Source organism: Cervus canadensis, chromosome X (assembly GCF_019320065.1).
Source record: "Cervus canadensis isolate Bull #8, Minnesota chromosome X, ASM1932006v1, whole genome shotgun sequence".
NCBI classification, from domain to species: domain Eukaryota; kingdom Metazoa; phylum Chordata; class Mammalia; order Artiodactyla; family Cervidae; genus Cervus; species Cervus canadensis.
In genome coordinates this window covers 101361621-101432888 of record NC_057419.1, presented here as the reverse complement: position 1 = coordinate 101432888, position 71268 = coordinate 101361621, and the positions used below count along the sequence as shown (strand labels likewise).

The 71268-nt window shown below is 49.7% G+C and overlaps 1 protein-coding gene and 2 pseudogenes across 3 annotated transcripts; all 3 read left to right on the top strand.

Moving 5' to 3' along the window:
• The first annotated feature begins 20303 nt into the window (after window positions 1–20303).
• On the top strand, window positions 20304–22272 carry LOC122435674 (annotated as a pseudogene).
• Window positions 22273–28562: 6290 nt separating this feature from the next.
• LOC122435851 (melanoma-associated antigen 10-like) lies at window positions 28563–30964 on the top strand. Of its 3 annotated transcripts, XM_043459935.1 has the most exons (4): window positions 28563–28613; window positions 29398–29490; window positions 29919–30025; window positions 30152–30964. In XM_043459935.1, the coding sequence occupies exons 3-4, from the start codon at window positions 29939–29941 to the stop codon at window positions 30776–30778; spliced, it is 714 nt and encodes a 237-aa protein (XP_043315870.1). In that variant the 5' UTR covers window positions 28563–28613; window positions 29398–29490; window positions 29919–29938; the 3' UTR covers window positions 30779–30964. The 3 variants fall into 3 exon arrangements, with proteins under 3 accessions (XP_043315870.1, XP_043315868.1, XP_043315869.1); XM_043459933.1 differs by having other exon boundaries at window positions 29919–30964; XM_043459934.1 differs by having other exon boundaries at window positions 28585–28709; window positions 29919–30964.
• Window positions 30965–46577: 15613 nt separating this feature from the next.
• LOC122434760 lies at window positions 46578–48046 on the top strand (annotated as a pseudogene).
• Window positions 48047–71268: the final 23222 nt, after the last annotated feature.

Below are 71268 nucleotides of genomic sequence, written 5' to 3'. Positions count from 1 at the left end.
GTATTCATACTTCTTACTTCCTTTGATGTGCACAGTTCTAACTCTGTGTTCCAGTGAATTTTCGCATTGTCCAAGGGAGAGCATCCATTTTTGTCTTGTTCCTGTCTTTAATGGGAATGCATCGAACATTTCACATTTAAGTATGTTTGCTGTAGATATTAGGAAATGGAAGTTCCTTTCTAATCTTACTTTGTCAAAAGTTGTACTCATGTTGAATTGATTTCAGAGGCTTTTTCCACATCCATTGACATGTTTCAATATTTTCCCCTAATTTGTTATTGTGGAGAATTATACTTGAGCTATTTTCTAGTTTGAGTCATACTTTCATTCTTTAGCTATAACCTCTCTGTTCCTGTAATTCACTGCTATATTGAATATGCTATTAGTTTGCTTAGGATATTTGCTACTGTGTGGGTGAACTTTGCTCAAGTGTTCTTTTCATGGTAGGAGTGAGAGTACTCATCTGGTTTTATAGTCAAGGAGAGCTAGTCTGGAAAAATAAGTTTACTAATTTCCCATTTTTTTGTGTGTGCTTCACAAGAGTTTACATAAGATGGAGATTAGTTTTCCCTGATCATTGGTAGAATTGGCCACCCAAACTGCCTGTCTTGGAACATTTGAAGATAGCTTGGGTGTTGCTGCTGCTGCTAAGTCGCTTCAGTCGTGCCCAACTCTGTGCGACCCCATAGACGGCAGCCCACCAGGCTCCCCTGTCCCTGGGATTCTCAAGGCAAGAACACTGGAGTGGGTTGCCATTTCCTTCTCCAATGCATGAAAGTGAAAAATGAAAGTGAAGTCGCTCAGTCATGTCCGACTCTTAGCGACCCCATGGACTGCAGCCCACCAGGCTCCTCCATCCATGGGATTTTCCAGGCAAGAGTACTGGAGTGGGTTGCCATTGCCTTCTCCAAGCTTGGGTGTTGACGACAGTCAAAGTTTGTATTGTTTAGTTTTCTATTTCTTTACGGACTGATTTGCTCTTTTTTAAAAAAATTATCCATTTCACCCAGATTTTCAAATTTAATTGCGTGATATTTATAATAAAACTATACTAGTATACCAGAAACTGTAAGACACATATAGCAATAGAGAATGGTACAAGGGACCCAATATACTTGGCAGCCAGCATCAGTCATCTGCAGTACATGGCCAGTCTGGTTCCAATGTACCTTCAACTCCCCCACATCTCTGCCAATGTATGAATGTGAAGGTAGTCCAAGACATAAGGATGTTTCATCTCTGTCAGTATGCATTTCTAAAAGACAAGGAATCTTTTATAAAACATAAACCCAAAACAATGATCATTCCCCCAAATTTAAATGCTTTAACAAGAGCAAATATCTAGTAATTTTTCACATTTATCTCATACATTAAAAAAATTTTTAAGCTTGTTTGGATCACAAATATGGTCTATTTATTGTGATTTTTTTAATGTTCCTTGAGTCTTTTTTAATCAATAGGTTTCCCCTGCATCATCTTTTTTCTTCTAGTTTTTGTTGTGAAAAAAGGAGGTTTTGTATTTTTCAGGTTTTCCATTATATAGATTATGTTGAATGCAACAATTTGATGTCATTTAACATGTCTGGCCAGAGAAGGCAGTGGCACCCCACTCCAGTACTCTTGCCTGGAAAATCCCATGGATGGAGGAGCCTGGTAGGCTGCAGTCCATGGGGTCGCTAAGAGTCGGACATGACTGAGTGACTTCACTTTCACTTTTCACTTTCATGCATTGGAGAAGGAAATGGCAACCCACTCCAGTGTTCTTGCCTTGAGAATCCCAGGGACAGGGGAGCCTGGTGGGCTGCCGTCTATGGGGTCGCACAGAGTTGGGCACGACTGAAGCGACTTAGCAGCAGCAGCAACACGTTTGGCCCCTCAACAGTTCTTTAAATTGGTAGTTACAGGTAGAAGCTTGATTAACTTGTTTATTTAAAAGACTGCTACCTAGGTGATGCCATGTAATTCCATTAAGAAGAACATAATGCTTGTTGTCCTTTGTGCTGAGTTGGCAGTCATCGATGATTCTCATTTTCATTTACCCATTGGGAGTTGCAGAGGGGTAATTTTCAAATTCTCTCATTCAGTTTTAGTTTATTACCTGAAAGACTTTCATATGTAGAAACTTTTCTTTGTCCACCATTTGCTTATCTTGAGGGAATCATATAGCATATTTGCTGTGTTTTTACATCATTTAAATGTCATTGGCATCTATAGTTTATACAGTTTTAACTTATATTGTTTATGTTTTATTTTGTTCTTTAGTATCTGGTCATATTTTCCAAAAGAAGTCTGTTTCATAAATATTTTCAAGTAATTGGCATTTGTTTTTTGGCCTTACTACTTTCTAATTCATTATTTCTATACTTATCTTCATTATTTCCTACCTTCTATTACTTAAAGTTTCCTATGATGTTCATTATCTAGCTTCTTGAAGTTCTTGGGTGATTTAAATATTTCTTCTTTTTTAATACATCTCTTTAAGGCTATATATTTCCCTTTGAGTACAATTTTGGCTGTGTTGCACAAGCCATGCTATTTAACTTCATGTATATTGCTTGAATATTTTTTTTACAAGTTGACTAAATCACTCTATTACTTATGTTATTAGAATTCTTCAATATATGCTCCAAAACTAGCAAGTGTAAAAATTATTTTTGAGAAGGCTGTGAAGATGATGATAAAAGATGCATTATTTGGGGAAAGTTTCAGAGCCCAGAGGTATTTTATTTTATTATTTTTTTATTAATTACAGAAGAGACAAACATATTTAATTGCTAGTGACAGAGGTGGGCTTACACCAGAAATGCAGAGAAGTTTAACACTAGAAGATCAGTCATTATAACTGGCTGCATGTAACAGTCAAGGATTGTCAAGGAAAATAGAAACCACTGTAAATATTTAACATGGAGGGAGCTTAATGCATGGGATTGGTTACAAAAGTGGCAGGAAGACAACTGGGAGACCAAATTATTAGCAACACGAGGGAATCACTTACTTCTAGGATGGAAGGACAAAGAAAGGAGATAGTGTTACTGGAACCTGGGTGTTGGGTTCAACAGGATCCAGAGCCATGTTGTGTCAATCTCATGGTTGAATGGCTGGAGCCATGAAGAATATAGAACCATTGAAAGACAAACCACCTGGTGCAGAGGAAGGAGAAAAATCTTTGACTGTTCTGTCGTCCAGGATTCTAATCTCTTGCTGGTGTTTCTGGTTAGCTGAACCAAAATGGCAGCAAACTGTTGGCTAGTTTGATTGCAACATGCCAGAGTCAGCCCCTGTATAATCTAGAACAGAGCAAGGAGGAATGAAGGATGGATCCAGGAATGCATAAGCCCAGGATTGCCTTATTACAATAACAGATTGAATGAGAAAAATCAGACCTACATCAATACAGAAAAGTATCTAATAAAAATCAACATCCAGTCATAAAAAGAAGTGTTAGTCCAAAGTATTTAACTGGAGTAATGAGTTTTGGAGAGGAAGACCAGAGAAACAAAGTGTCATTCTTATCACAATTTATCAAGGGTACATACTATCCACATGATTTATCTCCATTGATATTTATCTTGATCACCCGGCTGAAGTGGTGTTTGTCAGGTTTTCTCCTCTCTTGAGCTCAGATACAAAGATAAGGAACAGAGGAAGCTAGCACTCAGATCATTTCCTAAATAACAAGCCAGAAATCACCGCTAACTGTGGCTAACTTGTCACACAGATTATAACCCAACAAAAAATATTAAGCCTTATTTCCTGTAGTGAATAAATGGGATCATGGTGTAAATAGAGAATATATGGGGGTTGTGTCCAACTTAGAGGGACCCTGAATATCAGAGGAAGAGGTGTGGACCTTATTTTACATGCTCAGTCACTTCAGTCATGTCAGACTCTTTGTGACCCTATAGACTATAGTCCTCCAGGCTCCTCTGTCCATGGGATTCTCCACGCAAGAATACTGGAGTAGGTTGCCATTTCCTTCTCCAGGAGATCTTCCTCGCCCAGGAATCGAACCTGTATCTCTTATGTCTCTGGCACTGGCAGGCAGGTTCGTTTCCACTGGTGCCAACTGGGAAGCTTTTATTTTTTGGGTGGTAGGAAATTAAGCAGCAGAGTGACATGATCACACCTGGGCTCCTCTCATCCTCCTCAGTTCCTTTTGGGTGTGGGATTTGGATCTGTTTTCTTATATACTAGCCTCACTGGGTATGAGAAAGGCTTAAATGTTCTCAGTCTGTGATATACTTATGAAAACCTCAAAAGAAGGTCACCATTTAAACTCCCATCTAAGAACAATCCTTAGCTCATTTTGAGATCAAGGTGGTTCAATAAGACACACATTCAGTTCACCTGTGTTCTCTTTATTTTTTCAGGTCAAACTCCATCCAGTGACTGCTCGACATCATGGCCCCAAACCCAGGAAAGCATGAAATCTTCATGAGGAGCTGAAAACACCACCTGCGCATCCTCATTGTGTCTTATGGACACTCTAATCTATGGTCATGTGCACCATTGCATTTGCATCTGCATTTTGGTCGTAGGCCTATTTTTGTGCTTAGGTATCTATCACTTTACTGTCTTGACCTCTCTGTTGCTAGAAGGGTGGATTTGCTAACCAAACAGTCTCAGGTCCTTTTGACTTAAGAAAAAGTGAAACAGAATTACTAAATACTTGTTTCATACACTCACTTTTCTGTAATAGTGACAGGAATTCAGACTGTGTCAGGAAAGGGCCAGAATGTTTATCCTGTTAGAAGAGTCAAAGGTCTCTGTGGCTTGAATGTTTTGAATCTCTGTGTCCTATCTTAAAATATCCAGAGGATATTTTAGGAAGGGACTGAGTTTTATACTTCTGGAAGTCATCAGAATATTGTACTCCTCCAAACCTAAATTGCCTTCCTGTTGTGCTTGGTTGGTCATTTCTTCCTAAATACCACTTCGGTTCTCCCAGCACTTGGAGGACACGGGCTCAGCTTGTCATTCTATGAGGAGCTCTTTCTTGCCATCATTTTGTTCTTTCACAGCAGTGATCAGACTTTCAGGAAAAGTGGGATTTTTTAAAGCTAGCCATGGGCTCCAACAGTTCTGTCTCTGTTGGCTGTGTAAGTGTCAGGCACCTCTCCACAGATGTTTGCAGAGATGTACTTGTGTCACTGCTCCCGTTTGTGTTTATGGTCGTGTTGACCTGTTGCATGTACTGGGGGCCAAATAGAGTTGATCCAAACAGATTGCAAGAGCTGTGAGCAAGACATTATTTAGCGAACACTTTCTGATCTCCCACTGAGTGCCAAGGCCCGTGGTGGACACCAGGACCACAGAGCATGACCAGTAGCCCTGACCCAGAGGAGCTCACAATCTTGATAGCTTAGTTGGTGCAAACTTTTGATTATTCTTCAGAGTTCTGATAACGTTGGTTCTGACAATTTCTGCTTGAGTTTTTGATGTTTCTGAGGTTTTAAAGATTTTCTTTTTAGAAAATTTTAAAATGTGATATCCATTCTCTGGTAGTTGTAGTACTATAAAGGTTATGCATTTCATCAGGGGTGAGTTGTGTAGTTTCTTGATTTTGAGGAATTTTATAATTCCATTTAATTCTTGAATTTATGTACTGTACATAAATGTATTCTTAGTGTTTCCTTTTTATCCTTCCAATATCTTTAGTGTAGGGCTTTTAGAATTGTAGTGATAGTCAGTTTTTAATTTCTGATATTAGTCTTTCGTCTTCTCTTTTTTGATTTTGTTTATCTGGCTAGAGTTGTATCAATTTTTTTGATCTTTTCAATGAACCAGTTTTTTCCCATGATTTTTTTTCTTTATTTTTGATTTCAATTTTTTTTTCTCTTTTGTTTTTCATTTGTTTGTTTTCAGATTGCTTTCAGTAAAGTTTTCTCTTCTTTTTCTAAGTTAAGGTGGAGGCATAGATTATTGCCTGAGGTCTTTCTTCTTTGTTAATTTAAATATTAAATGCCATAATTTTCCTTCTTAACACTGATTTAGCTGCATCACATAAATTGTAATACGTTGCACTTTCATTTTAATTCATTCCAATGCCGTTTCTACTTCCTTGAGACTCTTTCTTTGACCTATGGATAGTTGTTTAATTTTCAAGTGTTTTGAGATTTTTCTTCTCCTTCCATATTGTTTGATTTCTAGTTTGATTCTTTTCTTGTCAGAAAACATACTTTGCTCATTTAACTTTTTAAAATTTGTTTTGATGATATAGGATGTTATCTTGGTTAATATTTCCCATGTGCTTGAAACAAATGTGCATTTTGCTGTGGTTGATGCAGTGATATTTAGATCCATACTGTTAGTGAATTATGCAGCGCCCAGCCTGCCCCTTGGGCAATGGCTCAGTTCTCCATGCTTTTGGTATTCTGTCTATGGTGAGATTCCTGCATGCACAGCTCAGATCAAACTCAGGAGTTCCTACAACTTGCTGGAATCCCTGGCTTATATTTTCTCTTCTCCACTATCTGCCCTCACTCTTTGGCTACCAGGAGACTCTTCCTTCTGGTCTTTTCATTCAGAGTGGGGGGTATTTAGTTTCCTCACTTTGTTTTGTAATTACCTTGAATGGATTCACCTAGATCACCAAGTGGTGAGATAATACAAAAATAGAACAACAGTCACCTCTCACAAAAGTTTTTCTTTACAGAGATAAATACCACCCTCCCTCAAAGTTTTAGGTGTCTGCCATGCTGTTATTGGGTCTTCCACCACAGGGTTACAGATCTGGGTCTGGGGCTTTTGCTTCTACCCATGTTATAAATCCCTCAATATATTCATGCTATTTTACTTTACACTAGGGACCAGCAAACTTTCCCAGTAAATGGCTAAATTGTAAATATTTTTTACTTTGTAAGCCATATTTTCTGTGAGATAGATTTTTTATTTTATTTTTGTATTATATTCATAATAATTTTGTTTAATGTATTCATATTTAATGTTTATAATTAATTTAGTTACTTAATTGATCAATTTACTTAATATTAAGCTTCAATATATTTAATATTTATAATATTATAATAGTAATTAGCTTATATTATATTTTTATATTTAGTCTTTACCTCATGTTCTTTTTTTGTTAGAGGATCATTTCACATCCAGCATTCCACAGTCCATGTAGCTGTCATATTTCCTTAAACTTCTCTTTGCAGTGAGTTTCTCAGACTTTCCTTTTTTTTTTTTTTGCTTATGACATTGACAATTTTGAGGCGTAATGGCTAACAGTACTGTAGGTATTTCCCTCATGGTCCAGTGGGTAGGACTCTGTGCTTCCACTGCAGGGCGCATGGGTTTGATCCCTGGTTGGGGAACAAAGATCCTGCATGCTGAGTGTCCAAAATAATTTTAAACATCAAACTAGGTTGTGGCAACCACGCATCCCTCTTTATCTCTCACCCCTTTACTCTTGAGCTCCACACACTGCAGGACACTCTGGCTGTTCACTGAGTTAAGGGTGGGGTGCACAGGTATTTGAGTATCATGGTCTTTTTCTCACCTTAAAGGACAATTTCATGAATTCCTACAAGAAAGCGATGGAGGTCTAGGAAATAAATCACAGCCAGTCTCAGTTCAGCACAGCTTCTGCAGACATTGGAGTTTACTCATCACAGGAGCAACTGCTAACAGTCAGTGGGAGACATGGAGTTACCATGTTACTGATCATTTCTCCAGTTCCCAGAGGGGGAAAAGGGTGTCCTCAACATCTCACCCTGGAGAGCTAGCTCTCTGTGTAGCCCCTCCCAGCTGGCAGGGGTTGGCAAAAAGGGTTTTGTGGAGGGAGAGTGGGAAAGACCCAGATACAGTCGGACCAGGGGTAGAGTGGCCCTTGTCTTGGCCTCTGTAAACCTGGACTTTGGGTTCAACCCTAGAGCTGGGGAAATGGCCTGGGAAGCCCACGGTCAGGGCAATGTGACCTAGAACAAAGACTCCTCTACATCAAGAATGAAGGTCTCTGTTTATTATCTCTACAAATATTGCAACATAGATGCTCATCTCTTTGGGAGAGATTCTGGCTCCTGACCCCTGGGTGGGGAGGACTTGGCTCTAGTCCAGGGCAGGTGGGTCTCTCTCTGAAACTCTTCATTCAGATACCTGGAACCAAGAGTAATTCATCACCTTGTGAAGAATTAATCAAATGTGTTTCAAGTTCACTTCAAAGACAGTTCAATTGATGAAAATATACAAGACATATTACACTTGAGGGCCATAGATCAGGTGCAAAATTCAGAATAGGACTTTAGGAGAGCAGAACAATATGGAGATACTGTTAGACAGCCTTCACCTATGTCTTCTGCTCTGTTGCATCTTACTGTGTCACGTGGTGTTTACTAAACTTGACTGTGTGGTGGTAATCGTCAAAGCTGGGAAATGGACTCGCATTGTTCTCTGTTTGCATGTGGAAGGAGAGGATATGCTTTCTCAGTAATAAACCTTTGAATAGGAAAGCAATTCTTAACCTGCAAGTGTCCTCTAGTTCTATTAGGTATTCCTGCTGTTCAGTCAGGGAAGGTAAGGGAATTTGTAATTTAAAAAGTCTGACAATGTACAGATGCCAACTTTAAAAAATTAAAATAAACAGAAAAGGATTCTGATCTGCAGAATGGTTTCCAGAGTGTCATGTGGGATGGTGTACTGGAGCCAGAAGTGACAGCATCTCCTAAGGGATGTTTAAGATTTTGCTCACAATGAGAACTGTATTTTGCTGAAATCTGGAAGCATCACATGGGTGAACAACACCACAACTGCAGTGAGGTTTACTGCACTAGAAGAGAAGCCTCACTAGGAAGGAGGGACAGAGTTCAGGCAAAAATCTTTCCATGTTGATATGATACATTTATAAATGGTGAAATGATCACTGACATAGTATTAGTCACTACCTCCATCTTGTCACATTTCTTTTTTGTGGTGAGAACATAGAAGTTCTCTCTTTGCAATAGTCAAGTATTTCAGACAGAATTGTGAGCTATAAGCATCCTGCTGTACACTGGATCCCAAACCTTGTTAGTATTATAATTGGGGTCTAGTACCCTGTGAACAATCTCTCCCTGTTTCCCCATGCCCTAACTTTGGCAAGCACCACTCTCTTCTCTGTTTCTCTGATTGCCCTTTTTACTTTTTAAATTTATCTTAAAAATTATTTTTTGGCCTTGGTGCTCAGCATGTGGGATCTTGGTTCCCCAACCAGGGATCAGATCTATGCCCCCTGCATTGGAAGTGTGGAGTCTTAGCCACTGGACTACCAGTGAAGTCCCAGTTTGTCCTTTTTAGACTCCACATGTAAGTGATAACAAACTGTACTTCTTATCTTTTTCTGTCTCACTTATTTTACTTAGCATAATGCCCTCAAGCTCCTTCCAAGTTGTTGCAAATGGCAGGATTCCCTTCTCTCACATGGCTCTATACTGAATATGTCGCATCTTCTTTATCCATTCATCCACTGACAGATACTTAGGTTGTATCCATATTTTGGATATTGTGAACAATGCTGCAATAAATGTAAGAGTGAAGATATCTTTTTGATATCCTATTTTCATTTCCTTCGGAATATACACTCAGAAGTGGAATTGCTGGATCATATGGTAGCTTCCTTGATTGTGTTCTTTGATGCACATAGGTTTTTTGTTTTTTTTTTAATTTTGATGAGGTCCAATTTATCTATGTTTTCCTTTTTTTTGACTCTGTTTTTGGTGTCATATCCATGAAATCCTTACCATCTAAAATATTTCTAGATATATAAATAAACACAGGATAGGAAGTACACATACAATTCTTTGCTCTGACCACCAAGAGGTCACAGAACCAATGGCCCTTCAGTACCAATGAGCACACTTAGTGTACAGATCTAGTTTTGTCAATATCATTCGACAATAAAAGGAACAAGGGCTCCATGGAAAAAATTATGATTCTAGAATTGGGACTGGAAAGATGGAAAATGAGCCTGGAGCATCTTTGTAGGGTGTGAAAAAAAAGCGCTCAAAAAATTTCAAAAAAGGAAGCAACATTTTAAGGGGTATGACAAAGGTATATACAAAGGGAGCTGACGGGAAAAGCTCCCAGTGGCCAAGCCGAACAATTTTAAAATAAAAATATATAAAGTTGTATTGGACTTTAACCCAAAGTGTAATATAAATACCATGAGTCCATGCTGAGAAAAATAAATGATTTCTTAATTACACAAACAAGGATAGACAAATCTCCCACTGAGAAAGATTCCAGTTTATGCAGACACTTCCACTTCTAGAAAGTAGAGCACAACTCCCCACCCGTGAAGCATGGGCTGCACATCGTGACTTTCTTCCAAGGAGGACAGGATGGAAAGGGGGCATAAAACAATCACTTTATCGCATAGACACATGACAAGCACTACCTCAGCCAGATGATCAATGAGAGCACCATCAGTGGTCAATTGTGCTAATAGTATATACACTTGATATGATGTGCTGAGAATGGGATTTAACATCTGTAATATCCCTCCCCCAAACTCATAATCTCAGACTAGTCATGAGTAAAATATCAGACAACCCCAATCAAGGAACATTGTACAAAGCATCTACTGAGTACTCCTCAAAACTGTCAAGACCATCGAAAATAAAGAAATGTTAAAGCTAAGAGGAACCCAAGGAGACATTACAACTAAATGTTAGGGTGGTTTCCTCGCCAGGATCCTGGAGTGGGTAAAACCTATAGAAATCTGAGTAAAGTATGGGCTTTAGTTGACAATAAATAATGCATCAATGCTTCCTCATTACTTGTAATAAATGTAGCATATTAAGGTAAGACATTAGTAATAGGGGAAACTGGGTGAGGGCATATGAGAATTCTGCTATTTTCACAAATATTATTCAAATCTGAAAGGGTTATAAAGGAAAAGGTCAAAATAAAGTCTACTGACAGTTTCAATAAAAAAGATAAGGAAACTTTGGGCAAATGATGCTGAGTATGATAAAAAAGGAAATAGAACGGAAACCAAACACAAGCATTCGGAACCTGTAAGTGTGAAACAACCCTTCCTAAATTACCTTCAGTTTTTCCTCTCCCTTAATCTCCAACCCCATATAATATACTAACCAGGCCTCTTTCACCACAGAAACATCTCTGGATCCACTTTTTTCTCAAGCCCCACAAACACTGCCCTGATCCAGCCCCATAGATGTTTTGCCTGTATGTGGCAAGAGCCACTAACTGATGCCAGGTGTAGACCTGGAACCCTATACTTGCTCAAAAACCACTTTAAGACGTCTGCCAGTGTTTGCCACAGAAGAAATCTGTCAAGATCCAGGCAGGGGCCAGTGTCTTGCCAAAGTTACAAGGGTCCAGAGCAAACCTTTAGCTTGGTGTACATCTCAGCATGCTCAGTCGCTCAGTGGTGTCTGACTCTTTTTGACCCCATGTGCTATAGCCTCCCCCCTCCCCCGTGCTCCTCTGTCCATGGGATTTCCCAGGCAAGAATATTGCAGTGGGCTGCCATTTCTGCCTCAAGAGTATCTTCCCACCCAGGAATCAAACTTGTGTCTCCCACACTGCAGGCAGATTATTAACACTGAGCCTCCAGGGAATCCACGGCAAAACACAGAGGTTTTCACAGAGGAGCAGAACATTCACTGAGAATCCTTAAGCCAGGGGAGGCACCTGTCCAATCTGTGATGCCCTGGGCAAGATCAGCTTGGGAACATGGTGGTGTGTTTCCACACAGAGGCTGCTGCTAAAGATGCTGGATCCTGGAAATGACTTCCAGATAAGTTGGTGGGGACAGTGCAGTTTGGGCCTCCTAGCAGCCAAAGGCCTGAGGTTCTTATGTACCCAGAGCAAGAACCCAACCACACCTAACAGTCTTATCCCATAAGGCGCATGAGGAGTACCTGCCATGAGAGCTGCCACATATACATCCTGGAGTGCCCCCCTGGGGCTGTGGTCCCAGCCTTGGCCCCAGAGCACAGACGTCCTCATGGAGGCCGGGGCGGCAGCTCACCTGCAGCGGCATCTGCTCCCCACTCCCTCTCCTGGCCAGCTCCGGGCAAGTCTGATGAGATCTCCAGGGACTTGCTGCTTCCACCTCTATGGGGGCACTGACCCCCCTTGCAGCCCTCACCCCTGTGACCCCCGAGTCTTCTCCTGCTAGGTTACTTTCTGAATCCTCATTGAAGTCTGGGGCCTCTGGCGCCTGGGAGAGCGTCCTCCCAGTCATTGGCTAGAGACTGTCCTCTGCTCAAACAGTCTGACTAGGGACATCGAAGTCCTAGCTGGCTGCACGGGTGGCTGACCAGATACCCCTCTGCCTCTCACACTCAGGCTCAAAAGCCAGGACCTCACAGTCACATTCACAAGACCTGAGTTTCCTCCAACACGTGGGATTCCATAGGGAATGGTCTGATACATATCAGGATCATAGACATGTGCCCTGCACTTCCATGGCAATGATTACTACTGACCCACCACGAGGAGATTCACCCAGGGTCTGCATCAAGTCCTGCTGGCTCCAACTAAAGCACCATGGAAGGGGATGTTACTCTGGGACTTCCAGATAAAGATACCCACATGAGGTCATCAGGACCCGGGCCTAAGCCGCTCTGAGTGGGGGGCAGGCAGATCAAATCCCAAGGCAGGTTCCAGGGGGAGGGAGTGCTGTGGGCAGCAGGGATGGGGGCCTCAGGGCTGGGCCCCACAAGGAGGATGCCCCCAACCCCAACAGGGAACTTTGGCAGCTGGCTGCTGCCCTCCTGATGGAGACTGAGCACAGTCCCAAGGGGGCTGACAGTGTGGCTCAGGGGTGGGGTGTGGATCTCTGTGAAGGGTGGGTGGAATTCCTGTAGCCAGCTCCCTGTGGGGCAGCCTCTCTCAAAGGTCAGAGGTGCAGGACTTTAGTCTCTGGGAGAGGAACCACACTTGGAGTGGTCTGTGTCTGTGTGTTGTCCTGACTTGAGGATTAACCCCCGGGTGCCTGTGTCCCTTTAAAACAAACGGTCCTGACAAAAATGCTTCTGCTCAAAATTCACTGGCTATAGGTCATCACATGACCCTTCCTAAGTGAAGAGGCCTGGCAGGATTGTATCCGCATGTGTGCAGCGAGAGAGGAAGACAAGAGGTGGCAGAGCAACTGACATCTCTCCAATTCCACACTGCCTAGCAGATGCTCCGCAAAGAGCAGCAGTTAGAAATCTCCTTTGTTTTGGGGAGGAGAGTCTGAGCAGGTCACATGGGTCTTGAAATTCTCCACCTTTTCCAAGTGTCCACTGACTATCTGGCAGGTGCCACATGTGTGACCAGAATCACATCTCCTGTTCCCCTTGTTCTCTGGCACTCAGCATGGAGAGCTGCCCCTTCAGCCCCCTGCACCCATCCACACCCCCACTCATCACCTCATTAGGCCTAGAAGTCGCTCCTGCCTTTTGATGCCAGGCACAGCCTTAACCTTTAAGTCCTCTGCTGCCTCCACATTTCTCAACCTGCCTGAACCCAAGGACACTGGCAGATGTTACATCTTTACTGGCGAGTACTTATTTCTAGTGTTATTCAGATTGCAGACTCTGTCCCTCTCTCCTCTGGAATTTTTTGTTGTTGTTGTTTTCAGGACACCTCAGAGAATTGGCAGCTCAATGGGAAACAGAATAGAAAACCAGTCAAAACTGCTGCTCTTAGTGTTTTCCTCCTGGAGGTTATATTATTCAATTTGGGTGTTTGTGTGTGTTTGGGGTGGGGAGCAGTCTCTTTCCCAGCTGTAAATCAAAGTTACTTGGATCCAGTCACAAAGCAGGTCCTGTCCACTTTTTCAGCTTCTCTTCACTCATTTCATCCCACTGAAATCCAGACCATGCTCACAGTGGCTAAAAAAAAAAAAAAAAAAAAAAAAACAACTCCGATGACCAAATAAATTCTTATTTCAATGTACTGGTAATCAGCTTTCAGGAAGAGAGAGGATGCTACCCCAGGAAATACTGGGGCATACTCCAAAGCAACATTCCGCATTCTCCAGGATCCTAGCAGATGGCAGGGTGGGGATGGTAGAAACACCTCACTTGCCCCTGTGGTCACAGCAATGCTACAAGTGGCAAACAAGTCTGACTTTGTTGAGCTAGATGTGAAACCTAAAGGAAGCCCCTGTCTACCTTATATTTAAAAATGGATGAGGGTAAGACAATGAAATCCAGGCAAGAATCTGGAGTTGTTTTTTGCCATGCCTTTCTCTGGGGATCTTCCAACCAGGGATCAAACCAGGTCTCCCATGCAAGCAATTCTTCATTGTATGGGCTACCCAGAAAGGCCCATTTCCAGTTAGAGGACCTGTGAAATTTGGGTGTGGAGGAGTGTTCCAGCAGGACCCAAGGAAATAAAAGCAAGAACCACTCTTTGCATGTGTCCCAGCTGGTCTTCCATCACAACCCTTACTTTTCGTCATTGCAGCACCAATAAATATTGAGTCTTTGATTACAGTGCCCAATTACAATGAAGATAATTAAAAGCTAGTTAACACCTTGAGTTCTGGATCCCCAGGGCCAGGAAAGAGAGGGTTGGTCCATGGATTTCTGGGCATCACTTCAAGGGAGTGTGATGGGAGTTCTTCAGGATTCCTAGCAGATACTGGGGAGAAAACACCTACGCCATCCTTGTGGTCAGCAGCAAAGTGACAAGAGCCAGGATCCCTTCCATGCTGCCCCAGAAAGAGATCTCTCTGGGGTTTATCCAAGACCCAAAACGCCACCTTACAGCAATGTCCCATTTCCCCTCACTCCCACGATGCACCTCATATGACTGTGGCTCCTAGACCATCACTCTAGGTGTGGATGGGTCCTGCTTCTCCCAGTGTCCCCACTGCTAACACAGGGCCTTTCACGGAGCAGAGGCTCGAAAAGGTCTTTGCAATAAATGAGCCAGTGAGGAGGGGACTTCTTGACTCAAGATGAATTGCTACTTCCTTTGATAACCCAGGAAAATCCATATAAAGTGAGATCACTTAGCTGTACAAAATGACACACAAAAAGTTTAAGAAGCAATAATTCACTACTATCACTTTTTATTTTCTAATTTTCCACCAACTATATCACTGCTAAATAAATTCACATTTCCAAAATCATTCTAATTCTAATTCCATGTCATCTTGTGCAGGACCATGGAATAAAATGAAAGTGTTCTTAATCTCTTTTACAGAACAGGAAAACTCTTCATCTTGAGCTGGTTGAGTACAAACAAAGTGTGATCAACGTCATTGACATAGATACTGGAATGCACTGTCTTCTCTAAAAAGGAATAACATTTGAAAAATTCCTAAAGAAACAGAGATGAGTCTCCATGTCATTGTAGAGAACAGGACCACAAAGATGCCACACACCGGGTTCCCCCAATGGGCCCGGACCCTCACTGCTGAGAAGGCTGGCTGTTCCCTCTTCAATCACAGAGGGAAGGATCAGCCTCCTTTCCTGTCCCCAAGAAAAGCTGTTGGACGTGGGCCTGGAAGGATCCTGGCTGCTGCTCTGGCTCAGAATCCTCCCCCTCCTCCCTTGCAGCCTCTGCAGAGGGGGTGGGAGGAGCTGGGACCCTTTCAACTGACTCTGTCCAAATACTCCAGGACTTTAAACCTGCTGGTCTCCGCATAGGCCTGGGGACCCCACAGGTACTTGTAGTGAGCAGGGTGGCTTGTCAGGCACCTGTTTGGTACTCCAGGTACCCCTCCTGGACCCACACTTGGGTCAGCAGCTCCCTGGGCTCCCCATAGACATAGTGCTCCCTCCCAGGACACAACCCCATCCTGCAGAGTTCTGCCCAAACCTCCTCCCTAGGGGCACCGTCTTCATGCACGATGATCAGGCACAGGATCACCACCAGGAAGCCAGCCTTGGGCAACCTCTGCCCATCCCTCAGCATTTCATTGAGGGTGAGGACCAGGACATACTTGTGCTCACTGGGGTCTACCTCTTTCACCTCCAAGACAAAGACCATCTGCAGGCTCTGCCCGGCTTGACAGAGGACCACAGGGAAGTGGTCCTGGTAATCTTTGAGGACACTATTCAGTGCTTCTGCCTTGGTTATCGGCTCCTTGGTGATATACATGCTGAGCAGAAATCACACCAGCTCATTCATTTTCACCCATAGTGCATCTCAGAGTGAGGACCTGGCACCTTCCTGGTCACATAAGGTGCCTGGCACTTCATCTTGCCTGCTGAGACCGTGCTTTTCAGATTGGCTCCCTGGAGTGGCAGCCATGGCAGTGGGAGAGGGGCAGACACCCAGAGGGCTCTGGAGGAGACTGGCTGTTGCAGCAGCAGCCAGTCTCCTCCAGGGTGCCCAGGACCAGGAGAAAGGAGGAGGAGGAGGAAGGAGATGCCCCTTCCTCCTCCTCCTCCCCTCAAATGAACCGTGCCTCCATCAGACCCTATTCCTCTCTTGGATTCTGAATATTTCTCTCAAGCTGGTGGAGCTCACTCATCCCAGGCATGATGACTGGAATCAAACTACAGACAAGAGTGAGGCAAGGGGACCTATGTGGGAGGAGCTCCCTGGGGAGCCACTGCCCTTCCTACTTGGGGTAGCCAGGGGACAGCCTGCTTAGGAGGAGCACCCCTGTGAGGCCCGAGAGCACCCCTCAAGAGGAGACCTGTAAGTGGCCTGCATCAGACCACCCAGGGTGCATTTCTCAGATGAGGCCATTCATACCCACTCTCTCCTGCAGGCCCGTGGTCCCCATCTGTCCCCCTGCCTCACTCCTCTCTGTGGTTCAATCCCAGTCATAATGCCTGAGATGCATGAGCTCCACCAGCCTGAGAGAGACTTTCAGGATCCAAGAGAGGATGACAGTCTGATGGAGGCACACTTCATTTGAGGGGAGGAGGAGGAAGAGGAGGAGGAGGACCAGGTGGAGGAAGGAGATGCAGCTTCCTCCTCCTCCTCTCTTCTGGTCAAGGGCACCCTGGAGGAGGGGGCTGCTGCTACAACAGCCAGTCTCCCCCAGAGCCCTCTGGGTGTCTGCCCCCTCCCAGTGCTATGGTTTCCACTTCGGGAGAAGCTCCGGAGAAGCAGGACACCCCCACGCCTAGAGCGATAGTCTAGGAGCCAGAGTCACATCAGGTGTGTCGTGGGGGTGAGGGGAAACTCTGAAATGGGACATTGCTGTGAGGTGTCCTTTTGCACCTTGCATCAAACCCAGGGAGATCTCTTTCTGGGGCAAGAAAGAAGGGGTCCTGGCTCTTGTTGCATTGGTGTTGAACACAGGGATGGAGAAGGTCTTTTCTACCCCCTTTTTGCTAGGAATCCTGCAGAATTCTGGTCACAGTCCCTTGAAGTGATGCCCAGAAATCCATGGACCAACCCTCTCTTTCCTGGTCCCGGGGATCCAGAACTCAAGGTGTTAATTAGCTTTTAATTATATTGATTGTAATTGGCAACTGTAATCAAGGACATGACCTTTGTTGGGGCTGCAATGATGGAAAGTAAGGGTTTGGATGGAAGACCAGCTGGGACAGAGGCAGAATGTGGTTCTTGTTTCCATTTCCTGGAGCATCTTGGGTCCTGCTGGAACACTCCTCCACACCCAAAATGAGCAGGTCCTCTAACTGGAAATGGGGCTTGCTGGGTAGTTCAAACGATGAACAATGTTCATGCACTGTGGGACACCTGGTTTGATCCCTGGGTCAGGAAGATCCCCCTGGAGAAGGGCATGGCAACCCATTCCAGTATTCTTGCCTGGAAATTCCATGGACAGAGGAGCCTGGCAAGCTACGATCAGTGGAGTTGCAGTCAGACATGACTAAGCAACTAACACTATGGTCCATTATGGTCTAACTGGAAAAGTTACTGAGTTTTATTTATGACTCATCTTGTTTGGCTCATAAGCTCTTCCACATCCTATTGAAGTGCATATTCTTTGACCTGCCATGAACCACAAAGCACCCAGGCCCATCCAGTGGTGAGTGGAAGAGTGTCTGGGGGCAACAGTGTGAGAGATTCCTATCCCACCATCACAGTGCCAACAGCCGCCAGGTCCTGTGAGCTCTGTCCCATCCCTCAGGTGCATCCTGCAGCCCAACACACGAGGCTCCTCATACCCGCTTGCCTCCCAGATGAAGAACTGAGGCCGTGAGGCTTGGGCATCTTCATAGGATCACATGCTAGTGAGGGCTGGGTTGGGCTCAGAGCCCTGGTCTCAATTCCTCTGGAGCCCCCATCCTTCCCGCCCACCCTAGGCCCCGGCTCAACCTTCTGACTTCTCATGCGTTCTTCTTCTCAGTGCTACAGGATGCCTCTGAGGTGACAAAAAGCAGGCCCGTGGAAGGAAGGGGATGAGGAGAATCAGAAGCACTGTGGGCCTGCCCTGTGGCTTGCTGAGAACTGATTCTGTCAGGGGCCAGCATCTCTGTCCAGGCCCAGCACCTCCCGCATGAGGGAGCCCGCACGTGGGAGATGCCCTGTCCCTGCTGCTGCCATGGAGCCTCCTGCCCAACTGAAGCTTCCTCACTGAGCAGGAGGGAGGTAGTGCCTGTCTGTATGGCCCCAGGGCCCAGGCCCCTACAGGAGCCTCCGATACAGGAGAGAAGGTAACACAGGTGGACCTCCCAGGCTCCAGGTCTCCCCAGCCACAGTGAGGGTGGGGTGCAGTTGGATGGCCTCTGGGCTGGGGACACCAGGCCAGGGAAACCAAGCATCAGGGCAGGAGAGCAAGGCTGAGAAGGGCAGTCCTTGGACATCATGAGGGCTGTGTGCACAACACAAATGTCCCAAGCCACAGCTGACAAAAGACTCCTCGGTGCCATGCAAACCCACTGCCAGGGCCTGAGTGGTGCCTAGAGGAGGGGGACCAGAAAAGGCAGCTCTCTCAAAGGCCAGGGGGTGAGGAGGGGCTCCAAAAGGGGGGGGGGTGGGGGCAGGAAAGGCCACCTAGCCAGGCTGCCACAGACACCATGGTCTTCAGTCCCCTTAGGAGGAGCTACCAGGGGCCCCCACCAATGATCACAGCCTCCAGAGTCATGTCCCAGTCAGGTGAACTGACCTGAAGGAATGCTTTGTCAACCTGTTTAGGAGCACAAAGGCAAAGGAGCAAGCCCAAATCGAGGCCTGCGAGCTCAATTCTGATCACCAGTCCTCAGGTTGAAAGGCCCCTGGGAGAGCCTCTTCCACACCCTCTTAGGTCTCCCTTTTCAGACACCAGGCCATGGCTCTCAAACAGGACAAATAACCCTGCTGAGTGGCAGAACTGTGGGGACACTGTTTCCATGGGGACAGTGCCCTAGGGTCCTCACACATGGGCCTTTCCAAGGTGCTGGTCTGTCCCCTACACAGCGATTTTGAAGAACAGTGGCCCTCACACAGAGAATATGTGTCTCCAAACCCACTTCCCTATAGTCCATGTACGGTGAAGACAGGTGACTTTCACTTGGGTTTTGTACAGTCCCACACCCGGACCCTCATCCATTTTCAAATATGAGTAGACAGGGGCTTCCTTAGGTCACATATAGCTCAACACATCAGTCATGTCCGTGGGAGTGAGTGTGTATAAAGGAGGCCCCTTGAAAAATGCCTAACCTGTGAGCCAACAAAATCATTCGATGTACCTGCCATCTGGGTAAGGGAGAACAGGTCCACAGTGGTGGTGGGGATAGAGGCAGGGTTGGAGAAGATCAGAGCTGGCCTCGGAGAAGACCAGTGAAGTGCTTGTTTTCAACAGAACAGGCTGGACCTTGAGCCCCTAATCAAGTCCTTCAAAGGGCAGGTACCCACGGAGACCCAAGTTGGACATGGGAGGCCAGGACCAGGGGTAGCAGAAGCCCAACCACCCCACTGATGAAAGGAAACAGGGCTTTCGAGGCAGCCTCCAGGGAGGCCGAATCCGAATCTGAGACTCTGGGAAGGGGACAGGAAAAGCACACGCTCACGTGTTCCCAAAGTGAGGACTCTATGGCCACGAGAGTGGTCTTTACGGGAATGAATGGAAAATGAAGACAGCAGCCTGTGATCTGCAGTGGGATGCCGTCTGGGGGTGGGCAGAGCTCAGGAGGCTGCAAGCTCAGTGAAGCGCCTGGCTGTGCCCTCCCACACGGCCTCCTGGGGAGTCTGTATCTCAGGTGCTTGGGGAACAGTCAAGTGGAACGCTGAATTCGCTCCCACTGTGCTTGAGCACAGCCCTACTCTGGGGAGAGCTCGACCTGGGGAGTGGTGGGAGCAGGACAACAGAACTTTTGACTTTGGGGCCATCTGAACAGGACCTACCATCGGCAGCACCAGCTGGAAGAGACCAAAGCCAGAAGAGGGGCAAGGCCAGGTACAGGGAGTGAGGGGGTAGAACCACCAACTCAGGCTAGGCCAATCAGCCTACTATGGACCCTATCTTCTGGAAGGGACAGTCGTCAGGGGCCCATCTGACCCCTGGGGTCTCTCTCGTGGTAGCCAAGACCAGTGGTAGCCAAGCCAGAATTCACCAGGGCTTGGCCTTTCAGCAGAAGTCATACGCAGGCCTGCCCGTTGGTAGGGAGGGGAGTGGAGCCAGGGGCACATTTGTCAACCCATCCAAGGCCTGGCCCCCTGAAACAAGGCACCTGGCAGCATATGGGAGCCTCTGCAGGCAACCTGAAACATACTTTTCTGTACTTTCAGACAGGAGACCAGCTGGGGATCCCATCTCCATCCCCTTCCCCCCTCCCCTACACTGGGCCAGGGCTGCCTCTCCACATCACCTCTGTGACATCATGAAACAAGTAAGGAAGTCTGGCCCATGACCCAGATTGTAGAATCTCCAGACAGTATTGGACACTGAGACCCTGGTCTGAGGCCCTTCTGCCCTGAGCGTTCACTGCTTGGGTAGAGAATGCTCCTGAGGTTGATTGGCTTCCCACGAGGCACTTGCAGCCCAGCTGGCCCCATCAACTGATGGGGAGCCCACAGCAGGGGACCGCCATGATTTCCTCCCTGGATCCAAATGTGGATTCTCAGGAATGGCTTTGGAGAAGCAGGGTGACCAACCCGAGAGCCCAGATCCAGGCTCCCAAGACAACCTGCTCCCACAGGGCCCAAACCCAGAAACGGCCAACGAGGATGAGAACAATGCCGTCCTCAGGCTGTCCTTCCCTAGAAGCTCTGGGTTATGGTGGAGGATGCGGCCTTCACCTCTGTGGACTGGAAAGACAATGGAGACACGGTGGTCATCAAAGCAGATCTCTTCCAGACGGAGGTCCTCCAGCGCAGAGGCGCAGACAGGATCTTCGAGACAGACAGCATCAAGACTTTCATCTGGGAATTTAACCTGAATGGGTTCAGGGAAATCTGCCCTTCGGGTCACTCTGTGGGGAAGAAGAGGATGATGGTAACGTAGAAAGCCCTTCTGGGGAGACTAGACTAGACAAACCGAGTGCTGGACTGGTTTCATTTCCTAGGAGAAATTTTTTCTCGTGAGAGAATGGTTAAGGAAAGAGGAGAAAGCAGGACATGTCATGTTCTACCAACCCCCTTAGAAAGGATCCACAGGGGTGACTCCAGACCCCAAGGGGCCACTTGAGGTCAGGGAGGGCCAGTAACACCTCAAGCGAGGCTGGCCCCGAGGGAGCTCTAGAGAGTGCACTCACTAGGGCCTCAAGCTGTCAGGAATGAAGAGACCTTATCTCCATATTTAGGCAAGGTCCGGATGTGGTGGGGAGGAGGGCAGCGAGGAATTGCTGTTCTCCCACACAACGGCTAAAGTGATTCATTTCCTTTCAGATCTATCGGAACTCCAAGTTTCAGAGAGACAAGCCTCTCCTCCTGCAGAACATCTGGAGGAAAGGTGACCCCAGAACAACTGCTTAGCCCACCACCAGCGCAACAGTGACCCCAAAGAGAAAGAAGCAAGCTGTGGCGACCAGACGCTCTCCTAAATTCCATCACAATGAGTCCACCCAAGAGGCTGACAAGAAGGCCCAGAAAGGAACCCCGATAGTTCACAAAACTCCTGGCCAGTGCTCATTTGTGTTCTATGGCCTTTGGTCTATGGGTAGTGTAGCTGGGCGGGCCAGGGAAAACCATCTCCCCAGCGAGCAGGGTGGGCCCAGTGGAGAGGGCATGTCCAGCAATGCCACATCTGTACCCCCAGCTACTGCGGGAAGGGACAGCGCAGGGGAACTGCCCTAGAGCCCCACAGAGTATCCAGGTTTTGATTCAGTGATGACTATGTACAACACCTATTATTCCATCATGATGGTGGTCGTTTCAGTTGTGGCCCCAAACGAGGCCCCTGAGGTGGATGAGGAGCAGGGGGATTCCTCAGTTTACAAGTGTGCTTTCTGTAAGCAGTTCAAGGACAATCCCAATCCCTGAGCCACCAAGTCCCTAGGGACACTCAAAAACACTCTCTTGTAATAAAAAATCTATTTCTGGCTCTAATAAAGTACAGCAAAACTCCATGGGAATAAATAAAATATCAAATGAGAACTGCTAGTCTGTGTTCTTTCTGTCAGTCCATGCTACTCACACACGGCACTGGGTGAGCCAGATGAGGCTGGAAGCCCATGCCCTAGACAGGCCTCAGTCTGGTCCCCATGGTACCTTTTCATCTGAAGCAGCAGCATTTCACAGGTTCAGCCAAGAGTGTGGCTCCCGAGCCATGCGCTGAGGCCAGCCCAAGATGGGCTGGTCCCTGCGCCTTGCCTACCACACAGCAGAAGACCCAGTCTGGCTCCTGACATGGGGGTGTCACCTTCCATAAGTCATGCACCCTGAAGCAGAATGGGTTCCTCCTGTGTCCACTGACAATGCCACAAGTTTCTGATCAGCAGCTGAGCCTCTCCAGCTCCCGATCCAGGGGCATCCCCAAGAGGCCCACTGGAAAGCAGGGTCACCCCACCCACCAAGGGCCTTGCAAAAACATGACTTTAAACCCAAAGACAAGTACAAGTTTCCACAAGGTGAACATCAGCCCTTGTCGTTCTGCCCTCATAGCTGTATTTAGGAGCCTGACTTTGGATATGGAGCAACCAGGCACGGTGTCCAGCACACAGGCTTTGTGAGCCAAGGTACACTTTACAGCAAGACAAGGGTCACCTGCAAGGACAAACCACGGCCAGTTTCTGCACCTGCGGGTCCATGTGCCGGGGGCCTAGCCAGCTGCTGACAGTCTCACCCCCGGCCTTCCCTCATCGCCCCCTGGACACTGCTCCAACACTGGGGAGTTTGGACCAGAACAGAGAGGGAAAAACACTAACCGGTTTCCTAATAACACATTTCTCTCAACCACCCAGACCTAGCAGGGCCAAAATGAGTGGTGACATCTTTTCATAAAGGTAAAGTCCTGGAGACTCTTGCTGAGCCCAGAGTCCCAGCCCCCGGCCCCACACCAAGTGGGCAGCTCACCGCAGGGTGGGGCTGATTCAGACCGAACCAGATGAGCATGTCCAGGGCATGGTGGCGACTGGATGGTGTCACCATGAGCTGGTCTCTCGGTCCCCTTCCTATTGAGAGCCCAGTCTGGACAGGCCTCCTGACCAAAGGGGGTCAGGTGTTTGGGGATGTCCACCTGGAAGATGTCCTTCCTGGCCCTCCCCAGGACAGACTGTAGCAGCCTGCGAGGGTTGGCAAGCGCAGTCAGGTACTTACGTCACAGGTTGGGTAGCATGGCTTGATTCTCCAGCTCCTCCACCTCATCACAACCTAGGTTTTCTGGGCACAGCAAAGTGACCCCAATCCACGAAACCTGTGTGCAAAGACAGGACACAGAAGGAGAGCAAGGTGATTCTCTAGCAAAGTGCTAGAGACTAAGACTGCATCACAGAGGAGACCCAGGGTGAACTGGGTCCTCTGACTGAGCATTTCAGGTGGGCTCACCTCAGGAAAGGGAACTCGGTGTAAGGCCAAGCAAGGGAGGGAGCGAAATGAAAGGGAGAGGCCTGGTGCTCCATGAACCCACCAGGCCATGGGCAGCTCTCAATCTGCCCACTGCAGGCTGCAGGGACAGAACAGGAGGGCCCCAGTGGGGAGCCTGCGGATATCAGGTACCCAAGCGATTCACCAGCAGAGAGCTGTTGCTGTGGGGCCTCACCCCTGGGGAGTCAGGCGACTTGCTCAGGTCCAGCTGCAGGCGGTGGGGGTGGGGAACCCAGGCTGGGTGCTGTGGTGCCTCTCATGATCTCTGTTGGGCACACCCACACATGTGCACACACACACCCCCACCCCCACTACACACACACACAGAGGCAAGTGCCACATACAGACCTGGATATGCCTCTGCCTCTCAGAGCACAAATGGGGACTGAGGCCCAAAGTGGGGGTCAGGCATCTCAGGCCGCCATTTCCCAGCCCAGGGACCCTCGCTGCCCCTCTGAAGAAACCTCAGCCCCACCCCTCCTCCCCCTATCAACTGGTTCAACAGAAAACAAATGATCACAAGCCAGCTGAGATCCAGGGCAGCACCAGGGGCCATGCGGGTAGCACGGGGCAGGCCATCACTTGCTGGCGATCACTCTGTGGCCGAACTTTTCCCTATCTCGCAGCAAGGCCAGGATCTGAGCAGGGCTCATCCTCAGCCTCTGCTCCTGCAGCTCTTGCCAGTCCACGTCCTCCCAGTCCCAGTTCCCAATGTGGACAGCCAGGGTACAGTGCTGGGTCCACATAGCACAGGCTGCCACCACATCTCCATGGTCTTGACATCCTAAGGCTGTTAGAAGGACAGACAGCTGAACCTCACCTCCCAGGACTCCCAGGACCTCATGTGGGTGTGGAAACACAGAACCACAAAGGCCAGGAGCCTGACACAGCAGCCTCCAAGCTCACAGCCCTGGGCCGGACATCAGCCCCACATGTCCGAGCATCCTCCAAGCCTGCTGACACAGAATGCGGGGGTGGGGCGGTTGCATCACAGAGGGCTGGCTCCTTCCATCCATCTCCACACTGTCCGTTGACGGGGGTTGGCAACCCAGAGGACCCATCCATCACATGCAGTCTGTGGGGAGGTCAGGAAGGAGGGCGGGACAGCGGGAGAGAGGCACATGGTGAGTTCTAAGACAGAGGGCCCTGAAACCCTGGGAGCACTGAGGAGGGAGGGCAAGTCCCCTGGCTTCACAGCCCGGTGGCCGGGCTCTGGTCCTCTCCCAGAACAAATAGGCACAGTCCTGGGCTTGGCTTCCCCCCGCCCCACCACTGCCCCTACTCCACCTCTCAACTCCCTGGCCCCATCCCTGCCCATGCTCTGCAGAGCCCCCATCTTAGCCCAGGCCTGCTGAGCACAGATCTGTGCTAACCAATCTGGCCTTGGCCCTGGAACGGCCCTGCCAGGTGTCTTCCCCATGCCTTTGGGAATCACATTCCTTGCAGCCCTTCCCAAACCACTGCCTCCACTGTCAGTAGATGCCCCAGCCCCCACCTAGAGCCTAGAGAAAGAATGAAGGAGAGCAGGAACTACTGGGACGGGTGCACTCGGTGTCATTGCCAGGGCCTGGAATGGCACTACACAGGGATTACCAAATTCAAACCTCAAATAACCCACTAGATTACTCTCACATCTTTCCACGGCTGAGGAGGTGCCAGGGATAGAGAGATAGCCCATGACTACAGGGGACCTGACCACATGCACCTCTTTCCTCACTTCTTTCCTTGTACCTGGGGGGGTCCCTGTTTACTGGAGTGGGGTGAAGGCAGGGGAGCAGAGCCACAGGCCTGAACCTCAGTAGATTCTCAGCACCTCTAGCTGGAAGCCTCCATCTCCACGTGACTATGAGGATGGGGACATGGTCCCAGAGGCACCCAGTCTAGGGCCTCCTGGGCCTTCCCTTCTCCAAGCACAGCAGACAGGCCCACGAGGTCCCACATGATCTGGCTCCTACCCCAGCAGCCTGCTCTCCTCGCCCCTGGATTCACCTGTGGTAGCTATGAAGGCCATCCTTCCATCCTTGGAACATTCCAGTATGTTCCTACTTCAGAGCATTTGTAGAGTGTAAGGAGTCACATCATGTCCCCTCAAGTTCAGGTGCTGGAGTCTCAATCCCAAGTACCTAGGCATGACCTTATAGACAAAAGAAAGGTCTTAACAGAGCTGATGGAGGTCCAGTGAGCTCATTAGGATGGACCCTCCTCTAACAGAATGGCTGTCCCCATACAAATGACGCATTTAGAGACAGACGGGCACACAGGACAACTCCAGGTGAAGAGGAAGCCCAAGCCCAGGCATGCCCACCACGGCCAGCAATGCCCTGGAAGTGAGAGGGGAGAGATGGGACAGATTCTCTCCACAGCCCTCACAAGAGCCAACATCAGCTGACCCCTCCACATTGGCTGCTGGCTTCCTGAACCAACACGGTTTGTAGTTTGAGCCACCCAGCCTGTGTGATCCTGACATGAAAACCTTTCTCCAAAGAAGACCCTTTCTCCAAAGACACAGAGTGCCAATAGGCACATGAAAAGATGCTCAATATTCTTAATTATTAGACAAATGCAAATCAAAACTCCAATGAAGTATCACCTTACACTGGTCAGAATGGTCACCATCAAAAATCCTATGAAGAATAAATGTTGGAGAGGGAGCAGAGAAAAGGGAACCTTTGTACACTATTGGTGGAAATGTAAGTTGGTACACTCAATATGAAGAACAGTATGGAGGTTCCTTAAACAACTACAAACAGAACTACCATATGATCCAGACATCCCATTCCTGAATATATACCCAGATAGACAAAAACTCTAATGTGAAAAGATACATGCACCCCAACATTCATTGCAGCACTATTTACAACAGACAAGGTATGGAAGCAACCTAAATGTCCATTGACAGATGACTGGATAAAGAAGATGTGGTATACACACACACACACAAACACACACACACACACAGACACACACACACACATGCACACACACACACACGCAACACGGGAATACTACTCAGCCATGAAAAATAATGAAGTCATACTATTTGTGGCAACGTGGATGGACCTAGAGATTATCATATTAAGTGAAGTAAGTCAGAAAGAGAAAGACAAATATTCTGTGGTAAGCCTTATAGGTGCAATCTCAAAAGATGATGCAAATGAAATTATTTACAAATCAGAAAGACTCAGAACAAAATTATGGTTACCAAAAGGGAAAAGCAGGGGAAGTGATAAATTAGGAGTTTGGGATTAACAGATACACACTACTAAGTATAAAATAGTATTACTGTAGCACTGGAGAAGACTCTTGAGAGCCCCCTGGACAGCAAGGAGATCAAGCCAGTCAATCCTGAAGGAAATCAACCCTGATACCCATTGGAAGCACTGGTATTAAAGCTGAAGCTCCAATACTTTGGCCACCTGATGGGAAGAGCCAACTCACCTGGGCTTTGTCCTCTCCCCACCTAAGCCACTGCTCCTCACACCAAGTCCCCAGTCTCTCATAGACCCTGATGTCAGGAAGTCAGGACAGGCCTAGTGTGCTCTTCTCATCCTAGGGGCTCCCAGGGTCAACAACAGGGGCGGGGATCTGTGGGCTTCTGACAGTCCTTCCTCAGGGTCCCTTCAGTCTTCCCTCAGGACGGATTCTCTCCTGTCCCCTACTAAGGTCCCAGCCCTTATACCAGGATCCCAGTCTCTCTGAGACATGGAATGTCAGGAATTTCACTCCCTATACCAGATTCCCAGTCTCTCTGAGACATGAATGTCAGGAAATGCAGCATGTGTTCATCTGCCCTATGTCCTCCCAGATCCCACTCTGCTCTGGGGTCCAAGGTCCCCTCAGTCCTCCCTCCATATCCTCACATTGACTCTCAAAAGAACTAAGATCTTTCCCTCTGCCCATCTGAGGCCCTGCCCCTTCTAACAGTTGCCTAATGTCTCTGAGACATAGACGCAGAAGTCAGAACAGGCTGCCAAGTGCTCATCCCACCACCAGGATCGTCCAGGCCTGACAGCAGGGGCAGGGATCTGTGGGGTTCCTTATATCCTCCCTCAAGGACCTCATCTAGAGCCCTGGCAGATCCAGGGATGCCCTTTGTGTTGACCAGAGGTGGGACTCTCACATCAAGGCTCAGGGATCACAGAGGGTGGATGAGCACATGCTGCATTTCCTGACATTCGGGTCTCAGAGAAACTGGGGACCTGGGAGAGGGGGTGTGGCCTCAGGTGAGCAGAGGGAAGAAGTCCAGCTCCTCTAGGGTTTCAAGATGAGGACCTTGAGGGAGGACTGAGGGGACCCTGGACCCAAGTCAGAGGAGACCTCAAAGAATCCTGTAGCTGCTATTGGTCCTTGGCGACCCTGGGGTAGGATGAGCCCAACATGCATGGTCTCACCTCCTGACATCTGGGTCTCAGACTGGGGACCTGGTGCAGGAGGCGGACTTCCTGACACCTGGGATTCAGACTGGGGACCTGGTATGGGGGCAGACTTCCTGTCATCCGGGTCTCAGACTGGGGACCTCGCATATGGGGCGGAGCCTCAGGGGGGCCGATTCCCAGGTCCTGCAGGGTGTCAAATTGAGGACCCTGAGGAGGGACTAGAGGACACTGGACCCTAATCAGAGGAGATCTCAGAGAAGCCCGTCTCTTTTTTCAGTCCAGGGCGACCATGGGGGCAGGATGAGCGCAACAGGCATGCACTGACTTCCTGACATCCAGGTCTTCAAGAGACTGGGGTCCTGGTATAAGGGGCGGGGCTTCAGTTGCGGAGAGGCGAGAATCCAAGTCCTGTGCGGAGGCAAGGTGAGGTGCCTGCAAGAAGACTGGGGGGACCCTGAGTGAGGACTGACAGAACCCCACAGATCCCTGCCCCTGTAGTCGGCCCTGGGAGCCCTTGGGGTGAGAAAAGCATACTCGGCCTGTCTGACTTCGTGGCATGCCGGTCTCAGAGAGACTGAGGACCTCGTGAGAGCGGCAGGGTCTCAAAATGGCGGACGGGACAGTCCCGGGTGCTGCTTGAGTCCAGGCTCCACGCGAGGAAGGACTGAGGCAGTTAGACCCCCAACACGGAGGGAGGGATCCTGGCCCTTGTGGGAGCTCTTGGAGGTCTTAGAGCAGGGTGAGCAGGGTGAGAGGGTTTTTGACATCTGGCTTAAGTACCTTGGGATGTGAGGTTTTCGGGCGGAGGGCAGAGGCTTCTGGTTGGCAGAGGCTGGACTCCCTGGACTGAGCAGATGCCTGCCCAGTGGTTAGTGCTTGGAGGCCAGGCGGGACATGAGGAGCAGCTGAGGACCAAGCATCTCCCCAGCCTAGAACCCCCAAGAGGCTCTGGGCAGGTGTGGCCACATGTGGGGCCCCTCAGTGCTTTCTGCACAGACACGGGTCTTGTTCTGAGTTATCCTGCAGGCCCCCAAAGGGGAGGGTCCAGGCCGTGCCAGGGGGAAGGGGAGAATTACAAGGGAGCCCCGGGGGGACTTCCCACCCCACAACTGGGGGCCCTCACAGAGTCCACTCCTCCTTCCAGCACAAAAGGCCCAGGGCTGTGCCACACTCTACCCTCAAGGTGTCCCCATCATTTCTCTCACAGGAGCTCCAGGGCCCAGGAGGCCAAGGCGGAGGTCTGAGGCCGATATCCTGAGGTCAGAGAGCAGAGGCGGTCCAGGCAGTATCAGGAGTTAAGGTGAGGAGGGTGCCCTGAGTGGGGCTCCCAATCCCAGAATAGAGGGGACCCCAGAAGGCCCTAATAGCCCCCACTTTGTCAGTGCCAGAAATCTCAGGCTGTGCTGACTTCACCCTGGGGAGCCACTTTACTTCTTCCTTCAGGTAGCCAGGGGACTGGCCACCCAGGATAAGCACCCCTGTGAGGTCTGAGTGAACCCCTCAAAGGGAGACCTGTAAGTGGCCTGTATCAGACCACCAGGGCCTCCTGTGGGTTCTAGCCTGGGGAGATGCTTGGTCCTCAGCTGCTCCTCATGTCCTGCTTGGCCTCTATGCACTGACCACAGGGGCAGTGCAGTTCTCAGCCCAGGCCATTCACACCCCCTCCTCCCCTAAGCCCCGTGGTCCCCATCTGTCCCCCTGTCTCACTCCTGTCGAGTTTGATCACAGGCATCGCGCTCCTGGTGGAGATGAGTGAGCTGAGCAAGCCGGAGGAAGACCTTCAGGACCCAGGCGAGGCCCAGGGCCCGGTGGAGGTGCAGCTCTTGGAGGCTGAGGTGGGGGAAGCTGCATCCCTCTCAGCCTCCTCCCCCACAGTGTCCTCCTCAGCCCCTGGGGAGGCCTTGCCCCAGGAAGCTCTGAAGGAGATGATAACTAACCTGATGAACTTCCTGCTCCTCAAGTATCAAGCCAAGGAGTGGACCTCCCAGGCAGAAATGCTGGAGAAGGTCCTCAAGGATAACCAGGAGCACTTCCGGGTGGTCTTCAGACAAGCCTCGGAGTGCCTGCAGCTGGTCTTTGGCGTGGAGGTGACGGTGGTATACCCCAGGGCGGACACCTACGCTATGATCCCTGCCCTGGGCCTCACCTGTGATGCGATGCAGAGCGGTGAGCAGGGCCTGCCCAAGGCCGGCCTCCTGGTGCTGGTCCTCAGTGTGATCATGAGGAATGGAGACCCCACCCCTGAGGAGGTGGTCTGGGGAGCACTCAGCAGGATGGGTGTGTGTGTTGGGAGAGAGCACTCCATCTTTGGGGAGCCCAAGGAGCTGCTGACCCAAGTGTGGGTGCAGGAGGGATACCTGGAGTACCGGCAGGTGCCTGACAGTGACCCTGCTCGCTACAAGTTCCTGTGGGGTCCCCGGGCCTATGCAGAGACCAGCAAACAGAAAGTCATGGCATTTGTGCTCAGGGTCAGACAAAGGGCTTGGAGGTCCTTCGTGCTCCAGTTTGCAGAGGCTGCGAGGGAGGAGAAAGGACAAGGAGGCCTGAGCCAGAGCAGCAGCCAGTCTAATCCTTCCCTCTGTGATTAAAGAGGGAGTATTCAGCCTTCTCAAAACTGAGGGCCTGGGCCAGTTGGGGGAGCCATTGTGTAGCGTCTTTGGGTTCCTGCTCCTTATGATGACAGGCAGATTCATCTCTGTTTCTTTTAGAAAATTGTCAAACTTGAATTGTTTTAATGGAAGGCTAAATAAACTTCAGTGTCTCAGCTTTGTGAATGAGGTTGATCATAATGTGCTTATGCTTACCCAGTTCAAGAACAAAATTTTTGCTGTTTTGTAAAAGCAATTGGGAACTCTTCCATTTTGTTTTGTGGTCCTGAACAGGATACAGTGGAATTGGAATTAGGACTGTTTTGGAAATGTGAGCTTACTGAGCAGTAGTATTGATGGGGGAAGAATTAGATGATAAAAGTAATCGTAGTGAATTCATGTTTCTGTCCTTTTGTGTATCATTCCCAAAAACTAAATTATCTCTGTTTATTTGGATTTGCCTGGGTTATTTAAGGAAGTAGCAGACAGTTCATCTGAGCTCCCTGTTCACTGGCTCATTTATTCCAAAGACCTTTATGGAGTCCCTGCTCCGTGAAAGGTCATGTTAGCAGTGGGGACACTAGGAGAAGCAGGACACCCCCACACCTCGAGTGATTGTCTCAGAGCTGCAGTCACACAAGGAAGATGGAAAGACGTCCCCTAGTCCAACGGAACAAGGCAACATGGGAAGGGGTGGTGGAGCTCCAGGAGGAGCACTCAAATGTTGGTGCCTGAGCCAGGGTAGTTTGGGGCTTTGAGAAACTGGGTTCCTTCTGTGGGAGGTGATCATGATGAGGCTGGTTGGTGGCAGCCCTCAGACTTACAGGCAGTGTGTGATGAGGTTGATGGGAAGGTCTGAAATAGATCATTGCTGTTAGGTGTCCTTTTGCATCTTGGATAAAGCCCAGAGAGATCTCTTTCTGAGGCAGGAAGGAAGGGGTTCTTCCTGGCTCTTGAAGCATTGCTGTTGACCACAGGGGCAAAGGAGGTGTTTTCTACCAACCCCCATCTGCTACGAATCCTGGAGAGATGCGAATCTTGCTCTTTGAAGTATGGCCCTGTATTCCCTACACTAGCCATCCTCTCTGCCCTGGGAAAGCTGATTACCAAGTATATTGAAATGACTGTTTGGTCATCTGGACTATATTTTGACCACTTGTGAACATGGTCTAGATTTCAGTGGGAAGAAATGTGTGAGGAGAAGTTGCAAATGTGGACAGGACATGCTGGGTGACTGGAATCCTGGGAACAAGCTTTGCAGCTGGGAAAGACACTGCTCCCCACCCCCAAGCACACACAACGCCCAAGTTGAATAATATATCCTCCAAGAGGAAAACACTCAGATCAGCAATTTTGACTGGTTTTCTATTCTGTTTCCTATTGAGCTGCCAATTTTCTGAGGTGTCTTGAAAACAAAAAAAATTTACAGAGGAGAGAGGGACAGAGTCTGCGATCTGAATAACATTAGAAATAAGTACTCGCCAGTAAAGATGTAATGTCTGCCAGTGTCCCTGGGTTCAGGCAGGTTGAGAAGTGTGGAGGCAGCAGAGGACTTACAGGTTAAGGCTGTGCCTGGCATCAAAAGGCAGGAGTGACTTCTGGGCCTAATGAGGTGGTGAGGTCACTGCAGTGAGGGGTGCAGATGGGTGGAGGGGGCTGAAGGGGCAGCTTTCCCTGCTGAATGCCAGAAAACAACAGGAACAGGAGATGTGATTCTAGTCACACATGTGGCACCTGCCAGATAGTCAGTGGACACTTGGAAACGGTGGAGAATTTCAAGACCCATGTGACCTACTCAGACTCTCCTCTCCAAAACAAAGGAGATTTTGTCATTATAAATTCTAACCACTGTTCTTTGTTGAGCATCTGCTAGGCAGTGTGGAATTGAAGAGGTGTCAGGTGTTCAGTCACCTTTGTCTTATCTCCCCCTGCACACATGGGGACATGACCCTGCCAGGCCTCTTCACTTAGGAAGGGTCATGTGATGACCCGTAGCCAATGAATTTTAAGCAGAAGCATTTTTGTCAGGACCATTTGTTTTGAAGGGACATAGGCACCCAAGGGTTAATCCTCAAGCTAGGATAACACACAGACACAGACCACTCCGAGTGTGGTTCCTCTCCCAGAGACTAAAGTCCTGCACCTCTGACCTTTGAGAGAGGCTGCCCCACAGGGAGCTGGCTACAGGAATTCCTCCTGCCGCACCCACAGTCACACTCCCCCTGCCCGCCCCCCGCCCCCCGAGCTGCACTGTCAGCCTCCTTGGGGCTGTGCTCAGTCTCCATCAGGAGGGCAGCAGCCAGCTGCCAAAGTTCCCTGTTGGGGTTGGAGACATCCTCCTCGTGGGGCCCAGTCCCAAGGCCACCCACCCTTGCTGCCCACAGCACCCCCTCTCCCCCGTAACCTGGCCTTGGGATTTGTCCTGCTGCCCCCCACTCAGAGCCGCTTAGGCCCTGGTCCCGATGACTTCATGTGTGTATCTTTATCTGGAAGTCCCAAGGTAGTGAGAGAGTCAATTCCTAGGCAGGTTGATAAGAAGTCGAGGGGTCCCCATGGAGAGAGGGGTCTGGAATTCTCAAAGAGGAAGAAAGGACAAACTTTTTTTTCCCCCTCTACATTCCTTAGGATTATATAGCAATAATGTATCCTGCTTGAGGACAGTCTCTAAGAAAATCTTCTAGCTAATTCTGTTATCTCAAATTGTAAATTATGTGAGTAGGTCTGGTGAGGTCTTTACAACCTCCAGACATTCTTTTGATTCACTGTAATAACTAATCTGAGAGTATATAATTCCAGTGCTAGGACTAGCAAGGGGGTACTCTTTCTACTTCGTTCTGAAGACTATGTCAGAAGTTTTCTCTATCTCCTTTATACTTTAATAAAACTTTAGTACACAAAAACTCTGAGCAATCCAGCCTCGTCTCTGGTCCCAGATTGAATTCTTCTCTGGAGGCCAAGAACCCTGGCCTCTTTGCACGATTCAGCAACACCCTTTCAGTAGCATCCCCTTCCACGGTGCTTCAGGTGGAGCCGGCAGGACTTGACACAGCATCTGGGCAATCTCCTCATCGTGGCTCAGTAGTATTCATTGCCATAGAAGTGCAGGGCACATGTCTATGATCCTGAAGTGTATTAGACCATTCCCTGTGGAATACCATGTGTTGGAGGGAACTCAGGGTCTTGTGAATGTGACTGTGAGGTCCTAGCTTTTGAGCCTGAGTGTGAGAGGCAGAGGGGTGTCTGATCAGCCATCCACAGAGCCAGCTAGGAGCCAGTCAGGCTGTTTGAGCAGAGGAAAGGCTCTAGCAGATGGCAAGGTTGGTACCCAGGACACTCTTCTAGGTTTGAGAGGCACCAGACTCCAATGAGAATTTGGAAAGTAATCAGGTCCCAGGGGTGCAGGCTACAAAGAGGTTTGGCCGCCCCATAGAGGTGGAAACAGCAAGCCTCTGGAGATCCCATTTGACCTGGCTGGGAGAGGGAAGGGGGAGCAGATGCCACTGCAGGTGAGCTGCTGCCCCGGCCTCCATGAGGACATTCGTGCTCTGGGGCCAATTCCAGGACCACAGCCCCGGGGGCCACTCTAGGATGGATACATGACAGCTATCATAACAGGTACTCCTCATGCGCCTTATTGGATATGACTGCTAGGTTTGGTTGGGTTCTTGCTCTGGGTACATAAGAACCTCAGGCCTTTGGCTGCTAGGGGGCCCAAACTGCCTCCCCCAACCGACTTATATGGAGGTCATTTCCAGGATCCAGCATCTTCAGCAGCAGCCTCTGTGTAGAAACACACCACCATGTTCCCAAGCTGATCTTGCCCAGGTCATCACAGATTGGACTGGTGCCATCCCTGGCTTAAGGATTCTCAGTGAATGTTCTGCTCCTTTGTGAAGTCCCTGTGTTTCCTCATGGCTTCCCTGGAGGCTCAGTGTTAAAGAATCTGCCTGCAATGTGGGAGACACAAGTTCGATCCCTGGGTGGGAAGATACTCTCGAGGAGGAAATGGCAGCCCATTCCAGTATTCTTGCCTGGGAAATCCCATGGAGAGAAGAGCCAGGGGCAGGGGTGGTGGTGGCTACAGTCCATGGGGTGGCAAAGAGTCAGACACCACTGAGCGACTGAGCACGCTGAGACATAAACCAAGCTAAAGATTTGCTCTGAACCGTTGTATCTTTGACAAGACACTGGCCCTTGCCTGGATCTTGACAGATTTCTGTGACAAATAACACTGGCAGACGTCTTAAAGTGGTTTTTGAGCAAGTATAGGGTTCCAGGTCTACACCTGGCATTGGTTAGTGGCTCTTGCCACATACAGGCAAAACATCTATGAGGTTGGATCAGGGCAGTGTTTGTGGGGCTTGAGAAAAAAGTGGATCCAGAGATGTTTCTGTGGTGAAAGAGGCCAGGTTAGTATATTATATGGGATTGGAGGTTAAGGGAGAGGAAAAACCAAAGGTAATTTAGGAAGGGTTGTTTCACACTTACAGGTTCCGAATGCTTGTGTTTGGTTTCCTTTCTATTTCCTTTTTTTTTTTTTTTATCATACTCAGCATCTTTTGCCCAAAGTTTCCTTATCTTTTTTATTGAAACTGTCAGTAGACTTTATTTTGACCTTTTCCTTTGTAATCCTTTAAGACTTGAATAACAATTGTGAAAATAGCAGAATTCTCATATGCCTTCACCCCGTTTCCCCTATTACTAATGTCTTACCTTAATATGCTACATTTATTACAAGTAATGAGGAAGTATTGATGCATTATTTATTGTCAACTAAAGCCCATACTTTACTCAGATTTCTATAGGTTTTACCCACTCCAGGATCCTGGCGAGGAAACCACCCTAACATTTAGTTGTAATGTCTCCTTGGGTTCCTCTTAGCTTTGACATTTCTTTAGTTTCGATGGTCTTGACAGTTTTGAGGAGTACTCAGTAGATGCTTTGTACAGTGTCCCTTGATTAGAATTTGTCTGATATTTTACTCATGCCTAGTCTGGAGAAGGAAATGGCAACCCACTCCAGTATTCTTGCCTAGAGAATCCCAAGGACGGGAGCCTGGTGGGCTGCCATTTATGGGCTCGCACAGAGTCGTACATGACTGATGCGACTTAGCAGCAGCAGCAGTCTGGGGTTATGAGTTTGGGGGAGGAATATTACAGATGTTAAATCCCATTCTCAGCACATCATATCAAGTGTATATACTATTAGCACAATTGACCACTGATGGTGCTCTCATTGATCATCTGGCTGAGGTAGTGCTTGTCATGTGTCTATGTGATAAAGTGATTGTTTATGCCCCCTTTCCATCCTGTCCACTTTGGAAGAAAGTCACAATGTGCAGTCCATGCTTCAGGGGTGGGGAGTTGTGCTCCACTTTCTAGAAGTGGAAGTGTCTGCATAAACTGGAATCTTTCTCAGTGGGAGATTTGTCTATCCTTGTTTGTGTAATTAAGAAATTGTTTATTTTTTTCAGTATGGACTCATGGTATTTATATTACACTTTGGGTTAAAATCCAATACAACTTTATATATTTTTATTTTAAAATTGTTCGGCTTGGCCACTGGGAGCTCTTCCTGTCAGCTCCCTTTGTATATACCTTTGTCATACCCCTGAAAACGTTGCTTCCTTTTTTGAAAATTTTTGAGCACTTTTTTTTCACACCCTACAAAGATGCTCCAGGCTCATTTTCCATCTTTCCAGTCCCAATTCTAGAATCATAAATTTTTCCATGGGGCCCTTGTTCCTTTTATTGTCGAATGATATTGACAAAACTAGATCTGTACACTAAGTGTGCTCGTTGGTACTGAAGGGTCATTGGTTCTGTGACCTCTTGGTGGTCAGAGCAAAGAATTGTATGTGTACTTCCTATCCTGTGTTTATTTATATATCTAGAAATATTTTAGATGGTAAGGATTTCATGGATATGACACCAAAAACAGAGTCAAAAAAAGAAAAACATAGATAAATTGGACCTCATCAAAATTAAAAAAAAAAAAAAACCTATGTGCATCAAAGAACACAATCAAGGAAGCTACCATATGATCCAGCAATTCCACTTCTGAGTGTATATTCCGAAGGAAATGAAAATAGGATATCAAAAAGATATCTTCACTCTTACATTTATTGCAGCATTGTTCACAATATCCAAAATATGGATACAACCTAAGTATCTGTCAGTGGATGAATGGATAAAGAAGATGCGACATATTCAGCATAGAGCCATGTGAGAGAAGGGAATCCTGCCATTTACAACAACTTGGAAGGAGCTTGAGGGCATTATGCTAAGTAAAATAAGTGAGACAGAAAAAGATAAGTACAGTTTGTTATCACTTACATGTGGAGTCGTAAAAGGACAAACTGGGACTTCCCCGGCAGTCCAGTGGCTAAGACTCCGCACAGCCAATGCAGGGAGATGGATTTGATCCCTGGTTGCGGAGCTAAGATCCCACATGCTTAGCAGCAGGGCCAAAAATTAAAAAATAAATAAAAATAAATTTAAAAAGTAAAATGGTCAGAGAAACAGAGAAGAGAGTGATGCTTACTAAGAATTAGGAGATGGGGAAATAGGGAGAGATTGTTCATAGGGTACTAGGCCCCACTTATAATACTAACAAGGTTTGGGATCCAGTGTACAGCAGGATGCTCATAGCCCACAATTCTGTATCAAATACTTGACTATTGCTAAGAGAGTAGAATTTCTATGTTCTCACCACAAAAAAGAAATGTGACAAGATGGAGGTGTAGCTAATATTATGTCAGTGATCATTTCACCATTTATAAATGTATCATATCAACATGGCAAGATATTTGCTTGAACTCCATCCCTCCTTGCTAGTGAGGCTTATTTTCTAGTGGAGTAAACCTCACTGCAATTGTAGTGTCATTCACCCACGTGATGCTTCCAGATTTCAGCAAGAAACAGTTTTCAGTGTAAGTGAAATTTTAAACGTCTCATAGGCGATGCTGTCTCTTCTGGCTCCGATACAGCATCCACGTGACACTCTGGAAACCATTCTGCAGATAAGAATCCTTTTCTGCTTGTTTCAGTTTTTTAAAGTTGGCATCTATATATTCTCATACTTTTCTAATTTCAAATTCCATTGTTTTCCCTGACTGAAAAGTAGGAACACCTATTGGGACTAGAGGACACCTATAGGTTAAGAATTCTTTCCTGGTTCGACCATTTATTACTCACAAAGCATCACCTCCCCCCCCCCACACACACACAGAGAACAATGTGAGTCCATTTCCCAGCTTTGACAGTAACCACCACACAGTGAAGTTTAGTAAACACCAAGTGTTTACTATGGGTGCAGCTACCCTCCATCCAGCATCTGTGCTGTCACTGCAGCCTTCTCTCAAGGGACAAGGAGGCCCCCTCCTGAGTGAGGACGACACCCCAGAACAGATGGTCCCATAGAATGCAACTCTACCATTACTGGGGACCCCAAGCCTGGCTGTCAGACTAAGAACCCCTCCACAACGCCCACTTTCTCAGTGAACTCGGGGAGCCAGAGGTTTGGTCTGTAGGGTGCAGTCTCAGATGGGCAGAGGGAGGACCCCAAGTCCTGTGGAGATTCGAGGTGAGGACCAGAGACCGAGGGTTCCCAGGGAATGCATGTGCTGCCCTCCTGACAACCGTGGAGAATCACTGGGTGTGGCATCCAGATGTGATGCTACAGATTCCTCTGAGAAAGAAGTGAGGGCCTGGATCACAGACTTCGGGTTCAGGTCAGCAGGGTGAAGGAGCCCAGCCATGCTAGGAGTCAAGGTAGCACCGTGGGGGCAGGGGGCTCTGGGGCCCCAGAACATATAGGTCATCACTGCTTTCAGCCTTGGAAGACCCTGGCAGGGTTGTGGGAATGAGTCCCCCACCCCTGGTTTCCCGCTCGGGTGTGCTGGCTCAACAGGGCCTGGGTCTCTATGGGAAGTAAAATCAGGTGGGTAGAGGGCAGTGCCCACACTAGCTGAGAGTCAAGGTGAAGAACACAGGAAAGGCTGAGTGACTCCCGGGACATCATCTCAGCTCTTGGCATCCTCAACCACTAAGAAGCCCTGGGCTTGTAATGGCCACAGCCTCCTCCTGGGGCCTCAGGGCAGCGAGGCCCTTGGTGTGAGGGTCTGGCCTCTGCCGAGGACTTTGGCATCCCAGAACCTTCCAGGGCTCAGGATGAGGACCCAATGGGAGAACACAGGTGACCCCACAGTTCCACGCCTCTGCTGCCAGCCCTGGGCATCCCTGGCGTTGGGATGAGCACTTGGCAGCGTGTCCTGACTTCTGCATCAGGGTCTCAGAGAGACTGGGGACCTAGGATAAGGGGTGGGGTCTCATGTGGGCAGAGGGGAGGGTCCAGGTCCTCACGGGACTCAAAGGGTGTACACTGATGGAGGACTTGGGGGATCCTGGATGCCAATCAGAGGGGACCCCACAGACCCCCACCCCCTATATTCGGGTGCTCTGGGAGGTATCGGTGTGGAATTAGTGTTCTAGGCTGATCCTGACTTTTGGAATTCCAGGTCTCAGAGAGACTGTAGACCTGGTTAAGAGGAACGGGGCCTCGTCTGGGGAGAGGAGAGAATCCCAGGTCCTACCCAGAGGCAAAGTGAGGTGCCTGAGGGAAGACTGAGGGGACCCTGGACCCCAGTGAGAAGAGACCTCAGAAAAGCCCATCCCTGCTGTCGGTCCTGAGAGACCCTGGGATATGATGACCACAACACGCATGGTCTGACTTCCTGACATCCGGGTCTCAAACTGAGGTCCTGGTATAGGGGGGCAGAATTCCTGACATCCGGGTCTCAGACTGGGGTCCTGGTACAGGAGGCCGAGTTCCTGACATCCGGGTCTCAGACTGGGGTCCTGGTACAGGAGGCTGAGTTCCTGACATCCGGATCTCAGACTGGGGTCCTAGTACAGTGGGCAGACTTCCTGACATCTGGGTCTCAGAGAGACTGAGGCGCTGGTGTGAGGAGCAGGGCCTCAGTTGGGGAAAGGACGGAGCACAGGTCCTAGCGGGAGTAAAGGTGAGGATCCTGAGGGAGAAGTGAGGGGAGCTGGACCCCAGAACAGAGGGGACCCGGGTTGTCCCCAGGCGGTAAGATCACGTGCAGCATATCCTGACATCCAGGCCTCAGAGTGACTCGGGACCTTGTGAGAGTGGCGGGGCCTCAAAGTGGCAGACGGGAAAATCCCTGGTCCTGCCTGGAGCCCAGGCTCCATGCGAGAAAGGACTGAGGCGGTTGGACTCTAAGGCAGGGAGGTTTGCTAGCCTTGTGTGGGGGTCTCAGAGGCCCCAGAGCGGGGTGAGCAGGGTGAGTAGTTTATTCACCTATAGCATCGGGGCCTCGGGAGGTGAGGTTTTCAGGTGGACGACAGAGGCTTCAGGTCGGCAGGGGCTGGACACCCCGGCCTGAGCAGAACCCGCCCCTGTGGTCAGTGCTGGGAGGCCAGGCAGGACATGAGGAGGAGTTGAGGACTGAGCATCTCCCCAGCCTAGGACCTGCAGGAGGCCCTGGGCAGGTGCAGCCACAGGTGGGGCCCCTTAATGCTTTCTATCCAGACTTGGGTCTTGTTCTGAGTTTCCCTGCAGGCCTCCAAAGGGGAGGGTCCAGGCCGTGCCAGGGAAGAGGGGAGCACTACAAGGGAGCCCCTGGGGAACCTCTCACCCCACAGCTGAGGGACTTCGGAGAGTCCAACCCTCCAACATGCACAGAAGGGCTAGGGCTTTGCTACAGTGTGCACCCTAGGTGCCCCCTCCATTTCTCTCACAGGAGCTCCAGGAACCAGGAGGCAAAGGTGGAGTTCTGAGGCCCTTGTCTTGAGGTCAGAGCAGAGGAGGTCCAGGCAGTGCCAGGAGTCAAGGTGAGAAGGGTGCCATGATCATGCACCAGAGTTACCCCATCCCGGAACATAGGGGATCCCACAAGGCCCAGATCCCTCCACAGTGTCAGCCCCAGAACTCAGGGCTCTGCTGACTGCACTCTAGGGAGCCACTGCCCTTCCTCCTTGGGGTAGCCAGGGGACAGCCTGCCCAGGAGGAGCACCCCTATGAGGCCCAAGAGCACCCCTCAAGAGGAGACCTGTATCAGACCATCCAGGGTGCATTGAGGCCATTCACACTCACTCTCTCCTGCAGGCTCGTGGTCTCCATCTGTCCACCTGCCCCACTCCTCTCTGTGGTTTGATCCCAGTCATCATGCCTGGGATACATGAGGTCTGCCAGCCTGAGAGAGTCAGGATCCAAGAGAGAAGGAGGACCTTTTGGAGGCACAATTATTTTGGGGGGAGGAGGAGGGGGAGAAAGCAGAGGAGGAAGAGGAGGTGGAGGAGGAGGAGGTACAGGAGGTGGAGGAGAAGGAGGTGAAGGAGGAGGAGGTGGTGGAGGTGGAGGTGGTGGAGGTGGTGGGGGAGGTGGAAGAGGAAGTGGAGGAGGTGGTGGAGGTGGTGGAGGTGGAGGAGGAGGTAGAGGAGGTGGAGGAGGAGGTGGAGGAGGTAGAGCTGGAGGTGGTGGAGGTGGAGGAAGAGCAGGCGGAGGAAGGAGATGCAGCGTCCTCCTCCTCCTCTCTCCCGATCTGGGACACCCTGGGGGAGGTGGCTGCTGCTGCAACAGCCAGTCTCCCTCAGAGCCCTCTGGGTGTCTGCCCCTCTCCCACTGCCTTGGCTGCCACTCTGGTGAGCCAATCTGAAGAGCACCGTCTCAGCAAGCAAGATGAAGTGCCAGGCACCTTATGTGACCAGGAAGGTGCCAGGTCCTCACTCTGAGATGCACTATGGGTGAAAATGAATGAGCTGGTGTGATTTCTGCTCAGCATGTATATCACCAAGGAGCCGATAACCAAGGCAGAAGCACTGAATAGTGTCCTCAAAGATTACCAGGACCACTTCCCTGTGGTCCTCTGTCAAGCCGGGCAGAGCCTGCAGATGGTCTTTGTCTTGGAGGTGAAAGAGGTAGACCCCAGTGAGCACAAGTATGTCCTGGTCCTCACCCTCAATGAAATGCTGAGGGATGGGCAGAGGTTGCCCAAGGCTGGCTTCCTGGTGGTGATCCTGTGCCTGATCATCGTGCATGAAGACGGTGCCCCTAAGGAGGAGGTTTGGGCAGAACTCTGCAGGATGGGGTTGTGTCCTGGGAGGGAGCACTATGTCTATGGGGAGCCCAGGGAGCTGCTGACCCAAGTGTGGGTGCAGGAGGGGTACTCGGAGTACCAGCAGGTGCCTGACAGCCACCCTGCCCACTATGAGTTCCTGTGGGGTCCCTGGGTCTGTGCAGAGACCAGCAAGTTTAAGGTATTGGAGTATCTGGACAGAATGGGTTGAAGGGGTCCCAGCTCCTTCCACCCGCTCCACAGAGGCTCAAGGGTGGAGGAAGAGGGACCCTAAGCCAGAGCAGCAGCCAGGCTCCTTCCAGGCCCATGTCCAGCAACTTGTCATGGGGGACAAGAAAGGAGGCTATCCTTCCCTCCATGATTGAAGAGGGACTGGTCAGCCTTCTCAGCAGTGAGAGCCCGGGCCCATTGGGGGAACCCAGTGTGTGGCATCTTGGTGTTCCTGTTCTCTACAATGACATGGAGACTCATCTCTCTTTTCTTTAGGAAGTTTTCAAATGTTATTCCTTTTAATAGAAGACAGTGCATTCCAGTATCTAACAATGTCAGTGACATTGATCACAGTGTATTTGTACTTAGCCAGTTCAAGAACAAGAGTTTTGCTGTTTCGTAAAAGAGATTGGGAACTCTTCCATTTTATTTCATGGTCCTGCACAGCATAGTATGGAATTAGAATTAGAACGATTTTGGAAATGTGAACTTGCTTACTAAATTGGTTGTTGGAAGAATTAGAAAATAAAAAGTGATAGTTGGAATTCTTGCTTTTTAGACTTTTTGCATGTCATATTGTAAAGCTAAGGGATCTCTGTTTATTTGGATTTGTCTGGGATATCTAAGGAAATAGCAGACAATTAATTTGAGTCAAATAGCCCCTGTTCCTTGGCTCATTAATTTCCAAGACCTTCATGGAGCCTCTGCTCTGTGAAAGGCCTTGTGTTAGCAGTGGGGACACTAGGAGAATCAGGACACCCCACACCTAGAGTGATGTTGGTCTAGGAGCCAAAATCACATGAGGTGTGTCTTAGGGGTGAGGAAAAACCAAAAAGGGACACTGCTGTGTGGCATCCTTTTGCATCTTGGGTAAACCCCAGAGAGATCTCTTTTTGGGGGAGGGAGGGGTCCTGGCTCTTGCCGCATTGCTGTTGACCACAGGGGCAAAGTAGGAGTTTTCTCTACCCCCTATCTGCTAGGAAACCTGCAGAACTCCAGTCATACTCCCTTGAAGTGATGCCCAGAAATCCATAGACTGAACCTCTCTTTCCTGGTCCCAGGGAGCCAGAACCCAAGGTGTTAATTAGCTTTTAATTATAGACTGTAACTGGCCATTGCAATCAAGGACTTGACATTGGTTGGGTCTGAAGTTATGGAAAGTAAGGGTTTGGGTGGAAAACCAGCTGGAATAGAGGCAAAGAGAGGTTCTTGCTTCTATTTCCTGGAGCATCTTGTCATGTCCTGCTGGAACATTCCTCCACACCCAAATTTAACAGGTCCTCTAACTGCAAATGGGCATTCCCTGGTAGCTAAAACAACGAAGAATCTGGTCGCAATGTGGAGACCTGGGTTCGATCCTTGGGTCTGGAAATCCCCTGGAGGAGGTCAGTCAATCCAGTATTCTTGCCTGGAGAATTCCATGGACAGAGGAGCCTGGTGGGCTACAGTCTATGGAGTCGCAAAGAGTCAGACACAACTGAGCGACAATGGTCTAACTGGAAAAGTTACATAGTTTTATCTATGAAACATCTTGTTTGGCTGATTAGCTATTTCACATCCTATTGAGGTGCATATTGTTTGACACGCCCTGGATCACAAAGCCGCCAACCCCATCCAGTCGAGAGTGGAGGAATGTCTGGGAGCAACAGTGTGAGAGATTCCTGCCCCACCATCACGGTGCTTATGGCCTTCAGGCCCTGCGAGCTCAGTCTCATCCCTCAGGTGCATCCTGCAGCTGAACACAAAGGGATCCTCACACCTGCTCGCCTCCAAGATGAAGAACTGAGGCCTTGGGGGTTTGGGCATCTTTGCAGGACCACATGCTAGTGAGGGCTGGGGTGGGCTCAGAACCCTGGTCTCAATTCCTCTGGAGTCCCCGCCCACCCCATGCCAAGGCCCGACCTTCTGATTTCTCACACCTTCCTCTTCTCAGTGCTACATGATGCCTCTGAGGTGACAAAAGCTGGCCCAGGGAAGGAAGGGGACAAGGAGAATCAGAAGCACTGTCAGGGCTGCTCTGTGGTTTACTGAGAACTGACCCTGCCCGGGGCCAGCATCTCTGTCCAGTTCCAGCGCCTCCCGCGTGAGGGCGGTGCCCTGTCCCTGCTGCTGCTATGGGGCCTCCTGCCCAACTGAACCTGCCAGGCTGACCAGCTCCTCACTGAGCAGGAAGAAGGGAGGATCTGACTCTGTGGCCCCAATTCCCACTGGGATAAGGCCCCTACAGGAGCCTCCTCCAATACGGGAGGGAAGGTAACATGGGTGGACCCCTGAGGCTCCAGGTCTCCCTAGCTGCAGTGAGGTAGGGGAACGTCTGGAGGGCCTCTGGGCTGGGGACACTGGAGCTGGGCCACCAAGCACAGAGGCAGGAAAGCCAGGCTGAGAAAGGCAGGTATTGAACATCATGAGGGCTTGTGTGTGCACAACACAAGTGTCCCGAGCCATGGCTGACAAAGACCCCTCGGTGACACACAAACCCACTGCAAGGGTCTGGGTGGTGCCTCGGGGAGGGAAACCAGGAAAGGCAGCTCCTTTAGGACCCAGGGGGCAAGGAGGGGCCCTGAGTGTGGGGGTGGGAAGGTGCAGAGGCAGGAAAGGCCACCTAGCCAGGCTGCCTGCAGATGCCATGCCTTTCCATCGCCTTCTGAGGAGCCACCAGGGGCCCCCACCGACATTCACAGCCTCCAGGGTCATGTCCCAACCAGAGTAATCGACCTGAAGGAATGCTTTGTCAACCTGTTTAGAAGCAAAAAGGCCAGGGAGCAAGCTCAAGTCAAGGCCTGGAGCTCCATCCATGCTGCCAGTCCTTAGCCTGAATGACCCCTGGGAGAGCTTCTTCCACACCCTCTTAGCGGTCCCCTTTTAGACACCAGGCTGTGGCCCTTACACAAGGCAAATGAGCCTGCTGAGTGGCAAAACCGGGGGACAGTGCCCTAGGGTCCTTGCACACAGGCCTTTCCAAGGTGCCAGTCTGTCCCCTACATGGTGATGTTGAAGAACAGTGGCCCACAAAGGCCAGAGAACACGCATCTCCAAACCCACTGCTCAATTGTTCATTTACAGTGAAGATAGGTGACTCATTAGGATTTCCTCCAGTCCCACACCCAGACTCTCATCCATTTTCAAATACAGGTAGACAGGGGTTTCCTTTGGTCACATCTAACTCAATAAGTCACACATGTCCCTGGGAGTGAGTGTATGTAAAGCAGGCCCATTGCAAAGCGTCTAACCAGAGAGCCAGCAAAATCACTTGATGGACTTGGATCTGGCTAAGGGAAAACAGGTCCACAGTGGTGGTGGGGACAGGGGCAGGGACAGAGAAGAGGACCAGTGAAATGCTTGTTTTCAGCAGAACAGGCTGTACCCTGAGCCCCCAGTCAAGTTCTTCAAAGGGCAAGTACCCATGGAGACCCAAGTTGGACATAGGAGGCCAGGACTGGGGGTAGCAGAAGCCAAACCACCCCATTGACAAAAGGAAATAGGGCTTTTGAGGCAGCTTCAAGGGAGGCTGAATCCAAGGCTCTGGGAAGGGGATGGGGAAAGCACACACACACAGGTTTTCCCATATTGAGCACTCTAGGGCCACAAGAGCAGTCTTTATGGGAAGAAATAGAAACTGAAGACAATAGCCTGTGTTCTGCAGCAGGATGAGGTCTGGGGGTGGGCACTCGGCAGGCTGCAAGCTCAGCAGAATGCCTGGCTATGCCCTCCCACACGGACTCCTTGGGAGTCTGTGTCTCAGGTGCTTGGGAGCAGTCAAATGGAGTGTGAGGTCGCTCCCACTGTGCTCAAGCACAGCCCTACTCTGGGGAGAATTCAACCTGAGGGGCAGTGTGGGCAGGACAACAGGACTCTTGACTGAACACGACCTACCAACCAGCAGCGCCAAATGGAAGAGGACAAAGCCAGAAGAGGCTGAAGGATGGGGTGGGGGCACCAACTCAGGCTAGGCCAACCAGGACACTACGGACCCCATCTTCTGGGAGGGACAGCCATCAGAGTTCCATCTGACTCCTGGGGTCTCTCTTGCTGTTTGCCAAGCTACGATTCGCTGGGGCCTGGCTCTTCAAGAAAGCCAGCCAAAGGCCTGCCCATTACTAGGGAGGGACGTGAAGCTAGGAGCACATTTGTCAACCCATCCAGGGCCTGGCCTCCTACAACAAGGCGCCTGACAGCAGATGGAAGCCTTTTCAGGCAACCTGAAGCATACTTTTCTGTACTTTCAGCAAAGAGACAAGCTGGGGATCCCATCTCCTTTCCCATCCTCCCCTCTCCCACACTGGGCCAGGGCTGCCTCTCCACATCACCTCTGTGACATCACGAAGGAAATAAGGAAGCTGACCACTTAATTGGCTGCATGGCCCACAGCTGAGATTCTAGACTCTCCAGACAATATTTATTGGGCATCCCGACCCTGGTCTGAGGCCCTTCTGCCCTGAGCGTTCACTGCTTGGGTAGAGAATGCTTCTGAGCTAGACTGGCTTCATGGTTAGTCAGAGTTCCCATGAGACATGTGCAGCCCCGCTGGCCCCATCAACTGATGGAGAGGCCACAGCAGGGCACCCCCCTGATGTCTCCCCAGATCCAAATGTGGATTCAGGGGAGGCTTTGGAGAAGCTGTGGGACCAACCTGAAAGTCCAGATCTGGGCTCCCAACAACCCGCCCTGACAGGGCCTGAACCCAGAAACAGCCAATGAGGAAGAGAACAATGCCTTCCTCAGGCTGTCCTTCCCAAGGAAGCTCTGGATGATCATGGAGGATGCAGCCTTCACCTCTGTGCACTGGAATGATGAGGGAGACATGGTGGTCATCGAGGCATAGAGGTCATTCCAGGCAGAGGTCCTTCAGCATAGAGGCACAGATAGGATCTTCGAGACAGACAGCATTAAGACTTTCATTCACGAATTGAACCTGTATGTTCAGTAAAATCTGCCCTTCAGGTCACTCTGTGGGGAAGAAGAGGATGATGGTAATGTAGAAAGCCCTGGGGAGACTAGACTAGATGAGCTGAGTGCTGGACAGGTTTCATTTCCCAGGAGAACTTTTTTCTTGTGAGAGGGTGGTTAAGGAAAGAAGAGAAAGCAGGGCCTGTCATGTTCCACCATCCTCTAGACAGGATCCACAGGAGTGACTCCAGACCCTGAGGGGCCACTTGATGTCAGGGAGTGGCAGTAACACACTGAGTGAGGCCAGCAGTGGGGGAGCTCTAGGGAGTGCACTTGCTAGGGCCTCATAACCTGCCAGGAATGAAGAGACTTTATCTCCATACTTAAGCAAGGCTAGGACGGTGGTGGGGAGGAGGGCAGTGAGGAATGGCCATTCTACCCCACGGTGGCTAAAGTGATTAATTTCCTTTCAGATCTATCACGGCTCCAAGTTTCAGAGAGATAAGCCTCTGCTCCTGCAGAACATCTAGAGGAAAGGTGACCCCCGAACAACTGCTCAGCCCGCCACTAACGCAACAGCGGCCCCAAAGAGAAAGAAGCAAGGCGGTGACAACCAGACACTCTCCTCGATTCCATCACAATGAGTCCACCCAAGAGGCTGACAAGAAGGTCCAGAAGGGAAGCCAACTGTTCACGAAATCCCCAGCCAGTGCTCATTTCTGTTCTATGGCCTTTGGTTTATAGGCAATGTAGCCAGGCAGGCCAGGGAAAACCATCTCCCCAGCGAGCTGGGTGGCCCCAGTGGAGAGGGTATGTCCAGCAATTCCATGTCTGTATCCCCAGCTACTGCTGGAAGGGATGGCGCAGGGCAACTGCCCAAGAGCCCCTCAAGGTACCCAGATTGTGGTTCGGTGATGACTTTGTACAACACCTATGATTCCATCGTGAAGGCAGCCGTTTCAGTTGTGGCCCCAAATGAGGCCCCTGAGGCGGACGAGGAGCAGGAGGAGTCCTCAGGCTACACGTGTTCCCTCTGTGAGCAGTTCAAGGATAATCCCAATCCCTGAGCCACCAGGTCCCTAGGGATACTCAAAAGCATTCTCTTGTAAGCAAAAATCTATTTCTAGCTCTAATAAAGTACAGCAAAACTCCACGGGAGTAAATAAAAAATCGAATGAGAAGTATGAGTCTGTGTTCTATCTGTCCATGCTATTCACACACGGCACTGGGTGAGCCCAATGAGGCTGGAAGCCCATGCCCCAAGCAGGCCTCAGTTGGGTACCCAGGGTCCCTTTTCATCTGAAGCAGCAGCACTTCACATGTTCGGCCAAGAGTGTGGTTCCCGAGCCATGCGCTGAGGCCAGCCCAGGATGGGTGGGTCCCTGGGCCTTGCCTGTCACACAGCAGAAGACCCAGTCTGCCTCCTGACGATGGGGGTGTCACCTTCCATGAATCATGCACCCTGAAGCAGAAGGGGCTCCTCCTGGGTTCCCCGATGATGTGACAAGTTTTTGATCAGCAGCTGAGTGTCTCCAGCTCCCAATCTAGGGGCATGTCCAAGAGGCCCACTGGAAAGCAGGGTCACTCCACCTTGGAAACACATGACCCCAAACCCAAAGACAAGTACAAGATTTCCACAAGCTGAGCACCAGCCCTTGTTGTTCTGCCCTCATAGTTGTGTTTAGGATCTAGGCACCATGTCCAACACACATGGCCTGGTCCGGACATAGGCCCAGGTGCCCAAGCATCCTGCAAGCCTGGTAACACAGAAGAGGGGGTCACAGAGGGCTGGCTCTTTCCATCTGTCTCCACGCTGTCTGCTGACAGGGGCGTGGTGACCCAGAGGACTTGTCCATCCCATGCAGTCTGTGGAGAAGTCAGAAGGAGGGCAGGACAGGCGGAGAGAGGCAGTTGGTGAGTTCCAAGAAAGAGGGTCCTGAAACTCTGGGAGCACTGAGGAGGGAGTGCAGTTCCCCCTGGCTTTGCAGCCTAATAGCCTGCCTCTGGTCCTTTCTCAGCACAGAAAGGCACAGTCCTGCTCTTGGCTTCCCCCTGAGACCCACCCCACCCCTCAGGTCCCAGCCCCATCACTGTGCATGCTCTGAAGATCCCCTATGTTACTCTAGGCCTGCTGAGGGCAGATCTGTGCTAACCAATCTGGCCTTGGCCCTGGGGCCACCCTGGGTGGCCCTGCCAGGTGGCTTCCCCAAGTCTTTGGGAGCCACCTTCCTTGCATCCCTTCCCACACCACTGCCTCCACTGTCAGCAGGTGCCCTGGGCCCTGCTCAGAGAGAATGAAGGAGAGTAGGAACTTCTGTGATGGCCACGCTCCCTGTCCTCGCCAGGGCCTGGAATGGAACCATGCAGGGATCATAGACTTTAAACCTCAAATAACCTGCTAGGTTACTGTCACATCTTTCCACGGCTGAGGAGGTGCCAAGGCATAGATAGCCCGTGACTGCATGGGACCTGACCACAGGCAATCCATCTTCACTTCTATCCTTGTACTTAGAGGGGGGTCCCTGTTTACTGGAGTGGGGGAGAGGTGGAGGAGCAGAGCCATGGCCCTGAAACTCATCAGGGTCTCAACATCTCACAGAGCCTCTGTTTCCATGTGGCTGTGAGGATGGGGACAAGGTCCCTAAGGCAACCAGCCCAGGGTCTCCTGGGCCTTTCCTTTCCCAAGCACAGCAAAGTCACAGTTCTTACAGGCCCACGAGGCCCCATGTGATGTGGCTCCTACCCTGGCAGCCTGCTCTCCTCACCCCTGGATTCCCCCCACTAGTCATGAAGATGATTCTTCCATCCTAGGGACATTCCAATGTGTTCCTGCCTCAGAGCCTTTGTAGGGTGTGAGGAGTCACATCATGTTCCCTCAAATCCAAGTGCTGGAGTCTCAATCCCAAGTACATCAGCGTGACCTTACAGACAAAGGAAAAGTCTTCAGAGGTCTAGTGAGCTCATTAGGATGGACCCACCTCTAACAGGATGGCTGTCCCCATACAAAGGACACATTTAGAGACAGACAGCCATACAGGAGAACTGGGGTGAAGAGGAAGGCAGAACTCGCCCAGACATGCCCATCATGGCCAGCAATGCCCCAGAAGTGAGGGGAGAGAGATGGGACAGACTCTCTCCACAGCCCTCACGAGAACCAATATCAGTTGACACCTCAACCTTGGCTACCAGCCTCCTGAACCAACACGGTTCAGAGTTTGAGCCACCTGGCCTCTGACCCTGACGTGACTGCCGGCAAATGAAGACAGAGGGTCAACCCTGTCTGGACATCTCTCTGTAGGGAGGGAGTGGGGGGATGACTTCTCCACTCCCAGCACCTTGGGCACACTCTTCCATGTCTGTACAACTTTATGTGTCTGTTTTCACCCTTGCACGGTGTCTGTTTACACCTCCATTGTTGGGGGTCCCACAAGTTACTGACACTTCTCTCCTGATGGAAGAGAAGAGAAATCCAATTTTGGCACTCAACATGACCACAGACTCACTGACTGAAGAGCCATGCAGGAGGAGGTCTGGGGCACAGGGCACACACCCAAGGTGCTAACACATGCCAGCAAACTGCCTTCTGCAAAGGCTTCCCCCGTGTTCACTCCCCAAACCACAGGCAAGGATGCCACTTCCTCACACACTGGCTGGCCCAGAGCATCATCATCCTGCTGAACTTCTATCCACCTGCTGGGTGACAAAGGGTCACCCTCTTCACTGAATCTGGGCTAGGTACCAGGGAGCCTGGCTGATCCCTGGGGTTTAGCCATTGCTATGTCCTCTACTGGGGTATGTGACTGGGTCCCTGGCTTGCCCAGTTTCCACCATTCAGTGTCTCAACCAACCCAACCCCTTCCTCCTGGGTGCCTCCAAATCTCACCTGTGTGGGTGGGATCCCTGAGTAAGAAGGGGCTGCAAGCGCTCCTACCTCTCAAAGCAGAGGGTGCCTGTTTGGTGGCCAGAGGAGGAAACACTCTTCTGCCTGCTTGTCTGGGTGTCTTCACCTGCACAAGGACCAGAGGAACAGGGAGAAAATCACCTGTGACAAGACAGCAATGTTGGACAACAAGCCAACACAGTTTTCTTCTGGGCAGCGGCCTCAGACCACAGGGACCCAGGAGGGCCCAACCGATGTGAAACTCATGTGCAGGTTCCCTCAGGGTTGGTTCTGGTCACCATAGCAGCTGGCCTATCCTCATGCGGCTGGGGTAGCGACTCCATGATGCCTCAGCCCACAGCACAGAAACCAAGCCCCCAGGAGTGATGGTGATCTACAGCCCAGGAGACCCAGCAAGGAACAAGAGAAAATGACTTCTCCCCTCACACTGCCACTCTGGATGGATCTGGGGACCCGCCGAGTCAGTGGGCCATCCTCCATGGACTCGTGGTTGGGCCCCACCAGGAGGGGAACCACGGACAAGCAGCTGAGCCCTGCAGGGTCAGGGCCTGCTGGGGTTGGCTCACCGGGGTCAGGTGGCACTTGCGTGAGGTCACAGTCCAGGGACAAGCAGGAGGCTGGAAGGAAGTCAAGGATGCCTTCATATGTGGCTCAGGGCATCACCAGGACACACACTTAGAAGGATGGCGGGCGGGGACTGTGGCTGTGGAGGGGACCAGAAGGTGCAGTTTGGTTGCCTGGCAGGTGCTCCTGGTCACAGAGCCTGGAAAGCCTGCCCGGAGGTACCTTCTGCATATGAAGCAGGTCCCGTCTTCCTGCAAGCAGAGCAAGTTGTGGGTGCTTTGGGATGCCTGGCCTGCAGCCACCAGGCAGGTCAGTGGTCCGCCACTGACACCTGAGACCTCTGACAGGTGAAAGTGCAAGCTGGCCTTGGTCGCGTCGCGCCCACAAACACCGAGGCCCCTGATTTCTGGTGTGTATGGCTTCCCATACTCACGTAGGCATGCATGTAGGAACAAAGGTGCATTCCCTCGCTGGCCCTGTCTGCTAGGAGACAAAATAGGAGCCTCCACACTCTGAGGAGCCTGGAAGATTAGGCTGGAAGGAGCCTCGAGACCAGTGGCCTGGAGCGAGACCTGGAAGAGGATCAGGAAGTGAGCAGCGGCCAGCAGAAGAGAGGGGCGGAGGTGGGAGGAGCAGGGCGAGGAGTCTGGGGCTGAAGTGTGGGAAAGACCTGGGTGAGGAGGAGATTCTGGAGAAGGAGGAGGGGCCGGAGCAGGGCGGGGTGGCACCCCTGGGGAGCTGGGCTGGGGTGGAGCAGGGCAAAGCTGACAGGTATGGAGCTGCGGGCCCGGGGAACCCATGGAGTCTGGGCCCATCCAGTTCCTTGGCGGAGGTCAGACCATGCCCTTTTGAGCCTTTGCCATAGGCGTCCACTCCCTGAGACTTGGCGAGAGCCAAAGTGACAGTGATCACATGCCAGGGTCCAGCCCCGGCAGGATCCAGGGGAACCCTCAGGATGAACGGCGTCGGCGAGAGAGAGACACGTAGGACCGGCCTTGATAGGGCCAAGTCTGCTAGGAGAGAGAGAGAGAGAGAGAGAAAGAGACCAGACCAGGAATATGCAGCAGAGTCTGGCAGTTGCTTTATTTTTCACCATCGCCTTTATACCCTAAGTTGGTACATTTCTAAGGGGCAGATAAGCATACAGACTTAGGTTAACATTACATTAGCTTGTCCTTCACGAAACCAGGTGTGCTCTGTATATTTTTGTTTACGAGAGTCTTTTCCCATAGATTTTTTGTACATTATCTTCTGGCCTTGAGGTTAGCAGAAAACAGAAAAGTGGCAGTCTCATGGTACAGCAGGTTGTAACATAATAGAAATACAATCCTGTTAACATAAAAGACAGTCTTTTTGCAGAAATTCTCAGCTAAATTTATCTAAAAAGTTTAACACACAAAGACTCTGTGGCTCTGGAGAGGCAGGCCCTGTTTAGCACTCTTGGTTAAAATTAACAATTATCTTATTGTTTTTACACTAGGGCTAAACTCTTATTTTACTATATCTTTAACCATATTAACAATAGTGTCCACTGCATAACTTCAGCACATTAACATCAATCAAACGTTGATCTAATAACCACTTTTAAAACAATATTTTTTTGTATTTTCTAATAGGGCTTCCTCACCCCCCAAAGGGCTCTGTGCCTACTAGGGCCTTTTTAATGGTTAATCTCTATGTATAATATCTTTTGGCTTTCAGGCCTGTTGACAATTTATGGTTTGCACCTGGTGCAACTTTAAGCAACTTCAGTAGCCGACCCTGTCTTTTTTGTGGTTAATCTATTTTCTTTCTATTAGGTGTCATCTCCAAGGGAACTAGATAGGATTACATTTTTTACAGAACAGAAATGCAAAGGATTTCAAAAACAGCAGATATGGCACAAAACAGGCTCTTAGTCTAAAAGTTAATTACCTGCAAGAAGTCACCAGCTAATCTCTATCTAAACTATTTTCTATTAGGCGTATATGTGGCTATAATATTTACGGAGCTTTTCTCACCCCGCGAAGGGGCCTATGCTTAATAGTTTCTTTTGTTAGCGTACTGTGCTTAGGATGTTTAGAACAATCATGAGCATTTTGTGCAATGAGAGCACACATTTATCAAACAAGCCAGAATGCCAGCTAAAGGGTTTGAACTGAAGCATTTTCTTCATCTCTGGTCCCTTCATAGGGTACCAGTGTCCAGGAGATTTATTAATTAGGGTTTTAAGTTGGTCCTCACTCAGTGAAAGAGGAGCAGGAGAGCTCTCGACAGGCAACACAAGAATCCGCAGCAGGGCAAACAAGAACAACAGCAGAAAAGGGGGGAGAATATAGGGTAGGGTAGAGGCCGAGGCCAACCTGGAGGGTCCCTTATCCTAGACGGCCTTGCCTGTCAGGTATTTTCCTCGTGACCTCGTCATGGATGGGGTCTCGGACGGCCTTGCCTGCCCGGTATTTTCTTCATGACCTCGTCACGGGCGGGACCTCCCATAACGGCTCCCGACAATCACATTTGAGCTTCAGAATGGACCCCAGGGGCCAGGGAAGCCGTGAGAGGCGGGGCCTCTGGGCGGAGTTCCCCATCTCTGGGCTGAAAGCCCAGGCCAGCTCCCCTCCAAGCCACCCTGGGGCTGCTGGCCCAGTGCTGAGCAACAGTCTATCTGTTTTTTTTCCTTTTTGGCAGATGAGATGGAAACTCCTCACTGTGTCTCCTGCTGCCCCTGGGACCTGAGATGTCTCAAAGAAAGGCAACTTCACCTTCAAAACTATTTCCTGGACTCTTGCTCTCATCTGGGGGCTCAGTCCATCCAGGGCAGCCACCTGACTCTGCTCCTGACAGCCGCCCTCCCTGCCGTCTCCCTGCTTCCCAAGTGCCTGATCAGAGTAAATGTTCCTTTTCCTGTCCCCACTGCTACTAGCTGAGCTGTCAGCCTAGGCTCCCCACTGGCCTGGACCCCTCTTGTCTCTTTTCCTCCAGTTGCGCACCATCGGTTCTGTGTCACACTGCACACACTCTGTCCTTGTCAACCCCGGATTGAAAGTGCAGCCGAGCCCTCTCCTGTTTAAGCCCCAACCTGTCTGTGGTGCCCTGGGGGGAGGTTTCTGGTAGTCTCAGGTCTCCTTCCTCATCACCCCGCACTCTGGGTAGCTGTGCTGGCCCTGCACTCTGCACAGAGCACATCCAGAACCCCACACTTTCTCGTGAAGTTCTGTCCCTAGACCACTGGCTCCTCTTGTCCTGACAACCTACTATCCTCCTTCCAGACACGATGGTAACAACCCTTTCTCCATTCACCCGAGTGCCAGGTGCTCTCATCTGGGACTTCTGGGGTGCTCTGCATCTTCCTGTTGCCCACCTTTGCACATCTCTTCCTCCCAGGCTGTGGCTGCTGTGCAAGAGTTTGGACTCCCTGAGGGTCACCGAGTTCTAGGGAGGCAAGGTCGGTGTCTCCCTGGTTCCCTGTAGCCGGGCACCCACACAACTGCTGCCATGGTAATGTTGAGTCAGAGCAGTGCTTTCTCTTCCCGCATGCAGCCTGCTCTCTCCTTGCAGAAGCCTCCTAGGCACAAGTTGAAGAGCAGGGGCTGCCTGTTGGATTTGAGGCCTCAGCATTGCAGGAACCCAAGTGATCACCACACCCAACTACCTCATGATGATGCCCCACTCCTCGCCCCAAGAGTGGTTACCAGCTGCCTCCAGACACCCCAGAACCTCCTGGTAATGGTTTCAGATCATGAGGGAGAGTCCTGTGAATGGTGGGTGGCCTTCTGCTGTTTCTCCAAATCCTGGTTTTGAACGAGACCTTGCCCAGTGAACTGGAGACCTATGACGTGTGGCTGCTGATGGGGCAGCTGTGAGGACCTGCTCCATGGCGTTTCTCCACACCCATCCCTTCCCTGCTGCTGGCCCCAGCTCTCCTCACATGCCCAGGTGTGAGGACCGAGCCACAGGGGGTGCTGTCTCCCACCCCACCTGGGTCTCTGAGGCTTGGTGAGGGTTCCACTTTGCTCCTGCTGTGCATTTGCAGGCAGCACTGACCTGGGACGGGCTCAACCCAGATTTTCGGGTTCCCTCGTGTCCTCCTTGGCCGATGTGGTTTCCTCTCTGAATTGCCTGTTGCCCATTTCTCCACTGAGCTGTGTGTCCTTTTGGTGCCGAGTTGTGGGCACTTCTTTTGGGTGTGGGCGCTCACCCTGTCCTGGTTGTTTGTGTTTCAGATTTGCCCACTTCTGTTTGCAGGCTAGTGATGGACTCAATATTCACCTGGTCTCTTGGAGTTGTAAATGCCCCAGAGGTCAGTGCATGTCCCTCAGGCCCTCCCACTGGGGGCTGCCATCTACCTCCAAGCTTGGAACCTGGGGTGAGCAGTCCCTGAGGAGACTCTGCCCTGGCATCTAGCACTTTGCCCATGAGAGAGGGCTTCTTCATGTCCATGTCAGTCCCTTGGTCCCTGCCTAGCTTTAGTTCTGGGCCTTGGACTCCCGCACACTGGACAAGTCCAGGTGTAGCCATGTAGCTCCAGGAGGTTGTCCAACAGGCAGCTCCTGTTGGCTGCGTCCCTCTCCATATGGGCCAGATTGAGGGGCCAACCTGAGAACTGGACATGTTTTTATTTCATCTCAGTTTCACTGCAGTTTCTTGAGAGGACACGAGTCGCCACTTTGCTGCCACTTCTCGGGGTGCTGCCTGCCCAGGGGATGGGACACTGTCGAGGGGTACCTCAGGACCTTCTGTGAGCCTTTGGCACTGCTCTGCTTGCATTCACATCACAGGCCTTTATATCACATCTGACCTGGGAGCTGGAGATGCTGGTTTGCATGTCTCCATCACTCCCAAGCTCTGGGGTCTACGTGCTCTTCACTGTCTTCTGTCTGGGCAAGTTAGCCACTACCCAGGGGCCCGGCTCCCCAGCACTGGAGGGGGCTTCTGGACACCAGGCTGAGGGCCACTGAACAGGTACAGGTACTTTGTTTGAGAGATCGAGGAGCAGGGAGGGTGGTCTCGAGTGTGCATTGCCATCCCATACTCATGGTGAGAGGACTTCAGTGAGAGGACTCTCATGTTCTGGGTGGGAGCCCCATCAAGCTACGCTTTGAGTACTTGCATGCCCACCATGGTGACTTAGCGAAGCACCCGGAGGATGTGAGGAGTCAGGGGCAGAAGATGCCCACCAGAGGTGAGAAGGTTCTCCAGTTCATGAGTGGGGTGTGTATCCCCCCTCTTTTTCTGTGTGTTTCTTTCTTACTCACTGGAGTTCATGCAGGGTTTCTATTTGGCCTTACCATTTTTGCCTCACATCACATGTTCCCCCAGGTTCTAAAGGACTCTTCAACAGATGTCTCACTAAGCCCTGCACTTGACTCTGGGGGATACTGCATTCCAGGCTCTCCCAGCTCAAGACAGACTGATGAATCCTCAGGACTGACCCTCCCTGTGTCCCTTGCCCCCTGACCCCCTGTGCCCAGAAACCCCAGCCCAGGGGTTCCTCCCAAAGTGACTGCAGAGTCAGAATTACCTGGGTCTCTCACATCATTGTCAAGTTGACCCTGGGTCTGGCAACCTCCACCCCTCTGGTGGTCCCACCTCCCTGCATGGGTTCACCATTGCAGAGCCCAAGGTCCTTTTGAGAGGGTCTGGGGTTGGTCCTGTGTCTGTTTGCTGTGGTCCTTCCCCTGGGACCTGCCCCATCCCTGTTCCTCAGTTCCAAATCTGAGAACTGGCTCAGGGGCCAAACCTGAACGAAGGATCTTGACCTGTTTACTGGGGTGGCTGCTCTTGGCCTCAGTGTCATTTTGGACTGTACATTGATCCTTTGCCTACTCATCAAGTCCAAAGGAGGCCAAGTTGTACTGATCACCTGCCCCACTCTGTGGATCTGGCTTCCTGGGCAGCGGCAACCCTTGTCATGGCCCCTGGCTCCTGGCCACTCACTACAACCCCGTGACCTCTGCTGCAGTCCCTGGGCAGTGGGAATGGGGGGAAGGAGGTGTCATCTGTCTCCTCCATCACCAGGCCCGGCCAGCTCAGCCTATGTTGTGTGGTAACTTTGCTCTGCTTGGTGGCCAGGCAGTAGGTGACCACTTCTTTCCATGTTTCCTTGGTTCTCCTGCTGGTAGTGCTGTGGGTCCTGCCACAACTTGGGGCGGCCAGCTTCCCTGCTTCCTGGAATGGAGGGCACCTGTGAGGAAGGGCTCCAGTCCCATTTGCTCCCTTGGGGGTGGGGGTAGGGGGTTCTCCAGCTCACTGTGGGGTGGGGTGGGTGGGCTACTGCCACAGGCTCAGAAGTTCAGAGACATCTGGGTAGTTCTGGTCTTCAGGGGCCTGCCTCCCAGTCTCCCCGGCCTTCATGTCAGGGATGTAGGTTTTCCCAAGAGGACCTCTGATGCCAGTGGGTCAGGCCCACCCTGGCAGAATGCTCAGGGTCTTTGAGGTTCAGCCACTCCTGTTGAATCCTGGGCTGATGTTTGTCCACTGCCTGAGGTTTTGTCCGCTACCGGGGAGACCCTGGGCCACCCCTTGGTTCTCACTGTTCTTCACCGTGAGCTGCTCATCCCCATCCCCAAATGTTCCACAGGCCTGGATCTTCTCACTTGCCAGGGAATTCCTCTCCCCCTGCCAGCCCAGCAAAAGTTCTAGCAGCTGGGCTGTGGCCTTGAGCCCAGGGCTGAATGCACACCGACTACCTCAGGATGGGTCCTCATAAATGGTGAGGCAGGGGATGTCAACCCTGTACCAAGGCCCCATCTTGTCACCTCTCACTCGGGCCAACCTTCTTGGGATGGGTCCTTCGTGAGGCTATTCCCAGGGGTGGGGTGGGGGGGAGTTGGTGCCAGAGGCTGGCTAGGGACTCACACCAAGGGGACAGGGAGCAGGCAGGGGTGGGCAGGGCATCCCTTCACCTGCAATGTTGACCTGACAGTTCCTGCCAGCCCGTCGGGAGGTGCAGAGCACAGACAAGCATTGGAGGTGTCCACAGTGGGCCTTGGTGGTCGGGCCCTCACAGTGCCTGAGGCCTCGTGATCACTATTGACCAAGCAGGAGAACTGACACCAGGAATTGGTGCCTGAGCGGTAGCTGTGTGTACACACAGGACACCAAGTGCCTTTGGCTGGGTGGCACCACGCTCTGCCCTGCTTGCAGCCTGGGGGGAAGGGCTCTTAGCATTGTTCTCAGCAGACAGCTGCTGGATTGGGCAGGCGAACTCTTTCCAGTGCACTGGCCACCCAGCCATCTGCTAGCTCCGGTGTAAGCACAGCCTGATGGGAGAGGGCAAGTCTGTGTGCCAGACCTCACAAGGTAAAGTGAATTCAAGTCCAAGGACACCCATCCTGCAAGAGGCTCCTCCACCGTGCAGGGTGTCAGGTGTCCACTTACCCCTGCATCACTCAGGGCTGAGGAGTGGGGAGGCTGGAGCGCATCTTCCAGGCAGACCTGTGAAGTGCAGTACCTGAAACGAGGCAGAGGTTGGGGAGCATGAAGAGTGGGGAACCAAACACTGACTCACATCAAAGGAACCATGGAGGGATTTTGAGACTGGAGGGCCATCTGGATTGAGCCTTTTAGTGAAGAGAGTCTCCTTTGCTGGGAAATGGGGGAAGGGCTCCCTGATGGGTCAGACTCATGGAGGGAACTGAGCCCAGGTGTGTAGCTGGAGCAGGCAAGTCTGTGTAGGGTCCCTAAGCTGACACCATCAGTTCAGGTCCCCCGAGGGATTTTTGGCAAAGGATTTCTAGAGACTCTGATGTGCTATGAAGTTTCATCCACTGCCTGCAGAGGCAAGGCTGCGTGCTGGTATGTGCAGCACAATCCAAGTAGGCTGGGCAGGCTCTGGTCCTCCACAGGGTATGGGAGGAAGCAGACACTCTGCTCTGCCATCTCAAACCTGGATTGCTCCCCAGCATCACCACTGCTGGAGTGTGAGTCTTAGCAAATCACTCCCTCTATGAGTCTCCATTTCTTTATCTGAAGGATGAGCACAGTGTGAAATGTCCCCATTAGGAATAATCCTATTTGTCGGTGCATCTGATGGGAGTGAGGAGGTCACGAGATGAAAGCAATCTATAAACCAGAAAGCACCTACTACGAATAGTGGTTGAAGAGGCATTTCTTTTCCCAAGAGAACTTTCCCCAGAATGAGTGGGAATGCAGGCTTGTACCTTGAAACCTGCAGCTGGGAGACAGGCAGACAGTGAAGAGCCTCCAACTCGGAAAGGAGGAGAACATGGACACCACCAGCCTCCAGCCCCAAAGGTCCTATAGGATGTGGCCTGGTTGGGACTTGAGGGCCGTTGGTGGATTTTGAGCAAAGATGTATATAGTGGCCCCTGGGGACAGAAGGCAGTGTGAGCTGAGTAAAACAGACAGGCTTTGTGAACTGGGGGCTGTACCATGACCAGGAATCCATAAAGCTGGAAGCCTCTTCCCTGAACTGTGCAGGAGTCAACATCTGGCTGCTGCCTCAGGTCCGTGATCTGTTCACCATTCCGTCACCCAGAACACTTCAGCAGTCAAGTGTTTTCAGCAGCTTGATCTAAACCCTTTTGGTAGTCACACCAAAAATGGATGATACGAAGAAGCTATTTATAGTATCCCGAATTTTCTCTATGTATCCCACTTGGTATTAACAGTCTCATGGTTCACTGCAGCCATGTCAGTGTGTTTGCCAGACGCTGACTGCGTGTTGATGATCTCTGTGCCCCTGTTAATGATTTATAAATCTCTAAACTCTTGTGGCCCCAAGGCTTTTGGACAAAGCATTAGGCACAAGTGATCCTAGCCCCAGTAAGAGCCAACATGTTCAGAGGACTGACAGAAGCCCAGGGATACTGGATGCATTACCTTCCTCCAGCCTTTGGCCTGCAGGGATGCCCTTCCTGGGACAGGCAGGACTGAGGGCCAGCCTCAGGTCAACCTGGATGACTACACACTCCACCATCTTCCAAACTACCTCAGGATATAGAATCTTTTGGTACCAACCATGGTCTTCTGTGGTAGAAATGGGAGGAACCTAGAGCTAAAAAGAGGAAGGACCCTTGGCAAGCACGTGTATTCACTAGTTTATAATTCTGGAAACCTGTACATCATCTTGTTTCAGGACATCCAGAGCCCTGTGTGGCCTTCCAGCACAGCCCCACAAAACCTGGGTCCAGCCACACAATTCTGGGGTGTTAACGTGATTCAGGAGTCTCTGGTTTTGAGATACAGGTGATGACACCGGAAGCTCAGCAGCATTAAGCTCACCTGGTTGACTTGCTTTCATATCACACTTGTCAAGTGCCAATAGGAAATGCAGGTAGAGGAGATGAGGGGAAAGGACATTGTGCTGCTGCTGGTGCTGCTTGCCCTACTGGGCAGCCCCCTCTGTCTCAGAGAAGCCTGTGTGTTAACTTTGGACAGGATGGAAAGCTACCTTCAGGGAGTGGCACCCAGCCCTCACTTGCAACATGCTTGGTAGCTAATATATTCTTAGGATTAACCTGGAACCAAAATTGCAAAGGCCATGTTTTCCCTGAGCAAAATTGTGGTTTTCTGCCAGCCCATGATCTGGAAGCTGTCTCTTGCTCGCCCACCCTGGCTTCTGTGCCCCGGTGACCCTCCAGGTACCCCAGTTACCCATGAGGGTGTATGGCCATCAGCCTCATAGCACCCGGCTGAGCAGCCCAGATCAGTGTCCTTGCCTGGGTTTGTCCTTGGCATTGTGGCGTCATGGCTCAGAGGCCAGGGTTTAAGATCCTGAGCCAGTGATGACCCATTTCCAGCCTCAGTTTTCACACCTGTGTTCTGGGTGTAGTAACAGTGCACAGTTGCTGGGACAGCAGGGAGTGTTCCATGAGTTGAGAGACTGGGATAAATTTGGTGCACAAAGATGTTATGGGAAAGAGAACCAGGAAAATTATGCTGGGGCCTTTCATCTGCTTTTGGGACTTACTGTTGGTTGACAAGGGCAGAAAAAAGTGCTCCATACCACCTTGTCTCCAGCCTGCAATTGTGTCCCTCTCAGGTTCTGGGGGCTGTTTTTAAGCAGTTTCCTGTTGGCATAGCAACATTGCCAGGAGAAATATCAATAAACTCAGATATGCAGATGACATCACCCTTATGGCAGAAAGTGAAGAGAAACTTAAGAGCCTCTTGATGAAAGTGAAAGAGAGTGAAAAAGCTGGATTAAAACTCAACATTCAAAAAACTAAGATCATGGCATCCAGTCCCATCACTTCATGGCAAATAGATGGGGAAACAATGGAAACAGTGAGAGACTTTTGGGGGGCTCCCAAAATCACTGCAGATGTTGACTGCAGCCATGAAATGAAAAGACACTTGCTCCTTGGAAGAAAAGCTATGAACAACCTAGACAGCATATAAAAAAGCAGAGATAATTCTTTGCCAACAAAGGTCTGTCTAGTCAAAGCTATGGTTTTTCCAGTACTCATGTATGGATGTGAGAGTCGGAACATAAACAAAGCTGAGCACTGAAGAATTGATGCTTTTGAACTGTGGTGTTTGAAAAGACTCTTGAGAATCCCCTGGACTGCAAAGAGATCCAAGCAGCCTATCCTAAAGGAAATCGTTTTTGAATATTCATTGGAAGGACTGATGCTGAAGCTGAAACTCCAATATTTTGGCCACCTGATGCAAAGAACTGACTCATTTGAAAAGACCCTGATGCTGGGAAAGATTGACCCTGATGCTGAGAGGAGAAGGGGACTATAGAGGATGAGATGGTTGAATGACATCACCGACTCAATGGACATGAGTTTGAGTAAACTCTGGGAGTTGGTGGTGGACAGGGAGGCCTGGCATGCTGCAGTCCGTCTGTTTGCAAAGAGTCGGACACAACTGAGCTGAACTAATTGAGGACCAACGGCAGTCACCAGTTCCTATTTTCACTGCAAATTGAAGCAGAAATGCAGTGGCTTAAATTACAGAACAGGTGTTTCAGATTAAACATTAGGTAAAATTTCTTTTTCAGATGGATTTGATAAACTCTGGAATGGATTGTCATGGGAAGTTTTGAAGCTGCTTTTTCTGGAAACTTTAAGAAATAGGATAGATACTCATCTGCCTGAGACAGTTGGAGCACAATTCCATCTGGAGATGCTCTGATGCACTGGCTTCAGGTGGGAATGGAAGGGAACAGCGATCACCTTTCTACTGAGGTCTCCTGACCAAGTTTTTCTTTCCACTTTTCCGAGCACTTCAGCATTACTGATTTTATCTGATTTCAAAAGTTATACATGTTCATTACCTAAAATTCAGAGAATGCAGAAACATATGAAAAAGTAAAACTCAAACAAAATCCCATAATTCAGAGATAACCAAAAATATTTTATTTTGGCCTATATATTCTCCAGACTTTTTTTGTACATTTCACACAATTTAAAAAAAAATGTGTCACACTGCATACTTCTGTAGTCTAGCTTTCTATATCACTAAATACGGCTTTATATCATTTTTGGTAGCTAAAGACAATTCCATGATATCCATGTAGCATAACTTATTTAACCAGGTTTCTACTGTGGAGGTTTAGGTTGTTTTCCCTGGAAATCCCTGTATATATGTCCTTGTGGAGTTGTCCAGTTATTTCCTAATAATAAACTCCTGGAAGTGAAATTGCTATATAAGGGTATGCCTGTTTAGATTTTTCCTACCTATTGCCAGATTTCCCTCCAGAAAGGTCAGATCAATGTGCATCACCATCAGTAATGCTTGAGTGTGTCTGTTTTCCCTTTTCCTACACAACATTAACTACTGTCCATGTTCACTGGATGTTCTCAGTGTTTTAATATACATTTCTTTGAGTTCTAGAAACATTGAGGTTCTCAAGGTTTTTAGTCATTTATATTTCTTTTGTTAGTTGCCTTTTGTCTCCTTTATGCATTTTTCTACTGGGGACCCAGATAGATAGATGGATGGGGTGGGTGGATGGATGGATTGATCAATTGCTGTTGTCTGACTCTTTGTGACCCCGTGAACTATAGCCCACCAGGCTCCTCTGTCCATGGAATTTCCCAGTCAAGAATCCTGAAATCGGTTGCTATTTCCTTCTCCAGGGTATCTTCCTGACCTAGGGATCAAGTTCTTGTTTCCTGCATTGGCAGGCAGGTTCTTTACCACTATGCCACCAGGGAAGGATGGATCAATAGATATAGATTAATTATTCATTTTCAAAGCTGCCTTTTAACTTTACTGAATATGGACATATTGTTCAGAGATTTGCTACACAAATTATGCTTTGGGTGGCAGTAGTTATAACTAGAATATAATGAGCTACTGGAATCCTGGTCATAACTGTCATCTGTCTCCAGGACAGATGAAGTCTCCAGTCACCATGGAGTGAGGGGCAGAGTGTGGGGAGGTGGGCATATTGAGGAGACATGGTGAGTGCATGGTTTTTGAATCAGATCAGAGTGTCCTGCCTTTGAATGCAGTCAGAGCCACTGAGCCTGACAACAGAACAGGAACAAAGCCTTCAACCCAGGGGGCCTGTGGTGGAAGGAGCAAGAGATGAGGGATGGAGGGAAGGTGGGGAAGATGGGCCAGTCATCTGATCTCCAGGGCCAGGCCCTCTGCTCCCCTCCATTTAAAGATAGCAGCAGCTTCTCCTTCTCAGTTCCCCTGCCCACCCCTCCCCCACACAAAGCAGCCAGGTTAAGAGGCTTTCCCAATCAGAACTGACGTCCACTCTCTCCTGTCTCTTCCCCTGGACTGAGGAGGAGGGGGACATGAACCCTTCCTACTTGGTGGCATAGGGCAAGGCAGGCTGCCTGCACAAGGGCAAGGTAGACAGAGGTGGGAAAAAGGAGGACGTTCTTCCTGGGGCAGGACTGCATCTGGGGAGAAGGGCCTGGCTGCACGGTAGGGGAACTAGAACTTGGCACTGTGCTTTGTCACAAAGAGGGAGCTCAAACCACATCCTAGTTCTTCAACTTCAGCTCATTTTTGCTTTTTCCTTGTCACATTAGCTGTCTCAGGTTACAATTTTTTGTGAGTTTTTGAGAAGAGTATCTTCTCCATTTCACTCAGAGTACAAGCCAGACTCCTTACCTGGCCTGTCCGGCCCTGTGTGGTGTCACCTCGGCCACCTCTCCCACCCGCTAACTGACCCCATTCCCCAGACCTTTCTATCCCACTGATGCGTAGAGCACTCCAAATGCGTGCTCCCCCTCCGGCTGTGCACTTGCTGTCGGCTTTGCCTGAAGGCCGTCTCCCCACATGTCCGCATAGCTTCCCGCTCCGTCCTCAGGTTTCTGCTCCAGGGCCACCTCGTCTCAGTGGCATGCAGAGACCCTTGGCAGACAGCTGTCTCCGTGAAGTGTGTCTCAGAAAGCAGGGACCTGACATCAGGGAGGGCTCCTGAGGTGAACCCCAGGTTTGGGGCAGGGCTGACTGACAGGGTGGAAATGGAACCAAGACTCAGCAGGATCCAGGGCTTGCAGCTCACCAGGGTGAGGGCTTGGGACAAGGGACCCAGTTGAGAATTCAGTACCTGGGCCTCTATTCCTTCTACTCCTCCAAGCCCACCTATCTCCTGCTGAGTATCTTTCCCCCAACACACACACACACACACACACACACACACACACACACACACACCCAAGCAGCATCTTCTCTCCGTCCCAGCCTTCACCACGGGTTCATGGTCAGGACCCGACTGTACCAGCATCCAGCCTGCTCTGCCGCCCTGTGTTCCTTCTGTCTCCTCTCCCTGCCTTCTTCCTGAGACTCAGATTTTTTCCTCATCCTGTTCTGGAAAACCTCCATTCTCTTCCAGGTGTATTGTTGCATCTGAACTCAGGTGCGACCCTGGGGCAGCACACCCAGCTCTGGGAGCTGCTGAGGCAGGAATGCCTCGTATGAACTCAGCCTCAGAAGGAAAGAGCAGTCACTTTCTGGACCACAAGACCAGAGTCAGGCAGGCAGCAAGTGTGAGCTGATGCTGTGTTCGAGAGTGCTGGGCCCAGAACTCAGAAATCCCTGCCCCTGGAAGGTGGCATTGCCCCCGAGCACAGGACAGTGCCGGTGCTGAGCAGTCCAGAGGCGGTGCTGAGACGGCTCCAGGTCCAGGAGGAGGGATGAGGTTGGGGGGAGGACAGTCCTAATGTACTACCCAGTCCAGCAGGGGCGCCCATCTGTCTGAATCAGTGCCCATGGTCAATGAAATCAGGAACTCTGCTGGCGCAGCCCAGGCTTGGTCCCTTTTCAAATCTCCCTAAAAGTTATTTAATGTGCAGCCAGAGTTGGGAATCATGGATCCAAGGGAAAGAAGAGGTGATCCAGGAAACTAATATTTGCTGAATACCTGCCACGTGCTAGACGGTTTACCTAGTCGTGGCTGCTGTCTACTGAGTGCTTACTATGTGTAAGACACGGTTTCAAAGGTTGTACCTCTATTGGTATGTGTACCAATCCTCTGAAGAATGAGCTCCATGTCTCAATAAGGAAACCGAGGCACAGAGCAATCACAAAGCTCATGAATGACAGAAAACCAATTCAGATCAAGACAGCAAGGCTTCAGAACCCACACTCTCTTTACCGTTACGTCTTACTGTCTCACAATGAGCTTGGCTGTTAGTGAGGGTGGGCCGTGTTGTTCTGAGAATGGAGGAAGTTACCTGGAAACCCCTTAACAGAAGTCCCTTAAGAACACAAAAATCTTCATGCTACCGAGTTAACAAATATGATTACTCAAACTGTCTATTCATTCAACCTCAAATTTGTTATATATAACATTCATTTATGACTTGAAAAAAAGCTGCTGTTTGTTCACTGAAGGTCCTTAAGGAGTTGAGAATAGGAGACTGGGAGTGAATGCTCTCCTCCACAAAGCCACTCAGAGACCCAGGCTGAAAGAAGCCCCACTATCTTGTAAACTGCATCATTTGAAGAGAAAGGTGGCCTTCTCAGTCCCTTGGACCAGGCCATAGAGAGATGGCATAATCACACATGGGTTTTTCACTGCCTCAGCTGGAAGGGACAGAGGTCATTTCTGCCCCTCCTTCATTGGCTAGTCCCATGACCCGACCTAGCCACAGGGTGGCTGGGAAACATAGGGGAGCCACTGGAATATGTGTAAGTATTCATTACTTGGCCACACACTCCTGAGATGGCTGGGATTCCCAAGGGCCATCTCAGAGAGATCGAGAAATGTGCCTAAAGAGATCCTGAGCTTGGAGTTGGGCCTCACACTCAGCTAGTCTCACTTGAATTCTTGTGCTTTCTCTACACCATCAGCAGCATTTATTTATGTTTGAGGGCATCCAGTAAATGCTTACACCACCTCCAAACATAAGGTGACACTAGAAACTTCTGGGCTATAAATGTAGATAACTGTGCTATTTTTATGAGATTGGGCTCATTAAATCATCAGGTGAAGTATCTCATGCCATCCTAGGAGCAGAAAGGATCACACTTGGTGGCTAAAAATAAAGAACACATTCACTGTGGGTTATTAACATAGGTAGCTTCATAAAAAGCAGCCACCAACTAGCATGTCTCCTATATGTGTAAAAGACCACAGTTACATTGATAGTGGTGGCTTCTTGCAATTTCTGGAGGAGCTCTGCCATCCCAAATTGCTCCAGATACAGAGTTGAAAGGTTGGAGGAAAGTTTTTTCTCACTCAGTCAGTGATCAGCCCTGGCTATGGTTGTTTATTATCCCACATTATAAGCAGGAATAGAAATTTGCTAAACTCCACAGTTTTAGCATGAAACTTGGCGAGTGATGAAATTTCTCACCTTGTCCGATTGCTTACGGTCTATTGTTCTGATAATTACATCTTAAAACACTGCCCATTTTCCAAAGTGCAGCCATCCTGATGGGAAGGAAGAGCATGCCCTGAGATAGGTGGTCACTACTTCTGTTTTCCTTGACATGGAGACGTTTTGCCCTTGGCCCCCAGGAAGCCCAGGGCTAAGACCTGGAGACCTCATGTCTGTCCTGCACCTCAGAGAAGTGCTCTCTTCTGCAGTATGCCCCCCCACCCCCACCCATGACCCAATGCTGTGCTTGGGGTTGGAGCTGCATGAATACTGACAAGCCTATCCCAAACCTTCCTCAATGATGGGGCACCTCCTCTTGTGCCCCAAGGATACTGTGCTTCCCTCTAGAAAGGGACCCAAGCTAAGTGTGCTGAGGGTGACATGTGGGACCAAAGCAAGTCAAATAATGATAACAGTAGCCACCCTAATGAGCTCTACCACAGGCCAGGCACTCCTTGAAGTATTCTACATGTCAATTGATACAGTTCTCCTAACAGCACTCTGAAGCAGATGGTGCCATGATCTTTATTTCACGGATAAGGGAGCTTGAGGCACAGGGAGATTTAGAAACTTGCCCAATGGCCTGCAAGTAGACATCAGCAGAACAGAGGAGAGGAGGCAGGCAGGATGGTTTTTGAGGTGGAGCTCTTCACCAATACAGAAAATAAAAAGAGACTCGGGAGGGTGAAATATGATTGACAAGAGGAAACCCACTGATCACTTTTCCATGTTTCTCCTTGGCATCTGTAAAGCCCAGCAGGAGACTGAGGTTCCCTTTCCCAGACTGGCTCTGGTTCCAGAAAGATCTGAACCCCAAACCAAGCTGATCACTGAAACCATCTGTGCAACCTTAGAATGGGCATCTATTTGAGTACTGCCCCTGAGCTACTAAACCAGTCTGGGCCCCCAGAAATAGTATTATTGCACATTAAATTTCCTCAGGTGTTTCTAATGGCCAAGCAGGTTTTGAAGTCCGTGCTGTAGCAGAATCAAAACGTTCCCAAACACAGGGTTGGGCTCAAACTGGCCTGGGTTGAAGAGGAGTCCAAGATGCATGCCCCATGATGTGCACAGGAAGTATGCTTAACACTCAGAAGCAAGACCAGGTTTGAAAGGGAGGACAGGTGGTCATGGTTCAGCATGGAAACTGTGTAGCCAGGAAGGGCCTGATCAACAGCCTGCCCTAGTCATCCCTGTTGCCTTAGTGATGGGAATGAGGGCCTTTGAAAACACTTTTCATTGTTTCTTTTTCTTTGTATGCCATCATTGTGAAAGTGCCCATCAGTGAAAAGAAGAAAATGACCAAGCACTAGAATTTCTAACAACAGAGTTATCCTGTTAACACGTGAGTGCCTAGACTCACTTCCTGCCAGATAGATACACATCCTCTCTCTTTGTTTTTTGGAAAAGCTGGTGGCACCACCATTTTGCCATTTGCCTATCTGGGACCTCACTGAGTGAGGCGCCAATGGGTACCTTGTCCCTGAGGTAATGTGGGCTTGCCAGAACTTGAGGCTCAGAGCTGAGCTAGGGTCAGCAAGTCCATAGGAGTCAGGGAAGCCTGTGTAGCCAATGGATGGCCCTGGTGGGCCTGCACCACTAGTGGCCACAACCCCTGCCACGCCAGCAGCACCGCCATCACTGCACCAGCTCAGAATCACAGTGTCCAGCCTAGGAGGAACCTCAGAGACCACCATCTGGTGGTCATTTTATAAACAAGGAAGCCAAAGCTTAGAAAGGTAAATGGCAAGCCCAGCTGTCTATCTGCCCTGGCTATGGGCTCTAAGAGGCCTGAAATAAAACTGCGGGTCTGGCAGAAGAATCAGCTGATTCCTAAGGGCCAAGACAAATGAATGGGCTATAGAACAAGAGAGGGCAGAGCTCACTGGAGCTTGACTTTGTGGAAAACCTTTATGGCCACTGGCTGACCTGTTGTGTTGTATAACCTAGCTGTAGATAAACTGGGGCAAATCCAGACAACAGACCCAACAGGTTTGTATTCCTACAGTTTGGTGACAGTAGCCTCACACTCCCCTGCCTCTCTTTCTTACTATCTACCCCTGCAATATGATCAGTTAGGTTTTGTCAAGCCAGAGTTTATAATTTTGTCATATCTTAATATTGGCCATGTTAATAGAGTTACTATTAATGGAAAATTGTTAGTGGTTTAATGCAGGGGTTGGAAGATCATATAGTAAACATTTTAGGGTTTGTCAGGCCTTGGATGTCAGTTGCAATTATGCAACTCTGCGGCTGTCACACAAAAGTAGTCATAGATAATATGCAAATGAATGAGCATGACTATGAACCAGTAAAACTTTATTCACAAAAATAGGCGGTCAGCCTGCCAAACAGCCTGTAAAGGGGTTATTCTATGCATAATAGAGATTTGTTCCTGATAATTCCACTGCATAATTACAGTATATCTAGAAATTCCCCTCTGGGTCTTTGCTTTTGCTGTTTTCACTTGCCTGGGATGTTCTTTCTTTACTCTGCTTTACTAGCTTCCCTCATCCTTCAGGTCTCAACTAAAATATTACCTCTTCATAGAAGCCCTCCCTGATCACTTTACTGATGGTATACTCTTTGCCCAGTCACACATAATCATATGTTTTCTTCATGGTTCTCATTATCATTTAAAACAATTATTTATTTGTTTACTGGTTCTCATCAGTTGTTAGCCCCATGACTGCAAGGATTTAGCTATGTTAATTCGTCACCATACCTCCAGGACCGAAAACAGTACATGGCGCATACCTTTCCTTTAGGTCACAAGTGAGGAATTGGAGGCCCAGAGAGTGAAGGATATGTACCCAGGTGAGTGGCAAAGGTTAGACTGCAGAGGAAGGGATGCTAAGGGGAGTCTTCCATGACAGCACCAGTCAGACCTGGGGCAAGCATGGAGGCCTCAACTGGACCAGGCAGGGACTCTTCTATATCTTATTCCAGCAAGATCTTGATACTCTCAGACTCTTTCTCATTTGATGCCCACCAAAAGAAAATGAACTGGAGTCTTATAAGTTTACCAGCACTGGCCTCATGCCACTCCTAAGGACAGTGAGTATACAGGAGACTCCAAAATTGAACACAGCTTGGCTTGTGTATTTCCCTATTTGCTCTGTTTTTCAGCTTCTCATCTCATAGGGTAGTTATGGAGATTAAACAGGATAACACAGGCTATACATAAATCACTTAGCACAAGTCCTGACATGCAGTAAATTCTCAAAAGTGTTTATTATTGTTATTGCTATTATTATCCATCTATTCTGCTGAAAACTTTTCCTCAGCCTCAAGTGTTTTGAAAGTAGATTTTTTAAATATTTTGATATTAAAAAATACCCAAGGACTTTTGTAATCTGGCCATTTTCTACCTCTACCACCCTATCTATTTTCATTTTCTTGCCTATACTTTAATAACATATTCTAGCCAATCTACCTAACTCTAGTCTCCGAACACACTATGTGCCTTCTGAGGCTTGATTCATGTTGTTTTTTCCCTTTTTGCCTCCATATTCATTTTTCTTCCTTTCAAAGTACTAGCAATTTTTTAGGACTTCTCTCAAAACAGACTAAATGGGTCCTATCCATGAGGTGAGCACAGATAGATATTCCTTACAGTAGCCTCAATAAACCCAGCCCTTAGAAGTCCTCAAGTCTGGGCAGAAAGTGACAGAGGGATTGCCATCCTCAGACTTTGCAGCTTGCTTAGGCTATTTTTGGGGTACGACTCTTTCCCATAAACTTTCTTCCTCTACTAGGTTTGATGCCTCCCTGGAGAGTAAAGATGAGAAAAGACAGCAAAACTGAGGCTCAGCTCAATATATAAGAAATGGCCCCTGGTGAAAAGTAGCAATAGGCCCTTCAAGGATGTCCAGTTATAGTAAAAGCCATTATCTTACTTATGGGATTAAGGAGAAATGCCAGAACACCAGCATCGAGCTGCATGCCCCTCTTTCCCAGGCTTTGTGTTCCAGGACCAGTATAATCCTAATTCCTAGCTTCCTCTGCTCTCATGGAAGATCATCAGGTACTGTGATAGATGGGAAGAACTACCTCTTGTCACACAATCTCATTCTCTTCA

Coding starts and splice junctions, on each gene's coding strand:
- LOC122435851 (XM_043459933.1), top strand. CDS start 29,939: ATGAGTGAGCTGAGCAAGCCGGAGGAAGACCTTCAGGACCCAGGCGAG.